We start from the raw sequence: 72,089 nt of genomic DNA, 5'->3' as shown, positions 1-72,089 counted from the left end.
GTTAAAACCTATAAAAACTGATGGGAAAGCAAAGGTAGTGTTAGTTGGTAGAGGTAAAACTGTAACAAGATTCGTTTCTTGCTACTTGTGGAACACAATAATCGGTCCGTGAACGACAGTGCGCGGTACCAGTATGTTCCAAAAAGCCGCACTCGAAAACGTGGTTTTTCTGGAGTCATATAGCGAGTTCTATTGATCGCAGAGATAAGTCCTTTCCTTTAGGCACCCTCCCTCCCTTCTTTTCCCCCCATCCCTCTTCCTCCATCTCTCTTCCCCCGGGCTTCCCCTCCCCCTTCCTCCTTTATCTCATCTGTCCTTGCCATCTCTGCTCTCCCCTCTCCCTCTCCCACCCCAATCCCCCTCCTCCTCTCTTGGCAGGTCCCCAGACTCGCACACACTACGTGGACTTTCGCGCGCCGGAGATCATCGCCATCAGTGTCTCGTGTGTGTGCCTTCGTTTGTGTGTAGTGTTTGTTCGCCGTCACGCCACCACTGTTCACGTGTACTGTCGCCATCATCCATGTTATGTGCGCCGTGTCAACTAGTGTTAGTGATGTTTTCTCGTCCAGCGTGAACCACTCCATGTTTTTTGTTTTTTAAGTGTCTACATTTTTTGCCCACCGTTTTGATTGTGTTCTCTGTGCCACCTACATGTATTACTTATTGTAAAACTCAAGGCTGAAGAGCGGCGTACTCTGCTGCTTACAGCCCACCTTGTGTAAGGTGATCAAAATCACAATAAAGAAAAAAAAAAGCAGAGATAAGTGGTCAAGTATTTTGGATAACTCTTGGCCTAACGACCATTTGCATACCTACTGGAAGAACAGCACACTGTAGCTATCCTACAGTACAGAATCAAAATTTAAACATTACACTCTTCCTCCAGCCCAGAAAAATTGAGCAAATCAGTTTGTTCTGTTGCATTAGGCGTGGGTCTAGGATAGACCTTAGGAGGTTTATAAAAGCACCATGTGTTCATGCGCGATTCCTGAGAAAACCTCGAAAGATTATGACTTAATGGGTACATAAAATAACAGTTTTGGGGATGTCCACTTCTACAATTTATATTCATGGCATATGGTCTAAGTTTTTACCATTCGTTCTTAAGATGATGATGTCGGGGAACCCCCAAATTTTTTCGATATCATTGTCCGTTACAGAGATCCAAAACCTAAAATTTACCATGTTAACAGAATCTTCCGTCGGTTCTTGGTAGAACAACATTATAATACATGAAAAGCACCAGTTTGCTTTTGTGCTTTTGTTATTGTAGGACAAAAGAAAACTGGTGCTTTTCACTAAAATTTACCGTAATTATGCTCGTAAAATATGCACGTAATATCTTCTCTGAGGCGTAAATGTAATTTTAACTGGCGTATTGGACACATAGCAAGAGTTCTTTTAGGGTCATCGCAGGTGTTCTGAGGTCATCAAACTATATTTTTAATCATCATTTTTTCACCAATAAACGTTTCTGAGGTGTTATCTCTATATAATGGGCATTTCAGTCCTGTACAAATATGCTCAAAGTGGTACTGCAGCGACAAAAAATGGATAAAAACGGGTCTTACCATGCCTGAAAAGAACTTAAAATGACTGTCAAAAATTAAGTAAAACTGAAAGACTGCAAATTCAGTAAAATGTGCCTTATAACATTCTTATTCTTTTAAGATACAAATCATAAGGTGGGCATTTTAGATGAATCGCAATCGATGAGAAAGTACGCAGAAAAGACGTGAAGCAAACGATTTTGCAATAACCTTAGATTATGCATTTATTTGCTGTTTATATATGTCAAAGTATATAAATGTGTCGAAGTATAAAAATAAACTGTCAAAATTTTACTGACCTATTGCTAATTCGTTTCATATAAGCAGCATACCCTGCTGTAGCACGTAAAAGAAGGGAATCAGCGTAAAAAGGTGAGTGTGTTGCTCTTCAAAAGACTGACAGAAAAGAGGGGACCCAACTGCGTCTATCTTCATTCCGCTTTCCTTAGCAAAATTTTGGCTGGCGAGCATAGTTTCCCTTTTTTTGTGCTGAATGAGTGCAGCAGAGAGAGAGAGTGATTGTTGAAGAGAGTGAAGACAGTGCCAGTGGGACAGAAAGTGCGAGGAGACAGTGATGGGGGGAATGAGAAAGTGGCTGTGGAAGAGAAAGATGAAGACAGTACCACTGGGAGCCAAAGAGAGAGGAGAAACTGATGGTCAGTGAGAGACAGTGGCAGTAAAAGAGAAAGATAGATGGATGGAGATAAAAGCAGTGGGAGCAAAGGAGAGAGGAGGCAATGGAAAAAATAAAGATAGGTGGAGATCATACATAGGGTAGGGGGAGGGGGTGGGGGGTCTGGATCCTACCAGATCGGCAAACTGTAAAATGAAGACAGAGTGGATAGCGCAGTTTAGGCAAAAATTTTAAATACGTGTGTATAGGTGGAAAATTAAGTTGAACCTGCAGAATTTTGGAGCTGCTGGGCTGTGGTGGAGGCAATGGCAGTGGGAAAGAAAGACAAAAGGAGACAGCGTAAGTAAGACACGAGGCAGTGCCAGAGAGATATACTGTAAATCAATGGGAGGAAAGGAGACAATGGGATAGAGACGTACCAAGACGGTGGCAGTGAGAGGGAGACGCTGAGTATGAAAGCTTAACTACAAAGAGAGACTGGATAAAATGATATAGAATGTTCAGTGTTAAAAGAGCGCGAATATATGAACGCCAAAAGTTTTGTTGAAGAGGGAGGAATCAGGTAGCTGGTTCCAAACCTTCCCGTCAGATGCCTTGTTTTATGGTCCGACACTAGCATTTTTCCGCTGATCAGGAACATGATTAGGAATCATATGTTACTGTCATTTTCTAAAAACAGAACTGTGCGTTGGTCAAACAAACATATAAAATCACTGATGAGTAGTGTGAAGAACAGCTTCTGGTGACGAAATTATGGTGTTACACTACAAAATAAAAACAGTTTTAGTGAAGTTATGAATAGATTACGTATATCCTCATACATTGAAAAGAGAAAATGCAGCTGTTTTGAGATACTCTTATCAGAAGAGCACGTAAAAATACCACCACAAAGAGTATGGAACAGAATCCCTGGAAGGAGAAGACAGCAAGAAATATCAAGAAAGAATGGCGGATAGGCTAAAACACAGTGTAATATGAAGTAGCTTGTTACTGTAGAAGAAGACTGGCAAGTGTGGAAGATAATTGTGGCACTAGGGATACAAATGGCTTACAAAGTTATAATTTCGTTGCCTTGTGATGACGGGAGGATAGTTGACGAAATTGTAGTGCTCCTTTTACACTCCTGGAAATTGAAATAAGAACACCGTGAATTCATTGTCCCAGGAAGGGGAAACTTTATTGACACATTCCTGGGGTCAGATACATCACATGATCACACTGACAGAACCACAGGCACATAGACACAGGCAACAGAGCATGCACAATGTCGGCACTAGTACATTGTATATCCACCTTTCGCAGCAATGCAGGCTGCTATTCTCCCATGGAGACGATCGTAGAGATGCTGGATGTAGCCCTGTGGAACGGCTTGCCATGCCATTTCCACCTGGCGCCTCAGTTGGACCAGCGTTCGTGCTGGACGTGCAGACCGCGTGAGACGACGCTTCATCCAATCCCAAACATGCTCAATGGGGGACAGATCCGGAGATCTTGCTGGCCAGGGTAGTTGACTTACACCTTCTAGAGCACGTTGGGTGGCACGGGATACATGCGGACGTGCATTGTCCTGTTGGAACAGCAAGTTCCCTTGCCGGTCTAGGAGTGGTAGAACGATGGGTTCGATGACGGTTTGGATGTACCGTGCACTATTCAGTGTCCCCTCGACGATCACCAGTGGTGTACGGCCAGTGTAGGAGATCGCTCCCCACACCATGATGCCGGGTGTTGGCCCTGTGTGCCTCGGTCGTATGAAGTCCTGATTGTGGCGCTCACCTGCACGGCGCCAAACACGCATACGACCATCATTGGCACCAAGGCAGAAGCGACTCTCATCGCTGAAGACGACACGTCTCCATTCGTCCCTCCATTCACGCCTGTCGCGACACCACTGGAGGAGGCTGCACGATGTTGGGGCGTGAGCGGAAGACGGCCTAACGGTGTGCGGGACCGTAGCCCAGCTTCATGGAGACGGTTGCGAATGGTCCTCGCCGATACCCCAGGAGCAACAGTGTCCCTAATTTGCTGGGAAGTGGCGGTGCGGTCCCCTACGGCACTGCGTAGGATCCTACGGTCTTTGCGTGCATCCGTGCGTCGCTGCAGTCCGGTCCCAGGTCGACGGGCACGTGCACCTTCCGCCGACCACTGGCGACAACATCGATGTACTGTGGAGACCTCACGCCCCACGTGTTGAGCAATTCGGCGGTACGTCCACCCGGCCTCCCGCATGCCCACTATACGCCCTCGCTCAAAGTCCGTCAACTGCACATACGGTTCACGTCCACGCTGTCGCGGCATGCTACCAGTGTTAAAGACTGCGATGGAGCTCCGTATGCCACGGCAAACTGGCTGACACTGACGGCGGCGGTGCACAAATGCTGCGCAGCTAGCGCCATTCGACGGCCAACACCGCGGTTCCTGGTGTGTCCGCTGTGCCGTGCGTGTGATCATTGCTTGTACAGCCCTCTCGCAGTGTCCGGAGCAAGTATGGTGGGTCTGACACACCGGTGTCAATGTGTTCTTTTTTCCATTTCCAGGAGTGTATATGACGCAACAACATAAATTGGAAGGTAAGCATATGTTACCTTCTGTTGGCTTGCGTCCATCAGACGAAACAGATTTTTAGCGATACCTGTTTCATGTATATATTTCATTCAGGGTTTCTCAGAATAATGACGTCTAACAAACCGTTAATTTCATGAAAATCAGGTAGGTTGGTGATACAAAATTATGATTCTGGCATAGCAATTGCAATTAAATTCTACAATTCACGGCTGGCAGTTCCTGACGTCCAGAAATGGAGCTGAGGCTACAATTAAAATCTTATGATGCGGTTCGATGACAACAAGCACCCCGCTTGGCAAGAATCTTCATAATTCAGGACATTAACAAGGAGAGGGTTCAATTAACGAAAGTAGCAATCTCTCTGCAACTTAGAGTAGTAGTTTATACCGGTAAATACAGTATTTGGGATTCTTTAGAGCCGCTCAGAAGCAACTCTGTAAGATTGTGGGAGTTTATAAAACCCCTGACAAGCCGCGAATGTTTCCTCGTAGTTCTGTGAAATAATGTTTGTTATACAGGCGAATTACCAGGCACGCCACTAGTTCCTATATTTAAGTTACGTAGCTCTATCCTGGAGTGAAACGCTACTGACTTAAAGCACGACAACTGGTTTCAGTATTTTGTTTTTTTAATACTGAATATTAGATGGCATACACCACAACAAACTATCCTGAATATTGTCAGATATACACTATTTACAAGCAAGTTCTAATCGCCGTTAGAACTGGAAACAAATCATCAAATCGCAAGAAAATTAGTCAAGGGTGTGAAATATCTCTCATCTTCTTCAAGATATACAGGGTGTTACAAAAAGGTACGGCCAAACTTTCAGGGAACATTCCTCACAAACAAATAAAGAAAAGATGTTTTGTGGACATTTGTCCGGAAACGCTTAATTTCCATGTTAGAGCTCATTTTAGTTTCGTCAGTATGTACTGTACTTCCTCGATTCACCGCCAGTTGGCCCAATTGAAGGAAGGTAATGTTGACTTCGGTGCTTGTGTTGACATGCGACTCATTACCCTACAGTACTAGCATCAAGCACATCAGTACGTAGCATCAACAGGTTAGTGTTCATCACAAACGTGGTTTTGCAGTCAGTGCAATGTTTACAAATGCGGAGTTGGCAGATGCCCATCTGATGTATGGATTAGCACGGGGCAATAGCCGTGGCGCGGTACGTTTGTATCGAGACAGATTTCCAGAACGAAGGTGTCCCGACAGGAAGACGTTCGAAGCAATTGATCGGCGTCTTAGGGAGCACGGAACATTCCAGCCTATGACTCGCGACTGGGGAAGACCTAGAACGACGAGGACACCTGCAATGGACGAGGCAATTCTTCGTGCAGTTGACGATAACCCTAATGTCAGCGTCAGAGAAGTTGTTGCTGTACAAGGTAACGTTGACCACGTCACTGTATGGAGAGTGCTAAGGGACAACCAGTTGTTTACGTACCATGTACAGCGTGTGCAGGCACTATCAGCAGCTGATTGGCCTCCACGGGTACTCTTCTGCGAATGGTTCATCCAACAATGTGTCAATCCTCATTTCAGTGCAAATGTTCTCTTTACGGATGAGGCTTCATTCCAACGTGATCAAATTGTAAATTTTCACAATCAACATGTGTGGGCTGACGAGAATCCGCACGCAATTGTGCAAATCACGTCATAAACACGGATTTTCTGTGAACGTTTGGGCACGCATTGTTGGTGATGTCTTGATTGGGCCCCATGTTCTTCCACCTACGCTCAATGGAGTACGTTATCATGATTTCATACGGGATACTCTACCGGTGCTGCTAGAACATGTGCCTTTACAAGTACGACACAACATGTGGTTCATGCACGATGGAGCTCCTGCACATTTCAGCCGAAGTGTTCGTACGCTTCTCAACAACAGATTCGGTGACCAACGGATTGGTAGAGGCGGACCAATTCCATGGCCTCCATGCTCTCCTGACCTCAACCCTCTTGACTTTCATTTATGGGGGCATTTGAAAGTTCTTGTCTACGCAACCCCGGTGCCAAATGTAGAGACTCTTCGTGCTCGTATTGTGGACGGCTGTGATACAATACGCCATTCTCCAGGGCTGCATCAGCGCCTCAGGGATTCCATGCGACGGAGGGTGGATGCATGTATCCTCGCTAACGGAGGACATTTTGAACATTTCCTGTAACAAAGTGTTTGAAGTCACTCTGGTACGTTCTGTTGCTGCGTGTTTCCATTCCATGATTAATGTGATTTGAAGAGAAGTAATAAAATGAGCTCTAACATGGAAAGTAAGCGTTTCCGGACACATGTCCACATAACATATTTTCTTTCTTTGTGTGTGAGGAATGTTTCCTGAAAGTTTGGCCGTACCTTTTTGTAACACCCTGTATATGAAAATCTTATTCTCTCTGCAAGTTTTCTACACCATGCGGCGTCTATCCCGCCCAAGTATCCATCTCCTCCTATCTTGTCACTCTTCTTGTTGCATAGCTCCGTCCTGCATCTCGCACCTCACTCCATCGTTCCCATGTAGCCGGGTTCTTCCTCTTTTTCTGTGTCATAGAGTTCTCCAGTCCCGTATTTTTACTTCACAACTATTTCTCCAAATCTCCATTTTCACTGCCTTTAATTTCGTCTCTGAAGACTTCTGACATTTGGGCACAATACAAAGGAATGCTCTCAACTACACTTTTGTATATCATCCTTTTCAGATTCTTTGGCGTATTTTTATTCCAAATACTGGGATGTAACTGCTTAATTGTCACCTTTCCTTTTGCTATTCTGCGCTTTGTTCCCCCATTGCTTTCACCTTTGTCCGAAATTATTGTGCCTAAATATTTATGTAATCGGCTTCAGTTTACTATAGATCCATCCCCCGCAACAAGATGCCTTCCATTACCTCTGACAACCAAGTATTCAGTCTTTGTAACGTTAATTTTCGTATCCCCCTGCTAACATTCTTTCTTAAGCTATCCGAGCATGTAATACACATCCCCTTCTTCCTCAGCGAAAATGACATAATCGTCGGCGAAATTTAGGGAAAACATGATCTCATCCATTTCCCATTTTTTTACACATCCTTTTCCAATTTTTCAGTTTTTCGTTCACATATGTTTTAAATAAAGTTATCGCTAAGCAGCAACCTTATCTCAGTCCTTTGCTAACCTTTGCTTCCCAACACGACAAGTGTTATCTGAATGCAGGTTTCTGAAGGGTTGTACGTAACATTCATGAATGTTCTGGTTACTCACTGCTTCCCACATCCTAGGCTGTGGTACATAGTCATAAGCCTTCTGCAAGTCTATAAAAACCATGTGTGTATCCAAGCTACATTATGTAATCAAAAGTATCCGGACACCTCCAAAACATACGTTTTTCATGTTAGGTGCATTGTGCTGGCAATAGGCATCGTGAGAAAGCAGAATGGGGCGCTCCGAAGAACTAACAGACTTTGAACGTGGTCAGGTGATTGGATGTCACTTGTGTCATAAGTCTGTGCGCGAGGTTTCCACACTCCTAAACATCCTTAGGTTTCCGATGTGATAGTGATGTGAAAACGTGAAGGGACACGTACAGCACAAAAGCGTGCAGGCCGACCTCGTCTGTTGACTGACAGAGACCGCCGACAGTTGAAGAGATCTATTCAGATCACCACACAGGAATTCCAAACTACATCAGGATCCACTGCAAGTACTATGAAAGTTAGGCGGGAGGTTAGAAAACTTGGATTTCATGATCGAGCGGCTGCTCATAAGCCACACATCCGCCTGTAAATGCCAAATGACGCCCCGCTTGGTGTAAAGAGCGTGAACATTGGACGATTGAACAGCGGAAAAAACTTTGTGTGGAGTGACGAATCACGGTAAACAATGTGGCGATCCGATGGCAGGGTGTGGGTATGGCGAAAGCCTGGTGAACGTCATCTGCCAGCGTGTGTAGTGCCAACAGTAAAATTCGAAGGCGATGGCGTTATGGCGTGGTCGTGTTTTTCATGGAGGGGGCTTGTTCCCCTTGTTGTTTTGCGTGGCACTATCACAGCACAGGCCTACATTGATGTTTTAAGTACCTTCTTGCTTCCCACTGTTGAATAGCAATTCGGTGATGGCGACTGCATCTTTCAACACGATCGAGCACCTGTACATAATGCACGGCCTGTGGCGGAGTGGTTACACTACAATAACATCCCTGTAATGGACTGGCTTGCACATAGTCCTGACCTGAATCCTACAGAATACCTTTGGGATGGTTTGGAACCCGACTTCGTGCCAGGCCTCACCGACCGAAGCACTTCGTGAAGAATGGGCTGCCATTGCCCAAGAAACCTTCCAGCAGGAAAAATAAACACATGGTTCAAATCTGTTCCATTACGTCATGGTGACTCAGCAATCTTGCTTCGATGCATATCACTAGGAAATGTAACGCGCTTGAATCGCACATTCGTTGACGATGTTGTTTGTTTTGTGTTTCCCCAAAGCAAACCAAACCAAGGTTTCTGGAGAATCTCTGCATGTCATTTTTCATAACATTTGCCTCTTATAATTTTAAATTAATTGTGCATGCTTCCCCACTCTTTAAAGTCTCGTTTCTCAGTGATATTGTTAGTTTCAAGTCCTGACAGTTTCACGGTACTTACGAACAGTTGTTTTGGTAGCCGCAGTTAAGGAGACAATGAATCAGTAAGTGCCTAATTGGATGCTAGGTATCGAAATTCTAAAGATGTAATGAGATTGTCGATCCCATTGTATGCCTCCTCCTCCAACATCTTCGACCTTATCTATACAAGCATGAGGAGGGGGCCTAAAAGTAATTAGAATTCTCTCCTGCTCGACGCCTCTACTACACACTGTAACCAACCGTCATCAGTGCGGACACGTCAGTTATTTTCGGTGATGTGGTTTCGTAAACTCTGTTTAGCGGTTTAGTGCCTTTTGTTTCAACTCTTTCAAGCTCAGAATAACAACGTATTAGGTCCGCTTTCCTTCTGAAGAACAGAAAAGAATAAGATCCAATATGTAGGCTTCGTGTGAAACTGTTGTTCTTTATCTATAGGCTGTGTAGTTGGTGGTGCTGCCGCCCAAAACAAACCTTTGATCGCCACGATGTGGGCCGTTTTTTACGCCATGCCCACTCAGTGACTTCAGTACATCAAAATAGTGATGATGGTTAACTGGGGTCCCTTGCGAAAAAAGAATGAAACATTCACGATCGACTATACCCTCCGCGTAGTTCTTTCCTGCACACATCTGTAATATCCCCGAAATAGGAGACAAAGCGTTCACAATGAACATACATTCCAGTCGATGTGACGTTTCTACATAGGTCACGGCTGGTCATCTGATGAAAATAGTGAGTAACAAAGTGACCCAACAGTGAAAAACCTCATCGCTGCGTTCAGCTTGCAGACAAAATGTAATGTTCGGATACAGTATTACTAGTGCCCAGCTTGACACAGTCACGTCGATTAAACATCTGAGCTTGTCGTTGTAAAGCGATATGAGGTGGAACGAGCATATGAAAACTGTGGTAGGGAAGGCAAATGGTCGACTTCGGTTTATTGGCAGAATTTTAGGGAAGAGTGGTTCACCCGTAAAGGAGACCGCATATAGGACGCTGGTGCCACCTATATAAATAGCTGCTGATGCAACCTCGCGCATTCATTGTATGAATAGCATCATTCTAGAATGGGTCGCCGTTTTGGATATCGCCGTCGCAGACGTATGCTGGTCTATAAAGATTTGTTGAATATTTCTGGAACTTTTGTTCCGTTCCAGCGCCAGGTACCAGTAAGAAGGTATCCAATCTGAAGAAGATTGCGAGTATATCTGTATTGTCAGGTCCTAAATACTTTTTAGGTCTAAAATTGAATTTTTCTATTGCTAAATCATCTGAATCTAGTAGTATAGGTAATGGTTGGATTACATTCGCTGCTGTTGTTTGTCATGATGCTTCTAGGACTGGATTGGAAAGTTTTACATCTCGTGAAGTTTTGGCATTTCGTACTGTACATTTGTCCGAAATTATTGTTATTAATGAAGGTTCTTATTTAGTACCTTATGGTTCATTGTCTCTCCTACCAGGTTGGATTGAAGGAAGACATCGAAGCAATTCTTGGAAGGGCTGCTAGATTTGTTACTGGTAGATTCAAACAAAACGTGTTACGGAGATCCCTCTGGAACTCAAATGGGAAATTCTGGAGAGAAGGCGGCGTTCTTTTCGGGAAACACTGTTACGAAAATTTAGAGAACCGACATTTGAAGCTGACCGCCGAACGTCTCTGCTCCCGCCAACATACGTCGCACGTAAGGACCACGAAGATAAGATACGAGAAATTAGGGCTCATACGGAGGCGTACAGACAGTCGTTTCTCCCTCGCTCTCTTTCCGAGTGGAACAGGAAAGGAAATGACTAGTAGTGGTACAGGGTACCCTCCGCTACGCGCCTGAAGGGGACTTGCGGAGTATCTATGTTGATGCAGGAAAGGAATTCTAGTTACTTTCGGATTCCCCATGTCTTTGCTGGGAATTCTTGAATGGAACGTTTTCCTTGCAGGATGATAGGAATAGAGTTTCGGGTCAGCATATCCGCCACATGTGAGACTGCTGTCTGGAACATTACTGATCCACATTTGTCATATCGAAAATAACAGAAAACCATTCAGTTTGCATTCCAAAGCAGCTCGGCCTCTGCTTCGTAATATTTCATACCAAGCCTGGGTGTTACTTAACTACAGAAAAAACGCAATGTTGATGCGGATATTGTAGATGATTAAGCATTTTACAGCAGTCAGTACAATCTGCCCTGAAGTACGGGAAAAGCTCTGGTCCCTGAAGGATAGTAATCTGGGCCGGCACGTGGATTTTATTTTTCTATATAGTTCTTTCTAGACCCCCTGATTCAATGAGGAAGCTTCGTTCTGATGGAGGACAAAATGTACGACGATGGGTTTTTCCCATTATATCCCTTCTTTGAATGAACTTTAAAAGGGTATAGAAAAAAATATCGCTTTACGGTGTATAGAAGCGTTCAGAAACAAAAGATTAGATTCGTGATCCACTTTCGGGTGTACTTTCGGACTCAGTTATTTTTAAATTTACGCGAGAGTGGATTAGAAGAACAATTATAACAGAAAAGTGAAGAAGCAATGCACAGAACACACAATTATTGTACTTCACTACATTCGTTATTCCTGGTGTTCAAACACCGATGGGGCACCCAAATTTTGTTTTGTAGTGGTTTCCTTAAATTAAATCCACCAAATATCTTCCTGGCACCTTTGAAAAGGCTGTTGTAGAGATCCTTCTCTCTGTTAGTGCAGTTGGAGCTCGTGCTCCAACTCTAATGATACAAAAATTTTCATGTTAGTAGTTGCTAACAGCTTTTATGAATTTAATGAAAGATGTTGCGGAAAAGCACCATAGACCGTACACGTAGAAGTCGTTTACTTCATTGAAGCAAAACCGGATTCGACCTTCTTTGCCGTTACCAAATGCCTGAATACAGAAAAAAATACACGAATCCAGAAGTTTACTTTAGCTAGAATATAAGAAAAGAAACGAACGAGCATTCTCTGACTCCACAGAGACGTCGTACAGATGCGAATAAATATTAGCTGTGGCCACATTCTTAGCGTAAAATTTCGATTATAAGCCAAGGTATTTATACTGTGAATGTGGATGCACTGTATTCCAATTTACAGTGCTAAATATCTTACTATATGAAAACATCCTACCATATAAAAACAGCTGTAAACCCTGTAATCACACGACCCAAGAAAGGATATACATCGTTAAAATGCGTGTAGTAACCGAAACTCATACAGTTCTCTCGTTCGTTTTTGTATACATAGATGTTTTGACGCTGTACATAGGTGTATAGCTCGCTCTCATTCACAGTACAAAGATTTATGGCTTGTAATTGAAATATTGCAATAGGTTATGGCCACAGCTGAAATTTCTATACACACGGACTCCTGCTTCTGATATTGATGTAGTTCGCGACTGAGGCTTCGACTTGGGGTAATGCTCGCTTCACAACACTTTCCGCAAACGTGATACCATTTTGACGTCACGTGCAGTGACGACGACCGCATGCATGATCCGCTATCGACTTTGTGACAAGGAAGAATATGAATATTATTGCTCCTCGATTCACTCCCAGCGGTTTAAGCTGTCCTCTTAGGTTCCTGCCTAACCACACCCTCGTTAAACGGCACACATCCGTTAATAAACAGTGAAATATTTGTGACATGGAAAAATATGAATGTTTATGCTCCTCGTTTCTCTCGCACCAGTTTAAACTGTCCTCTTACGTTCCGGCCTAACCACACACTCCAAAGACACCACATACTCGGAAATAAAGAGACAAATATTTGTGAGAAGGAATAATATGAATTTTCTTCTTGCTTGTTTCAGTCGCAGCAATTTAAGTTGCCCTCTTAGGTTCCTGCCTAACCACCTACTCAGAAATCGCTGAACATTCATTTCATCCTTCATTGTCAGATCAGACTGAATGTGAATAAAATCCATTATTGCAGAACATACTTGTATTATATACATAAGAAACAAACAGAACGTGTTAACAACGCTAACGCGACGAAAAATGCACGTAACGGGATGGGAACCGACAACTTTGGACTCCAGAAACCACGACATCATTCTTTAAGCTCTCACTTAACCATACGATGTTCAACTTCGGTCGTGGTTTTCATATTCTATCTTGAAGGCTTGTACCGTTGATGAGTTATTAAGTGACATTTAATGATAATGGTGATGTGTTTGAGATAAATTTTCAGTGCTCCGTTACATTGAGACGGCATACTTCGAATAATAAAACAAGTTTGTTGGAAATTGGAAATTTGTGGTAAGGACTATGGGACCAAACTGCTGAGGTCGTCGGTCCCTAGGCGTACGCACTACTTAATCTAACTTAAACTAACTTACGCTAGGGACAACACACACACCCATGCCCGAGGGAGGATTCGAACCTCCTACGGGGTGAGCCGCGCGAACCCTGACAAGACGCCTCAGACAGCACGGCTACCCCGCGCGGCAAGTGTGTTAAATTCTTAATTTGTATACTATTGAAGATAGTAAAACGTTCCTAAGAGAGCACTCTTACATGAAGGCATTAACCGTCAATAAATCATTGAGTGACATTTTACTATAGAAATAATTATAATAAGTGATTTTGTAAATCTCCGGTACGCGTGCATGAAATCTTGTGAGAGGCCGGTACCGAATGCTAATGAAAGTCGATAGCCGATCTCGTGGTCGTCGATATTGTGTGTGACGTCAAAATGACGTCCAGTTTGTGGGAATTATTGTGAAACGAGCGTTACGCATTCAAATACGACAGAGAGACTTAATATCTTTAATGCACCTGCTATTCAATACTGCCGTGAGACACTGTGAATAATTTCGCAAGTATTTCATTTATTCTTCTAATAGACAGGACTTTATCTGTTTTCACATCAAGCCACAAGCACCCCATTACGAATTTCATGTACTTCCATATAGCTTCATATTTTTTTTAAATATTTTAGATTTGAGTTTTTTGACAATGATACGCTGTCCTGTCATATTAACGTGACCAGCTATCTAAAGCCTGAATAACGAACTTTTGCAGCGCGGACCGCTGCGAGACATCCACGAAGACAGTCAATAAAGTTCTTGAAGGTAGCGACAAGGATGTGGAGCCATGCCGACTCCACTCCTGTGGTCATCTGCGATAGGTTTCACGGCTGAAGATCCATGGTGTGTACAAGCCGATCAACATGGTCCGACAGATTGTCGAATGGGTTTGAATCCGGGTAGTTTGTTGGCCAAGGGAACACGGTAAACTCATCCTGCTAGCCTTGAAACTACGCACGTACACTGTGAGCCGTGTGATACGTTGCGTTGTCCTATTGGTAGATACCATCGTGCAGGAAACAAACGAACTACATGTATGGGTGGACATGGTCCTCAAGGATAGTTGCATACTTGTATTGCTCCATTGTGCCTTCATAATGGCGAGGTCACCAGGGAATGCCACTATAACACTCTCTTCCTCACGATTGTTGCAGGGTGTTTGCTTTCGGGCGGCCATATGTCCGATAGACTATAAAAAGTGAATCATCTGAAAAGGTCACCTGTCGCCACTCAGTCGACATCCAGTTATTGTATTGGCGTGCAAAGTCCAGCCTTCGTCAGCGATAAACAACAGTCAGCATGGTTGCACGAACCAGGTGCCTTCTGCGGCCATACTCAGAAACATTTGGCGAACATTCGTTGGCGAGACATAGTTACATAGTTGGTAGTCCCTTGGTCCATGTGGGTGGGCAGTTGCTCAGCAGATGCACGTCTTTTCGCCCAAACACATCTCCGCAGCTGTCGTTCCCTCGTGTCATCTACGGCCTGTGGTGCACTACAGTTGCCTCGGTGCCGGTTTTGGATAGCTCCATTTTGCCAAGCACTGTACACTTCATGGTCCCGGCGGAGGTTCGAGTCCTCCCTCGGGCAAAGGTGTGTGTGTTGTCCTTAGCGTAAGTTAGTCTAAGTTGGATGAAGTAGTGTGTAAGCTTAGCGACTAATGACCTCAGCAGTTTGGTCCCATAAGACCTTATCACAAATTTCCATAAGTGGTGGTCACATTAACGTGAGTGGACCGTGTACTTGTTCATATACGTGACTACAGTGAAGGCGCCTGGTTGTTTGTAATGACTCTGTGAATAACCTGATATATTTGTTACTTTCCTCATACAATAGCTCAAATGAACTTTTGAATTCATGTATATTTTTATGTATTAGGGCAGTTGGTAGAAATCAAAATGAAACCGTTTGAGGGTCCAGTGAAATAAAGGAGTTTCATGTGCACAGCCTAAGGTGTTCCTCCAGAATGTCTTACAAGTAATGACACTGTCGTCTTCAGGATCTTAAACCCTAACCGTTCTTCTAATTCCATCTCTGAAGTTTAAAAGTGCGATTTCTCAAAAAGAAAACTAGAATAGACGTCGAAAACATTGTTGTTAAGATGTTAGAAAGAACAAAACGCAAGTTCTTTAACAGATTGTGCCAGGTACGTACTACATCACTTCAGCGATGCCACTAAGGCTGCCAGCTGCCCATCTTTTTAAACTCCGACGAACAACTGATGACTCCCATTGTCAGCTGTTGTCAGACTGACTGGCGTCAGGGCAGAGCACTGCGTCAGAGTCGTTAAAGCCGTTTATTCCGCGTGCGTCAGCTGCTGTGCAAGTGGAGTGACTCATTTAGTGGCACACTGGCATTGATGGACACTTGGCACGTCATGTTGAGACCTCTGCCTCGGTGGCCTCATTTACAAGCAGTCAACCAAACAACTAATTTTTAATCAGACTATGGTCGAAGTTTGTACTAATGAATGCCGCTGTACTAAGGTGAATATTTATTCACCTACTTATGAGATTCAATATTTCTAAATCACTAATAATAGCACTTCCCATTGTAAAGTATCCAAAGACTTTGATCGACACACAGCATTCCCTTTCGAAGCAATCTCTTTATTTTCCCATTGATATTGTCTCCTGCGTTGTAACAAAAGTTGTATCAAATACCTGAAATAACGTTGTGGTAAAATCAGATTTTCCAACTTTGATAAACAGTCTTATTCGTAATTTAGAGTAATTGCTGCTCTGGTAACGGAGATTTAAATGTTAAACACGAGCAGAAGTCAGTCGCTTGCCGGTATATGTTTCTAAGCACTTAATTGGACGAATTGGATTTCCTAAATAAAAACTAACTTAGTTGCTTTTCTTTCAAAAAGGGTAATCGTTGAAATCTGAAAGATCTAAATAGCCAAGTTATTACAATTTTGCAGATTTTCTTTCGCTGTTCGTTCATGGTGCACTGCTTCAGTGACACTCATTAGTAAATCAAAGTATAGCGTAAAACGTGTACGTATGCTCCTTTCTCTAACGTCTGCTACCAATCTATTTAAGAAATTATGGATGCTGGCAACAAATTCAGTGTATATTTATAACTAAGAAATAGCCACAACTTTGATAACAACGGTGAAATTCATAAAGACAATATCATAAGAAAATAAATGTAGTGTAGACTCAGGTGAGAAAAAATTGCACACGTCTATAACGGTCTATAAGCACCTGTGCAGTGTATAATGTCTAGCAAAAAAGGTAATTGTAAACCCGTATTGTTTTTCTTGATAGTTACCATGTGTATGTGAGAAAGAGAACGTGCATAGTACATGCATGAGCGAACGTCTGTGCTTCGTTTTGCCTTTATTCCTATATTGTTCACAGGAAATTCACCTATAATATTTCTGCAAGTACCCGTCTGCCAGTCTTTGACATCAGTTCGAGATTGATGTCTTGTAACCTCCCCAGAAAAAATTTAAAGACAATATTTAATAGAAATGGGAGCCAAGCGTAACCTCCCTAGCAATTAAATTTAATGACAATAAAAATGAGAATCGCAATCTGACTCAACGTGTAAGTTCTCACGAAAATAATGAAAAACAATTCAGTGCTAAAGAAACTTCAGAGACAATGAAAACTCAATTAAACCGAAATATCGGTCCTTGGCCCTGTGCAAAATATCATAATTAATTTCTTACCTCATTGTAACTGCATGTCAAATTTCTGCTCTTATTGTGGGCCACGCCTTGGAGGAAATGCATTGAAAATAATAATTTTTTTTTTTAATTTAACTGAAACTTTTCTTTAAGGGAAATGGAAGGAAATCGTTGGTTCAATTAAATGATTTTTTTTAAAAAATTGCTTTGAAATCAAAATTATTATTGGGGCGATTATTGCACAAATTAGTTACAGTTAATTTACATTATTAGCTGAGCGCATTTAAAAATAATATACCTCATCCTGAATCTTGACCAGAATGCCATGTCGCCGCTCGCCGACTCCTCACACAACTGCCCTCGACTGCTACTACCGACATACTGCACTGCTCACAGACTGCCCACTGACAGACTGCTCGCAACTGTACTGCACGACTACTACCGACCGACTACTGGACGCAACAGAACTGAGCTACTGCTACCGACAGAGTGCACTGCACGACGACTACTCGAGTACTGCTCGTAACACTCGCGCGGTCAAACGCAGACTAACCACGATAAAAGGCTCTCTGGTCAAAGATTTTAACATGCCTCACCATCGCTGCTACGTTACATACGTGTTTCATAACCCTCCACTGGGGGGGGGGGCAAAAATTTGGCAGCGATGGTGAGTCATTTGGACTTGCCATCGCAAGAAATTTTTACAATTTACAGAATACTCAAATGTAGTACATAAATTAAATGTGGTGCACACGCAACAAGTACAAAATATATCAGACCAAGACAAAATGTGAGTACAAAACATAGCAGCAAATCAGAAAATTGTATATACAAATTATTTGACAGATAACAAAGTGCATACGCACTGAAAAAATTCTTTAGCATTTTCGGAACAAATAAACAGAATGGCAGAAAATCATGTTGACAAGTGACATGAGTGTACTTAATGAACATATCAGGAAATCATAAAAGGTATACAGAATGAGTACAAATCATATTGAAAAATGAGAAAAGTGCACAGGCACTGAAGTTCAGTAGAAAACATATTAACACATAACATAAGTGCACATGCACTGCAGTTCAGAACATATCATCAAAATAAAAATGTATATACAATATAAAAGACAAGAGTGCACATATACTGTACTTCAGAACAAATCGAAAAAATGTCTTTAGCATTTTCACAACAAATAAACATAATGGCAAAAAAAATCATGTCGACAAGTGACATAATCGAAAAAAAAATGTATAGCCCATGAACATAAATGATGTTAGCAAAAAAAAATGATTTTCATTATTAGGATAGGAAAGGGAAGGATTGCATCATGGTTGTAGCACTTTAGATTGCACACAGCTGTTCTGAAAGTCCATATCTTTCCACAGAAGTACAACACCAAGTGACACAATTTGAAGTTCTTTTCCCATCAGAATTTATCAGCGTAGCCAAGACACTGAACTGTCGTAGTAATGTTCCATGTTCTCATTTTGGCAGTACACTAGGTACACCAAACAGTGGGACCATAATAACGTCTTCATCGCTCACGGTGGTGGACAGCATGTCGTGTCAACACCACGCTCTTACAAGGCACACCAACGTAGAATTATTGCAAAAACCAAATATAGTGCTCCATGATCATGAGGATGGACAGGACAAATCGACATTCCAGTAATTCAGGGTAGTTAGCTCATAAGGTGAAGGACATTAAGTCACATAATATTGAGAATTACAGTAGTAGTTTGCGGCATTCATAGCCTAGTTATTGAACATTTCTGTACCAAGTATGTAGTATTACAGAATAATGTTCATAAAATTAAATTATTGGCATCATGGGTAATCGTATTACAATAAACAGTGGCAGTCCTTGGCCAGTTACAAAGCATATTTAGTATGACAGAATAATGCTCATCAGAAGTCTTAATTGAAAAGGTGAGTCAATTATTGGCCTAGCATTAACATAATACATTGAGTGATACCAATTATTGGCATTCATTGGCCATTTGCCAAAACATGAAAAATCAACATTGGAACAAAAGCTAATTAATGGCATAACTAATAACATAATTCATTTAGTGGCATTAATTATTGGCACTCAGTGGCCAGTAATAGAACATGAAAAATCATCATTGAAAACAGGAACTAATTAATGGCATAATTAATAACGTAATTCATTAATTGACACTAATTATTGGCACTCAGTGGCCAGTTATTATAACATGAAAAGTCATAATTGAAAACAGGAGCTAATTGATGACATAATTAATATATAATTCATTAAGTGACACTGATTATTGGCACTCAGTGGCCATCAAGTATCGAATAGTATAAAACATTGTTCCTCATTCAGTATTATTCAGATCATTAAGAAGTCATTATTAAAAATCAGCTAATTACAATAGCATTAATAATCACAGGCATTATAAGTAGTCTCATTACAATAAACAGTGGCAGTTATTAGCCAGTTACAAAGCATTATTTTTATATATGTATTTTTTTTGTCTCATTAAGAAGTCATTACTCAAGTGACATACTATTCAGAGCTAATCAGTATTATTCAGAATTATCATAAACTAGTGACATTATGTGGGACTGGTAATACATTTTTTTGTTAGCAATGCATTGCGTTGGGATCGATAATTAATTGCTGAGGCATAACAATATTTGCCTTTGACCTATTGCTGCAAATGAGGATAGGTAATGTCATTCGTCATGAGTCAGCTGTAGCAAGGTTATGTAACAAGGCAGTATATGTGATCACATTTATAAATGATAGACACAAATGGGTAAAAAAAATAAAAATGCAAGTACTAGAACAGGTATAATAAGTAACAGGTTTAGTAAGTATCATGAAAAGCTTCTCCTGGAAAAAATACAAAATGGATTATTGAGCTGAAAGAAGAAATGCATGCTATGCTGAAAAGTAGTGAACTTCGAATTAACAGGTAGTGAAATGTGTATAAAATGTGTTCCATAGCTGTCCTTTCTAAAAGCTTCAGTCATCATACCATGCAATATAACATCTGCTGTCAAAGCAAACTGCAACAAATACTTAAATAACTACATAGCATAAATACATAAGTTCAACATTATCCTCATCTGTAAAGAAAAAAAAAACTTCATTATCAATCACTTCATTATCCATATTATCATAACTTCATTATTATCATCACCTATAAAGAAAAACTTCATTATTCATAACAGCATATCCTTCATCATTATTCATCAGCATTCATTATCATCTGCAAAAAAAAAATCACTTCATTACTCATTACACAACTATTCCTTATCTCTAGCATATTTCATCACTAAAACTAAGATGTGTAGTTCTGTCTGACAGCCTGCATCAATCACCTTGTATTCTGAAAGAAAAAATTAGTTAAGACTGCTATTCTACGATGAGTATAGTATAATCTTGTTAATGCTTGTTAATCCTGATCCATTTACTCTTCCTCATAAAGTTATTGCGTCTTCTTTCGTTTATTCCGTAGGTGAAATTCCCATTTCTGTTGAATTTATTTCTTACACGCATAATTTCTTTCTGAAATTGATGAACAAAGAGTAATGTCTTGCATTTAAATCATATACCCACTAAATAATGACTGGTTTATGGTGACATAATTAACCATACAGCATAACCATGACAGAAAACGTAATATGTCAAAGACATTGACAGTGTTCAGAGGCAAAATGTACAGAGAATATCACAATGCAGCAGCAAAAAACGTAAAACAGTCACGATCTTGAGATGACTTAGCGCAAAAAGAATGTCAAAATCAACTGGTGTGTTATACCTTAACTATTTCACAGTGCATACAAACAAAACTGGAATACAATCATACACACAAAAAAATGGAAAATGTGCACGGTCTGATGTGTAACGACAAGAAGAGCGACCTGCTAACCTTGCCTTGCCGGGCACTTGCCAAGAAAAAATACGATAATCATCAGTAATTAGTCATGTGAATATAATGGCATAAGTGGTCATAAAAAATTAGTAAATGGCATCATAGTGTGTTGAATCATAAAGTGTCTTCATTCAATAAAGGGTTTAATATTTGAATGTCAAATATTCGATTTTCTGGTTCTCAAAGTTTCGACGTGTACCACATTGGGGTGAGGAATGCTGCGTATCCGATATGGTCCTGCGTATAGAAGTTCAAATTTACTGCACCTACATTTTATTTTGTTGGATAAATAGTGTGTACGCACTAATATCTTCTGTCCAATGTGAAAGTCGCGGCGTGTACAAACTTGTTTTTGCTGTCTTCTCCGGCGCTCTGCGGCACGTTTGATGTTGTTCAGCGCAATGTCAATTATTTCGTGGTGTCTTAGTCGACGACAGGTAGGGAAGTTTACTAATTCTTTAATTTTGTTTGGTGGTTCAACGTTTTTCAGTATAACAGACGGAGATAGCATAGTGGATTCATTTGGAATGGAATTAATTACATCTTGGAATGAGAGTATGTGTGTATCCCAATCAATATGTCTTTTGTGGCAGTATATTCGACACAGCTTACCAATTTCTTTCATTAATCTTTCACAGGGATTCGAAGAAGCATGGTACTTGGATATATAAATCGGAGAAATGTTTCTAGCTCGTAACATACGTGTCCATGTAGCAGAACGAAATTGTGATCCATTATCGGAAATTACTTTCAACACATGCCCTACATGAAATAGAAAATGTTTTACAAATGCTTTCGAAACGGCTTTAGCAGTAGCTTTGCGTAACGGAGTGAAAGTAACAAATTTTGAAGTGTGCTCAACAGCGACAAAGATGTAGCAAAAACCTCTGTTAGTTCTCGGAATTGGACCAAAAATGTCTACTGCGGCCATATGTCTTAATTTAACAGGTACAATGGGATATAAAGGAGGAATATGTGAAGTAGTGTCTGATTTAGCTTTCTGGCAAATTTTACAAGACGCTAAAACTCGTCGTATACGTTTTTCCATGTTGGTAAAATAACAGTTCTGTCTCAGTATAAGAAAACATTTTCGTGCTCCGTAATGTGCGTAACTTAAATGAGTGTACCAGATTAGTTTGTTAACCAGTTCGTCAGGAATGCATAATAACCAATTGTTGCTGTCAGGATGAGAGCGGCGAAACAGAATGTCATTGCGTACAGTGTAATGGTTTCTAATCGTAACATTATTCTTATCTTGCCGAAGGTGTTTAATTTCTTCCCACACGTTGTCTTTATTTTGCTCCTTTGCTATGTCCTGTAATGACGATGAAATAAAGTTTTCAAATGCAACTTGCTGAACGTACATGACACTGAAATTTGCTTTGCAGAAGTTGGTTGCTACGTCTTGCTGATTGTTGCTCAGAGAACGCGATAGTGCGTCTGCTATAACATTTTGTGTGCCGGGAATGTGAACTATTGTAAAATTAAATTCTTGTAAATGAAGTTTCCATCTGCTTAATCTGTCGTGAGTGAATTTAGCCGAAAGTAAAAATTGTATCGCTCTGTGGTCTGTGTAAACGGTGGTATGTCTGCCATAAAGAAAGTGCCGAAATCTCGTAAAAGCCCATACAACACATAATGTTTCAAGTTCTGTAACAGAATAATTTCGCTCAGCAGGTGACAGAATGCGGCTTGCAAATGCGATGTTTTTAATTACTGTTGAGCCATCTTCTTCAATTTCCTGGAAAATGTGTATGCCTAAAGCCGTGTTAGAACTGTCGGTGGCAATGGAAAAATTTCTAGTAAGATCTGGGTGCGATAAAAGTGGTGCATTCAACAAAGCACGTTTCAAATAACATTCTCGTGAACAAGATTCTGCGTGTGAAAATTATTGCTTACGTTACTGGAATATGCAACCTGTACTGTGTCTGGTCAAATTCTGTCGTACGTGCTATTATTTATTTCACGGGAGGATGCTGTGGCATATCCACTATTTGAACTGTTCTGTTAACTCTTCCTGACGTATTACGCTATGGATGACACCTATTGTCTGGATCATTCATGATAATGTGTTGTTGCTGATGTTCTTGCTGCTGAAAAGATCGACTGTTATTAAATGTACGCTGAAAATTGTGCTCATTATATTTACGTTGGTCATGATAGTCATTTCTATACGTTGCATTGCGATAGGAATTGAAATAGTGTGTTGTCTGTACGTAGTTATTTCTTTGCTGCCATGCGTTACTATTTGTTGGACCTGGGACTATACGTGCACGCGGCGAAACATTAAAGTTTGGTTGACCTTGTAGACTGCATTGTTGGTTAGGTATACCAAGCGGCTGACTTTCATGCTGTTGCGGTGGAAAACATCTATTGTTACCAAAATGCATTCGCTGTTACTGCTAATTTTACACATACTGATGATTAAAATTTTATCTGTTATTAAAGTTCTTGTGGTTGTCATTTCTGGAGTGCCTAATGAAAATTGTCACATTCGGTAAAAATTTGTCACATCGGGTTTTCTTTGTCATTTTTCTCAATTCTAAGTAGAGCAAAAGTTAAAGAGCAGTTTTGATAGATATATAGGATAGTAGAAGAGAAGGCAGTAGTGCAGAAAACTAAAGATGAAACAGCACTACTACAGCTCGGGGCCCTATGCACGCTACGGCACATATTCATTAAAGCATAATGAATCCCCTGAGGTCAATTACGCACTGCAAATAAATTTTGGCTTTTGCGTGACAGGCAATAGCGGTATAAATTCAAAAGCAAATAGTTGTATCCATGTTAATTCTAGTTTCTGCATTATAGGCAATGCTGTTGTAAATACAAAAATACACTCCTGGAAATTGAAATAAGAATACCGTGAATTCATTGTCCCAGGAAGGGGAAACTTATTGACACATTCCTGGGGTCAGATACATAACATGATCACACTGACAGAACCACAGACACATAGACACAGGCAACAGAGCATGCACAATGTCGACACTAGTACAGTGTATATCCACCTTTCGCAGCAATGCAGGCTGCTATTCTCCCATGGAGACGATCGTAGAGATGCTGGATGTAGTCCTGTGGAACGGCTTGCCATGCCATTTCCACCTGGCGCCTCAGTTGGACCAGCGTTCGTGCTGGACGTGCAGACCGCGTGAGACGACGCTTCATCCAGGCCCAAACATGCTCAATGGGGGACAGATCCGGAGATCTTGCTGGCCAGGGTAGTTGACTTACGCCTTCTAGAGCACGTTGGGTGGCACGGGATACATGCGGACGTGCATTGTCCTGCTGGAACAGCAAGTTCCCTTGCCGGTCTAGGAATGGTAGAACGATGGGTTCGATGACGGTTTGGATGTACCGTGCACTATTCAGTGTCCCCTCGACGATCACCAGTGGTGTACGGCCAGTGTAGGAGATCGCTCCCCACACCATGATGCCGGGTGTTGGCCCTGTGTGCCTCGGTCGTGTGCAGTCCTGATTGTGGCGCTCACCTGCACGGCGCCAAACACGCATACGACCATCATTGGCACCAAGGCAGAAGCGACTCTCATCGCTGAAGACGACACGTCTCCATTCGTCCCTCCATTCACGCCTGTCGCGACACCACTGGAGGCGGGCTGCACGATGTTGGAGCGTGAGCAGAAGACGGCCTAACGGTGTGCGGGACCGTAGCCCAGCTTCATGGAGACGGTTGCGAATGGTCGTCGCCGATACCCCAGGAGCAACAGTGTCCCTAATTTGCTGGGAAGTGGCGGTGCGGTCCCCTACGGCACTGCGTAGGATCCTACGGTCTTGGCATGCATCCGTGCGTCGCTGCGGTCCGGTCCAAGGTCAACGGGCACGTGCACCTTCCGCCGACCACTGGCGACAACATCGATGTACTGTGAAGACCTCACGCCCCACGTGTTGAGCAATTCGGCGGTACGTCCACCAGGCCTCCCGCATGCCCACTATACGCCCTCGCTCAAAGTCCGTCAACTGCACATACGGTTCACGTCCACGCTGTCGCGGCATGCTACCAGTGTTAAAGACTGCGATGGAGCTCCGTATGCCACGGCAAACTGGCTGACACTGACGGCGGCGGTGCACAAATGCTGCGCAGCTAGCGCCATTCGACGGCCAACACCGCGGTTCCTGGTGTGTCCGCTGTGCCGTGCGTGTGATCGTTGCTTGTACAGCCCTCTCGCAGTGTCCGGAGCAAGTATGGTGGGTCTGACACACCGGTGTCAATGTGTTCTTTTTTCCATTTTCAGGAGTGTAAATTGTCGCATCTGGTTCAAAGCTAGCTTCTGTATTACAGGCAATAGCGGTGAAAGCATAAAAACAAATTGTCGTATACAGCTCAAAGCGTGTACCTGTGTTCTGTCATTATTAAATTCTTTACATTTTTTTATAAATGCAAATTGCTTATAATCAATGTTCTCGTCACTGAAATTGATAACACGTTCAGGTTTGTGTGTGAATCTGTTCGTCTGTGTCATTTCGGATTTCAAGTTGCATAGCTTTTCAGATTTTAAGTCGCGTAGCTTTTCGGATTTTAATTCGCGTAGTTTCTGTAAATTGTTCACATTATACGCGCTGCGTAAGTCTGACAAATGCTCGCAACGTGGCGGATTCTGTGACGTATTGGTGACTGAAATAGTTTTTAATTCTGTTACTTTAATATTTTCGCCAATTTGGTTGTTGTGTCGTTCACTTTTATTAACAATTTCCGTATTCAGAGTGTGTGAAACTTCCAGTGGCTCTAAATTAAACTCGTCGCGTATCTGTACTGCGTTTTTACGGCATTGTTCAGTGACTGCATTAACTTCGTCTTCATGTGATTCTGTTGTGCCTACACGTGTACTATTTAATTCTTGTGCAACAGTGCCAACTTTTTCATTACTGTTATTAGCACAAGTCTTAGTATTCACACGTAATTGTTCTTTAATGTCCTGGCATTGCACGGTAACAGCTGTATTCTGTTCACTAACTTGTTTGTTCTGATCTTTAAGGTCGTCTTGTTTTTCGTTTGTGAGTTCGAAACTTTTATCAATTGTTTCTCTAAGTTGTTTGAAATGGTTGTCGAAACTTTCATCAAGTTGTTGTTTGAGTTTTTCGTTATCTTGTTTGATCTGTTCACTAAGTTCGTTCATAAACTGTAGCATTACTGCCATAAATTGATCCAAAGTAACATTACCTACTCCATTATCTGTGCTGTTTGATTGTGTACCTGCAATTGTCGCGTTAAATGAATCCGTCGAATTTTCAGTACACTGACCATTTTCATTCGAAAAATTTGTCTGTACGTTATTTGAATTTTCTACATCGGGTGTGTTAAGCTCGGCAGCGCTCACTACAATAGACCGCTCTGCGTCATCAATTGTCGTCAAATTAACAGAAGAGACAATTGAGTTCGTTTGTTCATTATCAAGGTAAAAGTCATCATTATTGGTTGGAATGCACTGATTGTCAGTGAACGCAGGATTGTCATCATTACACTGCGTGTCACAATTACTATCGGTCACGCTGTTTAAGTCGGTAATTTCGTTCATAATACCTCGCGATACACTATTCACAGTTTTTCGCGGCATTTTTACAATAGTCAGAATTATTCACAAAATAAATAAGCACAAAAATCAAAAAGCAACAATCACTAATACAACAGAGCAAACGAATTGCCGTTGATCTGTGGAAAGAAAGTCACAAAATTAGTAAAAGCGTAGCGTCAAATCCTAATTATACTTAAGCAAATAAGAGCAGATACACTCCTGGAAATGGAAAAAAGAACACATTGACACCGGTGTGTCAGACCCACCATACTTGCTCCGGACACTGCGAGAGGGCTGTACAAGCAATGATCACACGCACGGCACAGCGGACACACCAGGAACCGCGGTGTTGGCCGTCGAATGGCGCTAGCTGCGCAGCATTTGTGCACCGCCGTCGTCAGTGTCAGCCAGTTTGCCGTGGCATACGGAGCTCCATCGCAGTCTTTAACACTGGTAGCATGCCGCGACGGCGTGGACGTGAACCGTATGTGCAGTTGACGGACTTTGAGCGAGGGCGTATAGTGGGCATGCGGGAGGCCGGGTGAACGTACCGCCGAATTGCTCAACACGTGGGGCGTGAGGTCTCCACAGTACATCGATGTTGTCGCCAGTGGTCGGCGGAAGGTGCACGTGCCCGTCGACCTGGGACCGGACCGCAGCGACGCACGGATGCACGCCAAGACCGTAGGATCCTACGCAGTGCCGTAGGGGACCGCACCGCCACTTCCCAGCAAATTAGGGACACTGTTGCTCCTGGGGTATCGGCGAGGACCATTCGCAACCGTCTCCATGAAGCTGGGCTACGGTCCCGCACACCGTTAGGCCGTCTTCCGCTCACGCCCCAACATCGTGCAGCCCGCCTCCAGTGGTGTCGCGACAGGCGTGAATGGAGGGACGAATGGAGACATGTCGTCTTCAGCGATGAGAGTCGCTTCTGCCTTGGTGCCAATGATGGTCGTATGCGTGTTTGGCGCCGTGCAGGTGAGCGCCACAATCAGGACTTCATACGACCGAGGCACACAGGGCCAACACCCGGCATCATGGTGTGGGGAGCGATCTCCTACACTGGCCGTACACCACTGGTGATCGTCGAGGGGACACTGAATAGTGCACGGTACATCCAAACCGTCATCGAACCCATCGTTCTACCGTTCCTAGACCGGCAAGGGAACTTGCTGTTCCAACAGCACAGTGCACGTCCGCATGTATCCTGTGCCACCCAACGTGCTCTAGAAGGTGTAAGTCAACTACCCTGGCCAGCAAGATCTCCGGATCTGTCCCCCATTGAGCATGTTTTGGACTTGATGAAGCGTCGTCTCACGCGGTCTGCACGTCCAGCACGAACGCTGGTCCAACTGATGCGCCAGGTGGAAATGGCATGGCAAGCCGTTCCACAGGACTACATCCAGCATCTCTACGATCGTCTCCATGGGAGAATAGCAGCCTGCATTGCTGCGAAAGGTGGATATACACTGTACTAGTGCCGACATTGTGCATGCTCTGTTGCCTGTGTCTATGTGCCTGTGGTTCTGTCAGTGTGATCATGTGATGTATCTGACCCCAGGAATGTGTCAATAAAGTTTCCCCTTCCTGGGACAATGAATTCACGGTGTTCGTATTTCATTTTCCAGGAGTGTATCTGACTGTTTTTCGAAAGACTCTCAACGAAATACGATCCTGGACTGGGTGTCGCCAAGTGTAACCTCCCCGGAGAATTTTTAATAAAGGACAATATTTAATAGAAATGGGAGCCAAGCGTAACCTCCCTAGCAATTAAATTTAATGACAATAAAAATGAGAATCGCAATCTGACTCAACGTGTAGGTTCTCACGAAAATAATGAAAAACAATTCAGTGCTAAAGAAACTTCAGTGACAATGAAAACTCAATTAAACCGAAATATTGGTCCTTGGCCCTGTGCAAAATATCATAATTAATTTCTTACCTCATTGTAACTGCATGTCAAATTTCTGCTCTTATTGTTGGCCACGCCTTGGAGGAAATGCATTGCAAATAATATTTTTTTTTTTTTTAAATTTAACTGAAACTTTTCTTTAAGGGAAATGGAAGGAAATCGTTGGTTCAATTAAATGATTTTTTTTTTTAAATTGCTTTGAAATCAAAATTGTTATTGGGGCGATTATTGCACAAATTAGTTACAGTTAATTTACATTATTAGCTGAGCGCATTTAAAAATAATATACCTCATCCTGAATCTTGACCAGAATGCCATGTCGCCGCTCGCCGACTCCTCACACACAACTGCCCTCGACTGCTACTACCGACATACTGCACTGCTCACAGACTGCCCACTGACAGACTGCTCGCAACTGTACTGCACGACTACTACCGACCGACTACTGGACGCAACAGAACTGAGCTACTGCTACCGACAGAGTGCACTGCACGACGACTACTCGAGTACTGCTCGTAACACTCGCGCGGTCAAGCGCAGACTAACCACGATAAAAGGCTCTCTGGTCAAAGATTTTAACATGCCTCACCATCGCTGCTACGTTACATACGTGTTTCAGTCTATTCTGTTAAGAACTGCTCAACATTAATTTTATTGTTACTCTTTCATCATTAGATTCGCTAACAAACCTGGCCACATCAAAGTAAAATTTTTCTCTCTTCTTTTCAGTGCTTTCATCTCCTGAGATAAATTATTCCAGGTCAGAATTCGAATGCCGTTTTCACCAATAGATAAATAAATGCCAGTTGCTGGGAAAATGTTATGTGAGATTCTATCTAATTCTCTAGAACACACATCGTTTGCTGATTGTACTTGCCTTGTAGTGCCATAAAAGGGCGTTATCTCCATGCGGAGATATTGGAAACGAGAAGGGTTTGGAAGACTAACTCGTTGAACATCGTGTGGATGTTTGCAAAGAAGGAAATAGTGCTTAGAAGTAGTTATGATGTACCAAAACTGAAATCACGCGACATTTTTAAGAATAAACAGCAAACAATTTGCTTTTTCCCCATCTGTATTTGTTTATTAATAATGTGTATCCGATTTATTAGGCCATCTTCGAGTAATAACTATTATTTGCCACTTGATGATGGCGCAATAGGAGGAAAGCAAGTAGTAATAAACGAATATTAATGGAATAAAATGCAATTTGTTTGCGTTTCAATCTGAAGTAGTTAATTGTTATGCCAATAAGTGACGAAGTAATCCATTATAATAATAAAACATTGTAAAGAGTTAAAACTTGATATTATCAAATGGATGTGAGGTACTGGAAGCTTGGTATCATTGTGACGTATTGTCAGCAAAACGAGTGAAAGAACGAAAACTGCTACATTCTACTTAAACAAAAAATTACGAAAAATAATCAGTGTCACCAGTAAATAGCGTTCGACAAAACGAAGTGAAAACCGAGCGCGTCGCCTGTTACTGGCTGATGTCTCTACTGTCATGTGGTTCCAGTCCAGTGTCGGTGCAGCGGAACACTATGACGTCGCTCAAACAACTTCTTTTCGTTTATGTAGCGCCCACAGAATAGCGTGATATCATTCCTTCGTTGTCTTTCGTTGTGGATGGACCATGTTGTTTTTTGCGTTAGTTTTGTGCTAGGAGGAAATAAATATCCTGTGACTGGTTCCGGAATGAGTCTTTCACTCCGACTGGTGGGTAGCGTAATCGGTAACAGTACAGCTCGCAATACTTGAAGTTCCGAGTTCGTATTCCGGTCTGGCACACAATTTCAGTTTCTCATGAAGTCTCATATCTGAATTCTTATTGTCACTATAAAGCGCCCATATACACTGAAGCGCCAAAGAAACTGGTATGCGTATTCAGATACACGGATATGTAAACGGGCAGAATACTGCGCTACGGTCGGGAACGCCTATATAAGACAACAAGTGTCTGGTGCAGTTGTTAGATCGGTTTCTGATACTACAATGGCAGTTATCAAGATTTAAGTGAGTTTGAAAGTAGTGTTACAGCCGGCGCAGGAGCGATGGGACACAGAATCTCCGCGGCAGAGATGAAATAGGGATTTTCTCGTAGACCATTTCACGAGTGTACCGTGAATATCAGGAATCCGGTAAGACGTCAAATCTCGGACATTGCTAAGGCCGAAATAAGATCCTGTAAGATCGGGACCAACGACGACTGAAGAGAATCATTCAACGTGACAGAACTATAACCCTTCCTCAAATTGCTGCAGATTTCAATGCTGGGCCATCAACAAGTGTCAGCGTGTGGACCATTCAACGAAACATCATCGATATGGGCTTTCGGAGCCGAAGGCCCACTCGTGTACCCTTGATGACTGCACAAACAAAGCTTTAGGCCTCGCCTGGGCCCTTGAACACCTGCATTGGACTGTTGGTGACTAGAAACATGTTCCCTGGTCGGACGAGCCTCATTTCACATTGTATCGAGCGGATGGACGTGTACGGGTATGGAAACAACCTTATAACCTGCACGTCAGCTGGAGACTGTCCAAGCAGGTGGAGGCTATGTAATGGTGTGTGGCGTGTGCAGTTGGAGTGATGTGGGAACCCTGAAACGTCTAGGTACGACTCTGACAGGTGTCACGTACGTACGCATTCTGTCTGATCGCCTGCATCCATTCACGTCCATTGTGCATTCCGACGGACTTCGGCAATTCCAGCAGGACAATGCGACACCCCACATGTCCTGAATTCTTACAGAATGGCTCTAGGAACACTCTTCTGAGTTTATACACTTCTGCTGGTCATCAAACTGCCCAGGCATCGACATTATTGAGTATATCTGGGATGCCTTGCAACGTGCTGTTCAGAAGAGATCTCCACCCCGTCGTACTCTTACAGATTTATAGACAGCCCTGCAGGAGCCATGGTGGCAGTTTCTTCCAGCACTACTTCAGACGTTAGTCGAATCCTTTCCACGTCGTGTTGCGGCGCTTGTGCTTGTTTGCGGGGGCCCTACACGATATTAGGCAAGTGTACCAGTTTCTTTGGCTCTTCAGTGCACAAATCTGTTGAAAGAAGCGTTATATACAGTCCATTCACATTGATGCGATCACCTGTAACAAACCTGAATAACCACCTTTTGCAGCGTGGACGTGCAGAAAGAGAGTCAACGAGGTTCCGGAAGGTACCGACAGGAATGTGGAGCCATGCCGACTCCGTTGCTACGGCCAGCTGAGCTAGGTTTATATGCTGAACATCCATGGCCAACAGCCTATCGAGGTGGGTGATCCCTTAGACTCTCGATTAGATTTAAATCCGACGGGGGACTGGTGGCCAGGGGAGTACAGCAATCTCATCCTAGTGCTCTTCGAGCCACGCATGTACACTATCAGCTGTATGACATGTTGCATTGTCTTGCTAGCAGATACCTTCGCGCCTAGGAAAAACAAACTCCACGTAGGAGTGGATGGTCCCCGAGGATAGATGCTTAGTTGTATTGATTCATTGTATCTTCCATAATGACGAGATCACCCAGGGAACGCCGTGAAAGCATCCCCCAGACCATAATCCTACGTCCTCTGGCCTGGAACCTTCGGAAGATTGTTGCAAGCTGTTTGATTTCAGGCGTTTCACGCCGCACACACCAACCACCAACTGTGGCGCAAATAACGCGATACATTTTGAAAGGCCATCTGTTGCCATTCAGTGGACGTCCAGCTGCGGTACTGGCACTCAAATTCCTGCCTTCGGCGCCGATGAAAAGCAGTCAGCATGGGTGCACGAACCAGGCGACTGCTGCAGAGGCTTACATGTAGCATTCGCTGAACAATCGTTGAGGAGCCAATGTTAATAGTCCCTTTGTTCACTTTGGCGGTCAGTTGCTCAACAGTGGCACATGTATTCGCCTGTACACGTCTCCGCAGTCGTGGTTCGCCCCTGTTTCCTATTGCTAATGGTGCACAACAGCATCGTCGGCGCCAGTTTTGGGTAGCCGCACTTCACCATATTCGGTATATTTTAACCACGGCGGCACGCGAACAGTTTACAAACATAGCCGTTTCTGAAATTCTTCCACCTTTGGCCCTCTTAGACGTTAGATAAATCATTCCGTTTTCGTACTATAACAACTTTTCCGCGTCACCCCGATACGCTTTTTGTACGTACCACTGGTAGTGCTGCCATCTGCCGTCTGCTTGTGGTTATTGCACGTTGACGTCGAAGATGGTGGGCGAGCACATTAATGTGACTGGATCGTGTATGATGAACAGTATTTGGACAATCAGTTCAGACTGTTGTCTGAGATTTTTCAAGGATGTACATGATCATATTATTCTTGTTCTACTCCTCTTCTCAAGGATTACGTTATCCTGTTCCTGTTCCCATTTTTTCCATACATTTTAATGTTACATTTCTTACTCTGTGTAAAGTATCAACAAATTATTTATCAACCACAAATCGCAATGAAACACGCAAAGAAAAATGTGTGGATGAAATCTTATGGGACTTAACTGCAAGCTCATCAGTCCCTAAGCTTACACACTACTTAACCTAAATCATCGTAAGGACAAACATACACACCCATGCCCGAGGGAGGACTCGAACCCATGCCGGGATCAGCCGCACAGTCCATGACTGCAGCGCCTCAGACGGCTCGGCTAATCCCGCGCGGCCCATCTTTACAAAATCCCGCGCGGCCGCAAAGAAAAGAACGGTTATAAGTGAAAGAATGCTGACTGAGAAAATTCGGTGACACACTACGTTATGCCTTAGTTAAGGTTACGAATAATTTACAACAAAGAAATGAAATGCACTAATAAATTGCTCCTGTCTTGATCTATGGTACAAAATATAACACGACGAAACATGGAAAACAATTTAGGTACGATGATGCAATATACCAAATATAACATAAGGCTAGATGGAGCAACAGTTGTTTGTACTTGACACAATGAGTTCAGTAACATATCGTAATCGATAAACAGTATTTAGTCAATTGCAAACATTCATCCTTAACATCAGTGGCCAAAGTGGCCCAAGCAATCTGGCGTACTACAAGGCAAGTATCTTCCACCGCGAAGTAACGTTAGAGGCAGAATGTGTACCAGGTCACAAAATATCTGTCATGTGAATGATTAATTAATTCTTAAGCCGTTATTGGGTACCCTATAGTGTTTAAATAATGGATCACATTTTTTAAGATGTGCATAGACATGTACATACGTTGTTGTTGTAGTGGTCTTCAGTCCTGAGACTGGTTTGATGCAGCTCTCCATGCTACCCTACCCAGTGCAAGCTTCTTCATCTCCCAGTACTTACTGCAACCTACATCCTTCTGAATCTGCTTAGTGTATTCATCTCTTGGTCTCCCTCTACGATTTTTGCCCTCCACACTGCCCTCCAATGCTAAATTTGTGATCCCTTGATGCCTCAGAACATATACTACCAACCGGTCCCTTCTTCTTGTCAAGTTGTGCCACAAACTCCTCTTATCCCCAATTCTATTCAATACCTCCTCATTAGTTATGTGATCTACCCATCTAATCTTCAGAATTGTTCTGTAGCACCACATTTCGAAAGCTTCTATTCTCTTCGTCTCCAAACTATTTATCGTCCACGTTTCACTTCCATACATGGCTACACTCCATACAAATACTTTCAGAAACGACTTCCTTACACTTAAATCTATACTCGATGTTAACAAATTTCTCTTCTTCAGAAACGCTTTCCTTGCTATTGCCAGTCTACATTTTATATCCTCTCTACTTCGACCATCATCAGTTATTTTGCTCCCCAAATAGCAAAACTCTTTTACTACTTTAAGTGTCTTATTTCCAAATCTAATTCCCTCTGCATCACCCGACTTAATTCGACTACATTCCACTATCCTCGTTTTGCTTTTGTTGATGTTCATCTTATACCCTCCTTTCAAGACACTGTGCATTCCGTTCAACTGCTCTTCCAAGTCCTTTGCTGTCTCTGACAGAATTACAATGTCATCGGCGAACCTCAAAGTTTTTATTTCTTCTCCGTGGATTTTAATACCTACTCCGAATTTTTCTTTTGTTTCCTTTACTGCTTACTCAATATACAGATTGAATAACATCGGGGAGGGGCAACAACCCTGTCTCGCTCCCTTCCCAATCACTGCTTCCCTTTCATGCCTCTCGACTCTTATAACTGCCATCTGGTTTCTGTACAAATTGTAAATAGCCTTTCGCTCCCTGTATTTTACCCCTGCCACCGTTAGAATTTGGAAGAGAGTATTCCAGTCAACATTGTCAAAAGCTTTCTCTAAGTCTACAAATTCTAGAAACGTAGGTTTGCCTTTCCTTAATCTTTCTTCTAAGATAAGTCGTAAGGTCAGTATTGCCTCACGTGTTCCAATATTTCTACGGAATCCAAACTGATCTTCCCCGAGGTCGGCTTCTACCAGTTTTTTCATTCGTCTGTGAAGAATTGGTGTTAGTATTTTGCAGCTCTGACTTATTAAACTGATGGTTCGGTAATTTTCACATCTGTCAGCACCTGCTTTCTTTGGGATTGGAATTATTATATTGTTCTTGAAGTCTGGGGGTATTTCACCTGTCTCATACATCTTGCTCACCAGATGGTAGAGTTTTGTCAGGACTGGCTCTCCCAAGGCCGTCAGTAGTTCTACAAATTGTGTAGCTAACATTGGCACAGTTAATGAAAAGACCTCAAGATATACAGTGAGTCCCAACAGTATTCGTCTAGCTGTATATCTTTTTTTTAAAAAAAAAAATAAGTTTCTGGCAAGTGAAAGGAGGCGAATGCATATTCCGAAGAGCTAGTCCTGTAGAAAACACCTCAGTAAATGATTTTATTGAAAAACAAGGAACAAAATACATTCATAGGACAACAAGGTTAACAAAATAGACTATTTCATACAAAAGCTACTTTATAAAGTATTCGTACACTCTCTGAATATGCCTAAAATTCGCATCCAAGACGAAACTTTAATGCTGACACATGACACTCTCCAGCGTCGAACGTCCGCAACCACAGCCTACTACCTGTTGTAATTTTGAGCGATGCCGTGATAGTGTAGTTTGCAACATGGGCCATAAGGGTAGTAAGACGGCACTAACTAAAAAAAAAAACCTTATTCGACGCTTGCATAATCAGTTAAAGACCTCTTACGAGATTGCGAAAGTAGTCGCTAGACCTAGATCGACGGATCAGTCGATAATACATCGCTTTTGCGTAACCTAACCTAAACTTTGAGAAACTAGCCATGGATCGGAAGGCCTCGCTCACTGATCGATACAGAGGTGAGATTCATCGTGAGGGAAATCAGGAGAAATTTAAGATATTAATCGCAGTTAAAATCTTTCGATAGTGCTGGAAGAGAACATCAAAAAAAGGTAAATTTCTAACGATGTAACACAAGCTCTTCAGAAAGACTGTGGCAAAATTGCATCCTCTCTGACAGCACACTTAGTTAGCTCTCTGCCCAGACGACTGCAAGCAGTAATAACTGCAAAGAGGAACCCCATTAAATATTAATTTTTGCAATTTAAACTATGTTTTCTGTCTTTAGATGTCAAAAAAGGTGAATGGACGAGATCTCTATGAAGTAGATTTTGTATGAAATTTTCTTTCCTGTTAATCTTGTTACCACTATAATTGTGTTTGGCTCCTTGTTTTTCAATAAAAAATGGTTTACTGAGGTACTATCCACTAGACCAGCTTTTCAGTTTTTTTATTAGTTTCTTTTCACTTGCCGCAGACCTACCTTATTAAAAACTGCACTGTCACACGAATACTTCTTGTGTACATGGATAGCAATTGTTAATAAAAAAGGAAGAAGGAGCCGTTATTACAACAACCTGTATTGTTAGCAAAATAGTAAGGGAACAGGAACCTTTATTACGACAACCCATAGGAAAAATCGTGCGTATCCGTATCAGTGATGTGAAACTACTGCAATGCTGTTCACGGATGAAGTGAAATGGAACGCAGATATATCCCAAGTTGATTGTCGTTGTGACAAAATGATTTTCACGGATTAGGTACTGTTGAATCAGTAACATATATGTCATTGGTAGCTTAGTGGTGCTGTAGCTATAGCGCTTTAACATACTTAAAATTAACGAGCACATGTAAACAATACGCGCACTAGAAAAAATGGTTCAAATGGCTCTGAGCACTATGGGACTCAACTGCTGTGGTTATCAGTCCCCTAGAACTTAGAACTACTTAAACCTAACTAACCTAAGGATATCACACACATCCATGCCCGAGGCAGGATTCGAACCTGCGACCGTAGCAGTCGCACGGTTCCGGACTGCGCGCCTAGAACCGCGAGACCACCGCGGCCGGCCGCGCACTAGAACGAAACCATAGTAACCAACAGCCACATAAAAAGTTAATTAGATTAATTCTTAGTGCACTGTTTGACGCCACTTTGGAGACTTGTGCGTCGATGCTGATTGGGTGAAATGATGAGGGTAACACAGACACCCAGTCCCCGAGCGAAGAAAACCTCTGGTCCAGCCAGGAACTGAGAACAGGATCCCAAATTCTACAGACAACCACTAGGCTACGATATGTGGACAATTTACAAAGAATAACTATCTTGATTCTTAGTGATGAGTAATCCCTTCATCTGGCGAATAATTTATAAGCAAATAAAATTTTTGAACTAGTTTTTATTCGAATAATTATTTACATAGAGATTTCTTTGAATAACGAGCATCTCTGAGTACGTGGAGGTGAAATCGTTAAAATTTTGTTACGAAATCCAAATGATCAGCTCCACGTGTAAAGATTGGTTTATGACTCTCATATTAATGGACGTAATAATATGCACGTAAATTGAACAAATTTCGGTATTGTTTAACTAAGCTATTGGCGATTAGTCACTGGAATCAGTGACAACCGTCAAGTACCTAGGACTGTCAGTCCCAGAGAGATTTAAGTTTGCACGACCACACAATTCTAACAGTGGGGAAGACAGGTGCTAGACTCAGAGTTATAGGAAGAATCGTGAGTACCACAGTTGAGTTAGTTCTTGGGTATTGTATGTCCGTGTGGTAGCTTTCCATGTAACATATAGAAAATAGTCAAACAAGCGCTGCGTGGTTCATAAGATGTTTGTTTACTCATCGTGAGAGTGTCTGAGAGATGAACGATAAATAGCAGTGTGAAATGGAGAAAGACGTTCAGTGTGCAGAGAGCCATACTCAAACAATTTCGAAACCTAGCGTTCCAAAATGAGTAAAGAAACAGACTAATTTCTCCAAAATACATTTCATTTAGTGACCACAACGTATAATATCTTACTGGAAAATATTACTAATATTTTATTTAGTTAGTGTTTCTTGGATGGAGAAATTATTATTGTTATGTACATAAAATGTTTTTTGCAAGTGGTGTACGTTATAAATGTTCAGAGTTTGCACACTCTTCAAGTATAATACTTCGTGAAACTAATTGCGTGAGTTTTTGTTACTACAATTTTGTATTGCACGTAGGCCACAGAAATAATAATTAGCTACTTTTCTACTCAGTGCTTGATATATTGAGAGTAACTGGAGCTTAAGTATTTAAAAGTATTCCAGTTCGAGTGAAAATAATTTAGTCTCTCTACGCAAGAAAAACAATCTCGTGAATTAAAGCGTCTGTTCCTACGTTCGCGTAAGATATGAATTAGACATCACAAAAACACAGTTTCAGTACCGCAAAATATCCCGCATAAATCAGTAATGTTGCTAAAGTTTAATATCCTTCACTTTTACACCCGCATAAACTGAGGATTAGTTATTTTACCTTAAGCCTTAAGCCAAGCCGTTATCGATTCTGGACTTTTTACTTGCATCAATCCTATACATTTGGTAGAATTGTGATGGATCTCGGAACTCCTGTGGAATGATAATATAACTGTCTGTGCGCTCTAGGTTGCGCTTTTACATAAATAATTGCTGGAAATTAAAATTTCCGCGTAATGGCGAACAACGCGGAGACTAGCGGTGTCACGTTCGTCTCCGCATGTTACATGTTTTCATTTATAGAAATGCAATTCCCATTAGCCGCATTTTACCTCGGACGTAAGTTCTTCCCAGCTTTGGTATCGAGGGTATCAAGGACCAGTTACAACAGTTGCGGAACATCTTGCCTCAGGTGATGATGATGATGATGATGATGATGGTTTGTGGAGCTCTCAATCTCATGGCTATCAGCGCCTGTATAAATTCCCAGTCTTTCCATTTCCAGTCTCGCCACTTCCCGAATGATGATTAGATGATGAGGACAACACAAACACCCAGTCCCCAGGCGAAGAGAATTCCCGATCCGGCCGCGAATCGAACCCAGGACTGTGTGATCCAGAGGCAGCAACGCTAAGCACTGGACCACGAGCTGCGGCCTAGTCTCAGGGGAGGATACAGCGACTATACGACGCCATACACAACCGAATCAGTGCATGCATCCAGGACAGAGGAGATGCATTGTCGTAATGATAAGTGGGCTTATACTACTAAGTTCTTTTCAAATGTGACACGAGTTTTTAAACACTGAAATAACACCACATATCCTCTCAACCCACAAACTTCCGCTATGTGTCCTCCTGGCCTTCTGGGTGCTTCACATTTTTTGTCAAGCAGTGCAATATGACATGGGAGAGGGGAAACACCTGTGAGATTATGTTAACAACATGGCGGCCAGTTAAGAAGCGACCACCTTGAATTCTACTCGTAATGGAAAGAGTGTCGTGTGAGTTATCGAACAGATAACACATGATACGAGGATGGCGTTAACACAAGCCGAATGCACTGAGATCGAAATGGCTCTAAGCACTATGCGGCTTAACTTCTGAGGTCATCATTTGCCTAGAACTTAGAACTAATTAAACCTAACTAACCTAAGGACATCACACACGTCCATGCCCGAGGCAGGATTCGAACCTGCGACCGTAGCGGTCGATCGGTTCCAGACTGTAGCGCCTAGAACCACACGGCCACAACGGCCGGCCACTGAGATCGTCCTGTATCAGGAGACAGAAGCAGCGTGTAATCGCAGAGAATTTCAACCAATGTCGTTCAGACATACCACTCATTACCCGCACTGCAGTGGCGAAACTTCAAACCAAATTCATTGACATTGACTCTATCACAGACGAACTGGCAGCTTGACGATCTAAAATGGTAGCGCAGGAAGCAACATAAGCTTTTGTTCCGATCTCGTTCATAAGCGACCAGAGGTTAATTAACTACTGATTTGAAAATGAAATTACGTAAATAATCATAAGTGTGTAGATAGGCAGAAGTGAAACTAAAATGCATGCATTCGAGCTTGAATGAAAAAGCCACAGCCGGTCACGGTGGCCGAGCGGTTCTAGGCGCTTCAGTCTGGAACCGCGCGACCGCTACGGTCGCAGGTTCGAATCCTGCCTCGGGCATGGATGTGTGTGATGTCCTTAGGTTAGTTAGGTTTAAGTAGTTCTGAGTTCTAGGGGACTGATGACCTCAGATGTTAAGTCCCATAGTGCTCAGAGCCATTTGGAAAAGCCACGTGCGCTTATTTGCATTTATGTTAATTAATAGTGCTTCGGAATTCTTTGTAAGTAACAGACTCCAATATGGATTACCTACTAGAAGTACGTAACAGAAACCATCATCTCTCTTTATGATACCTGTCCTTGGATTCAGTGAAGCAAGTACCCACGACTAATCTCTGTCTTACAGTAGACATTACTTCAGACGTCCGCCCCCGGTAGCTGAGTGGTCGCCGGCACGGTAGCACAGCGTGTTCGGTCAGAGAGCCGGTTGGCCTCTGTAACAAAAAAAAAAACTGAGTAAAAGGATCAACAACGAACTTGAACGGATGTCGTGTGACGTCCGCAACGACCAAACACAACGATCAACAACGAACAAAATGTGGAAAAAAGTGGTGAGCGTGACAGAATGTCAATCCTAAGGGCCCAGGTTTGGTTCCCGGCTGGGTCGGAGATTTTCTCCGCTCAGGGACTGGATGTTGTGTTGTCCTAATCATCATCATTTCATCCATATGGACGCGCAAGTCGCCGAAGTGGCGTCAAATCGAAAGTCGCATCCGGCGAACGGTCTACACGACGGGAGACCCTAGTCACATGACGTTAACCTTTTCACTTCAGAAAAGCTCCTAATGACTTCGTTAACTAACGACAAACACTTTGCCAACGCCAGTGTTGCGAAAATCAAAATATGTGAAATATTGCCCGCATCTCGTGGTCGTGCGGTAGCGTTCTCGCTTCCCACGCCCGGGTTCCCGGGTTCGATTCCCGGCGGGGTCAGGGATTTTCTCTGCCTCGTGATGGCTGGGTGTTGTGTGCTGTCCTTAGGTTAGTTAGGTTTAAGTAGTTCTAAGTTCTAGGGGACTGATGACCATAGATGCTAAGTCCCATAGTGCTCAGAGCCATTTGAACCATTTGTGAAATATTTGCAAACACAGAAGGAAATTATAAATGTCTCTATACCCAAAATAGAATATTCACTTTACTAGCAACTTCAAGTTAGTTTTCCTTTGCACAGTTTAACTTGGTTACTGAAAGGTTTCAGTAAGAGTGTTACAATGCGAAATGAAGTTTAGTTAATTATTACTGCACGCAGTTTGTGAACTGATTGATTTTAAGTTAGCTGGTAAATGCAATTAAATGTCTCTCAGTTGAGATATCATCTCTTTCAATTATGATTCACCTGGCAACGAGGGTGAAATGATGGAAGCCTTCTGATACTTAGTGACGTAAGATAATGAGTCACACTCAACACAATTATAATTGTACTAAAAACACTATACTGTTCAAGATATGGCAGGGCGTATACATTACTAATCAGATAAATGGCTCGATCTTACTTTGTGGCGAGTTGCAGATGGTGCGACCTAATGCATCCTGTGGAAACAATTTATGGCAATGGACTGTTCTTCAACAACGAGCAACTGTTAATAACTTCCGTCACACAGTATTCTTCTTCAATTACCAATTTTTCTTACATAGGTTGTGATTTCTTTAAATCACTTCAGCCAAATGCCGGGATGGTTCCTTTGACAGGCACGGCCGATTTCCTTCCACATCCTTCCCTAATCCAATGAGACCGATGACCACGCTGTTTGGTCTCTTCCCCCAAGTCAATCCAGTGCAATCTTACATAGGTTGTGCTGTGACCAGATACGTGGTCGCACAACCATTTACAATTCCTTGCCATGGTTAAAACACAATGTCGACAAGGCACTTCGTTACGCCCTTTAGCGGCACCACACTGCGTCCATACTTTACCACCAATAACTTGCAACTCCTACTGCCTCTCTGCACACGCTCACGCCGAGCGATATTGTTGCAATACTTGAAACATATTCTTTGACTTCGCCAGTGTTTCTGCCACGAAGTTTTACAACATCGTTTTCCGATAGTTTTTCATAATTACATTGCGGTTAGTAATGAACATTGGTAAAATTAATAAATACACATCCAAGAAATTACATAAAAATTACAAAATTAATTAAGTGAAAAATTGTGAGGCACTTTCGTGTAGTGTTATTAGCTGTACACAATAATGAGAATTTTTCCCGTACATAAATGGGGCAATTACAAAATGTAAATGTGACAGCATCTCATCGGGGACAATCCAGTTTGCTGGGTTCAGCGACACAAAAGCTGGATGAAAACTGTCATTTTCCCTTGCGACGTACTGTTTAAGGATGAAACTAATTTCTCTTTGCACCGAGATGCAATAAATAGAATCACAGCTACTGATCAGATGTCGAAATTCACTTGACGGATCAGTCGAAGGTAGTTGGCGCGTCGAAACAAATAGCTTGATGTGGAATTCGGGGTTCTCGTGGTGTTGGGTCTTTCTTCATTCAGGGTTCGCTAATACAGGCCTGTTATTGTGCTGTCCACTAAAATTGCCGGTGATGCTGCAGTAATCGCCGACCCAATGTATGTATGTAGAAGCCATGTTACAAGTTGTATGATACATTAAGATATATGAAGGGCTTATTTCAATAGTGGTGCAAGTCCATTACCTCCACTTTTCTGTCTGTAATGCTTCTGAAATTAATTATCCAAAAAAACAGAAAGAAAGATTCATCTCTAGCAAGAAGCCATATGCTTGAATATTTCTGGTATCTTAACTGCAGATTTTTCAGCGCTCATTCAACTTAAGGACTCTGTATCTCACAATGAACAAAAATGGACTTGCACCACTATTGAAATAAGCCCTTCATATGTTTGTTGCAGAAACTTTATTTTTCTCTTCTCGTGTAACGGCTGATCACGGGGAGAATGTGTGACGCCTTTGGAGACGGACGGCATTGTCCAATATCTGGTCACAACCCGCAACGCGCCGAAAGCCATCGTCCCTCATAGCAACGATCACATATGGCCCGGTTTTTTTTTTTTTTTTTTTTTCGCGAGACTTTCACCGGAATTGATAACGTTATGTTAAGGGAACGGGCTTGAGTTCAGTTTGTCAGACAGGCTCGTTCCTTTTAAGGTATAATGCTTGTAACAACAATAAATGTTTGTCTACTATCAGTAATTAAAGGAATATTTGCTCTGGATTTGAATATATTGACTTTCATGGACGATACGATCATTAATTTTCGGGGTTAAAATTATTTAATTATTAGTATACTGGGCAGCGTGGAGGGTAAAAATCGTAGAGGACGACCAAGAGATGAATACACTAAGCAGATTCAGAAGGATGTAGGTTGCAGTAGGTACTGGAAGATGAAGCAGCTTGCACAGGATATGGTATCATGGAGAGCTGCATCAAACCAGTCTCAGGACTGAAGACCACAACAACATGCTCTGGAGCCTGCAGAGGAGCTGTCGGATGTACGACAAAAGGTGAGTGGGTTATTTAGCAGCAATTATGAAGACAATTTTAAGAGAGACGAATTCGATTTAATATATTTGACCCGCATGTGGAAGTTATAGGCCGCTTAGTAGAGATTTAATGAATGTTGTTCGTGACACATATATTAGAAATTTATCACAGTCGTCACACCTGCTCTACGTATCCTGTTATCTTCACCCTCTCAGGCCGTACAAATCCTAACCTGCAACCTAGAAATGACATAATGTTCTCAGCCAGTGAAGAAATTTGGTACATAGCAGAGAACATAGAACTTTGATTGAGAGGCTTTGCTGTCTAAATTGTTCTCTGTTGTTGAAAAAACTTGGAGGAGATGAAATATAATGAGTAAAAATAACGACACGATGAAGCCACACACTGCAATTCTTACAAGAAGACACGCTGCCGTCGCCGCTGTCCGATGACGGGACGTTTCAAAGCCTACTCAGTACCAATCAGCAGCAGTTAGGCTTACATAAGTCGAGTTACTTCAGGAGGTTTTACACTTTTTATATTTCGTTGCTGTGGCTTCACTACCATTGGTGCCAACACTATGCGCTTGAAACTTCCTGGCAGATTAAAACTATGTGCCGAACCGAGACTCAAATTAAGGACCTTTGCCTTTCGCGGGCAAGTGCTCTAGCAACTGAGCTACCGAAGCACGACTCACAATCCCTTCTCGTAGCTTTCCTTCCGCCAGTACCTCATCTCCTACCTTCCAGACATCAAAGAAATTCTCCTGTGAAACATGCGGCATTAGCTGTTCTGGAAGAAAAGATCCTGTGGAGACATGGCTTAGCCACACCCTGAGGTTATTTCCTAGAAACCATGCACCTGCTTCGTAATGCCACACACAACGGGCTCACCGAATGGTCTGATTGTATCTAGGTTTATTTTTATGATGAGATGATCCACTGTAGCTTGGCGATTGGCGTTCACGCTACGCTGCAATTAACGTTCACCTCGGTCATCAATGGAACTCGGTGCTTCCCAGTTTTCACAACTGATTTTCACGATGATGCCATTAGACCGCACTTTTACCGCAGACGCACCTAAATATCCCTTTTCCCTTATAGACGCCCTTTGCTCTTGCTTATCACATGATGTGCATGATAATATAAAGCATTATAAAATCTCTACAGAGCCGTGACTATAGAGGAAGTGGTGAAATTTTGGGCTACAAGTCACTTCTGAAGGCGTAACTCACGTTCTGTGAAAAAAATTAGAGAATGTTAAACTAACACGTTGAAGTGTCCTGCTTCAAACAATGATGGTGAATGTAATATATTTTCAATATTTTTTCATATTTTGAATTTGAAAAATATTGGCGAGTTAACACAACTTAGATGTGTGGTCTAAATTTGGGTCAGTCCTAAAAATATTAGTAATCATTGGACAAACTAAGTACAATGGTTTAAAAGTAATTTATACACAGAGTCCTAAACCAGGAGCATTTCATAAACACAGTATTAATCTGCTAGGAAAGTTTCATGTCAGCGCACACTCCGCTGCAGAGTGAATATCTCATTCTGGAAACATCCCCCAGGCTGTGGCTAAGCCATGTCTCCGCAATATCCTTTCTTTTAGGAGTGCTAGTTCTGCAAGGTTCGCAGGAGAGCTTCTGTAAAGTTTGGAAGGTAGGAGACGAGGTACTGGCAGAAGTAAAGCTGTGAGGACGGGGCGTGAGTCGTGCTTGGGTAGCTCAGTCGGTAGAGCACTTGCCCGCGAAAGGCAAAGGTCCCGACTCCGAGCCTCGGTCCGGCACACAGTTTTAATCTGTCAGGAAAGTTTCATTTCATAAACTAGTTGAAAAATAGTGAGGCATATTTTTACTTTTAACTCACCGTGGTTTATAAAAACATGTGGTCACATAACGTAAAACATTCTATTGCCTCGACGAAAGTAACAAACGTAAATGTTTTTATTAGCCCTGTGCGTTCATTGTGTGCCCACGTATTACACATCATTAGTGTCGGGCTCGTTTTTTCCAGCGGGGAAGTCTAAATCACTCAACTCATCACCTGAGCTATCTCCGCGCTTTCTGCGTCCCTTTCCATTTATATTTTTTATTTTTCTCATCCTTCACTTTTTTATGAAATTGCACACTATTTTTTAAGCTACATTTTATTTTTCACAGCGTTTCGTTTGTGAGGTATTATTAGAAATTTTGTCTCCAGCAGCAGCATTTGTAACAATGTTTCGTAAGGAGCGCCAATTGTCGGGGCAGATCCTCCGGCTTTTCGTCTTTGTTTCGTTTTACTTTGTTTGCCATAGGAACGGAGCAACGTCGTAAGGACCAACTGCCGATGAGGTAGACCCATTTGTCTAAGGATAATGAATTAAAGAGGATGCCACACCAGATGTTCGTAGCATAGGACTACCCGAGGTGAATGGGGTGTTTTGAGACGGTTGTCCATATATTTCTGTCTCTAACTGCACGGATCGCCTTGGCCATATCAGTTTCGTTTCATTTCTTCCTATTTCCCAGTGGAATATATTTCTGCTTTGTTCTTGACGTTCTAGAAAGAAAGCAGCACACGATAGTCATATTGACAAAATGGTCCAAAATCTGGCTAACGTTCAAATATGGACCATACGTAATACCCCGAATTTAGACCATTACTACCACATAATTCTTAAATTACTTGAAAAAAACGAAAAATAGTAGCTACTCAAACTAAAAGCTAAGATTACTCTTAACACTGCGCACTATGGAGAGGGTTATTCGTAAACCAGCATGAAAAAATAACGAATTTATAGTGAAATTAAAGAAGATAGTTCCTGTGAGTTGGAATGATTAGATGTTATACTTGCCAACTGGAATAAATTAATAATTGGTTCCTTTTGCCGAGCCCTCGACTCAGATGATACAGTTGCTGCACAGTTCAAATGGCTCTGAGCACTATGGGACTTAACATCGATGGTCATCAGTCCCCTAGAACTTAGAACTACTTAAACCTAACTAACCTAAGGACAGAACACAACACCCAGCCATCACGAGGCAGAGAAAATCCCTGACCCCGCCGGGAATCGAACCCGGGAACCCGGGCGTGGGAAGCGAGAACGCTACCGCACGACCACGAGATGCGGGCTGCTGCACAGTTCAAAGAAAACTTGAATCTCATTTCAAACAGGTACTCTTTCATACAATTATAGTTGGTGGTGACTTCAATCCACCCTCGATATGTTGGAGAAGACACATATTTTAACTCGGTGGTAAGAATAAATGACGTCCGATATAGAAGTACAAATGGTTGCGAAAACATACGTGACCTCTTTGCAAGAAATAATTCTGAGCAAATAGGGAGCATCATGATGGATACTGGGATTAGTGACCACAAGATTGTTGTAACGAGACTGAATAGCGTAACATTCAACCTCACCAAAATACGTCAATTTATAAAATCAGATATAATTCGCTTGACGCCATCCTAAGAGACAGTCTCCACTCTTTCCAAACTGACTATGTGAGTGTAGTCCAGATGTGGTTAAAATTCAAAGAAATAGTATCCACGGTGATTGAGTAATATATACCAAATAAATTTATAAGAGATAGTACTGATCCCGCGTGGTACATACAACAGGTCAGAACACTGTCGCAGAAGCAATGAAAAATGCACGCCGTTTTAAAAGAACTCAAAACCCCGAATATTGGCGAAATTTCACAGAAACTTGAAATTTAGCGCGAACTTCAATGACAGATGCTTTTAATATTTTTCACAACGAAACTTTGTCTCGAAATATAGCAGAAAATCCAAAGACATTCTGGTTGTATGTAAAGAACACCAGCGGAAAAACGCAATCAAGATCTCTGCGCGATAACAATGGAGATGTAACTGATAACAGTTCCATTAAACACAGTTTTCCAAAATTCCTTCACAAAAGAAGACGAAGTAGATATTACAGAATTCGAATCAAGAACACCTGCCAACATGAGTGACTTCGAAGTAGATATCCTCGGTGTAGCGAAGCAGCTTATAGCACTGAACAAAGGCAAGGCCTCCAGTCCATATTGTACACCAGTCAGGTTCCTTTCAGAGTACACTAATACAATAGCTCCATACTTAGCAATTATATACAACCGCTCGCTCGTCGAAAGATCCATACCCTACAGACTGGAAAGTTGCACAAGTCATACCAATATCCAAGAAAGGAAAGAGGGGTAATACGCAGAATTACTCACCCATATCGCGGACGTCGATTTGCTGTACAATTTTGGAACATTTACAGATTGGAACATTATGAGTTACATCGAAGAAAACGATTTATTGACGAACAGCCAACATGGATTCAAAAAATATTGTTTTTGTGAAACACATCTAGCTTTTTATTCTAATTAAGTAATAAGTGCTATCGACAGGGGATGTCAAATTGATTCCATATTTTTAGACTTCCAGAAGGCTTTTGACAGCGCTCCTCCGAAGCGACTTCTAATCAAACTGCGTGTCTATGGAATATCGTCTGAGTTGTGTTGCTGGATTCGTTATTTCCTGTCAGGAAGGCCACAGGTCGTAAGAACTGACGGAAAGTCATCGAGTAAAACAGAAGCAATATCTGACGTTCCCAGGGAAGTGTTACAGAACTTCTGCTGTTCCTGATCTACATAAACGATTTAGGAGACAATCTGAGCAGCCCTCTTAGACTGTCAGCACATGATTCTATCATTTACCGTCTTATAAAGTCATCAGACGATCAAAACAAATTGCGAAATTATTTAGACTAGGCATCTGTATGGTGCGAGAAGCGACAATTGACTCTAAATAATGAAGAATGTGAAATCGACCATATGAGTACCAAGTTACACGATAAATCACACAAATCTAAAGGCTGTAATCTAAAGTAAACACTTAGGAATTACAATAATTACGAATAACTTAAATTGGAACGATCATATACATAATGTTGTGGGGAAAACAAACCGAAGACTGCGATTTATTGTCAGAACACTTAGAAAATGGAACAGGGGTACAAAAGAGACTGGGTAGACTACGTTTTTCCATTTTCTTCTGCAGTGTACACTACGTTTGTCCATTTTCTTCTGCAGTGTTGCTGTGCGGTGTGGGATCCGCACCAGGCAAGATCGACGGACGACATCGCAAAAGTTCAAAGAAAGGAAGCTGGTTTTGTTTTATCGCGAAATAGGGGAGAGAATGCTACGGGTATGAGACACGAATTGGGGTGGCAATCATTAAAACAAAGGCGTTTTTCGTTGCTGCAGGTTCAAAAATGTGTGTGAAATCTTATGGGACTTAACTGCTAAGGTCATCAGTCCCTAAGCTTACGCACTACTTAACCTAAATTATCCGAAGGACAAATACACACACCCATGCCCGAGGGAGGACTCGAGCCTCCGCCGGGACCAGCCGCACAGTCCATGACTGTAGCGCCTTAGACCGCTCGGGTTGCTGCAGGAACTTCACATTAAATTTCAATCAAAACCTCTCTCCCAATAGTGGGAAAATATTTTGTTGGCACCCACCGACGTGGGAGAAACGATCATCATGATGAAATAAGAGAGATCAGAACTCGCACGGAAAGATCCAAGAGTTCGTTTTTTCCAAGCGCTGATAGAGAGAGGAACGGTAGATAAATAGCTTGAAGGCGGTTGGATGAACCCTCTGCCAGGCACCTAATTGTAAATTACAGTTATCACTGACATGTAGCTGTAGATGTGCACCCGTAAAAGTATTAAGATGGTCGAAATTGAATTCATATTGATTACAGTCGCATGCGACAATGAAATGTAGTGGAGGTTTTACAGAACAAGTGACGTGGCCTGAAACACTATTTTACATCGTTTCCGCTAGGCTGCAGAACGTCCCAGTCCCAAATATCATGCTAGCCCCATTTTAGACCCTCGCCGAAATCTCGATTGCTTCCTCTACTTCTTTTAGTAATACTCTGTGTGGATAAAAAGAAACATTTAGTTATTAAATGCATAGACATGTACAAAATTGTTAAGGGTTCGTGGCCACTTGTTCAATGCGTAGATATGCTTATTGAGCTTATTTTCAATTTATCGCAATGTTCTTCTGCGCACCTACGTAAAGGCACGCGTCACCGTGTTTCTTTTCAGTGACGTTATCGAGTTACGGGCTGTTGTCGTCCGTTGATAATTAAGACGCTTTGTGACCTCCATCCCTGTTGCGACAGCCACGCTGGAACTGATCAGCGCTTATAGGCCGCCCACTGGGTGTGTGAGGATCACGCCCCTTCGGATCGTACGATGTCTGTGTATTTAGTCAGAGCGTCTTGGGTACACATTTCTGTTTGTAGATTACCGGGACCCGTGTCACGAGACTTGGCCCGGGCTTGTTTGGAGGTACGGAGCTAGAGATAACTGGTGTCTGTTTAGGCAATTAGCCAGCAGGAGAACCGAGGGAACAGTGTTGTCTCGTGCAGCGGATGCCGTCGTGCGGACCGACGAATTGTCCGATACGCATCTTACTTGGGCACCTCCAGCCAACCGAAGACGGAAACTACGTAACTACGTTTACTTCTCCTACTGACGAGGACGATTTCGGATATGTCGCATCTCGCCTGTACCCTGCAGTTTCTTTTTCCTATTTTTCGCTCTAAATGAGGTGTACAGATGTTTGGTCGGTATTAGAAGTGGTTATGAGCTAAGAGATCTGATATGGATTTTGATTATTAACGTAGTGGTAGACGAGAAATATGCCGTTACGTTTCCGCTGATTATAATAAATACTGCATGGAGCTATCCATTTGCCGGCCGAGGTGGCCGAGCGGTTCTAGGCGCTTCAGTCTGGAACCGCGCGACCGCTACGGTCTCAGGTTCGAATCCTGCCTCGGGCATGGATGTGTGTGATGTCCTTAGGTTTGTTAGGTTTAAATTGTTCTAAGTTCTAGGGGACTGATGACCTCAGATGTTAAGTCCTATAGCGCTCAGAGCCAGCTATCCATTTCTACATCTATACTCTGCAAATCACATTTAAGTGCCTGGCAGAGGGTTCATCGAACCACCTTCACAATTCTCTATTATTCCAATCTCGTATAGCGCGCGAAAAGAATGAACACCTATATCTTTCCGTACGAGCTCTGATTTCCCTTATTTTATCTTGGTGATCGTTCCTCCCTATGTAAGTCGGTGTCAACAAAATATTTTCGCATTCGGAGGAGAAAGTTGGTAATTGGAATTTCGTGAGAAAATTCCGTCGCAACGAAAAACGCCTTTCTTTTAATGATGTCCATCCCAAATCCTGTATGATTTCTGTGACACTCTCTCCCATATTTCGCGATAATACAAAACGTGCTGCCTTTCTTTGAACTTTTTCGATGTGCTCCGTCAGTCCTATCTGGTAAGGACCCCACACCGCGCAGCTGTATTCTAAAAGAGGACGGACAAGCGTAGTCTCCTTAGTATGTCTGTTACATTTTCTAAGTGTCCTGCCAATAAAACGCAGTCTTTGGTTAGCCTTCCCCACAACATTTTCTGTGTGCTCCTTCCAATTTAAGTTGTTCGTAATTGTAATATCTAGGTACTTAGTTGAATTTACGGCTTTTAGATTAGACTGATTTATCGTGTAACCGAAGTTAAACGAGTTCCTTTTAGCACTCATGTGGATGACACGGACCGTGCTGTCGAACGCCAACGTTGAGCGTGCCGAGTTCAACGTGCTGGTGAACGCTCAGAAACGATGCAACTTGTGCATACGGTACGTGGGCCCCAACGTGGTATACGCGATCTCAACGCACTCCAGCGGCAGTTGCGGGGTGTTTCTAGTTTGTAAATCACACTGCTTACTAAACGGGCCCGCGTAAAATTCCCACGTTAGCTCTATTACAACCGACCATTTCCTCCATTGTCCATAGGCTAGACATGTTGTTCTATACGTAACATATACAAATAAAAACTGTAATATCCATGTACATATTTTGAGAGGAAACGGAAAGTACCATGTCCAAGCGAGAAGGACATAGGCTTATAAACGCTCCATTACAAACAGTGCGGTACAAATCTGCAATAGTTCTGCACATAAGATAAACATTATTTCATGATTTCCACGTTATAGTAAAACCCCAAGTTCATGCTTGATCAACGTTCCTATAGCAGCAGAATCTTCGCAACATGTGAATTACGAAACGTAAAAGAAAAAGCAGCAAAATATCTTTATACAAGTATCGCAATCTGTCCTGTAGATTAAACCAGTCGAACAAACTCACTTCCCAAAAAAATATGAACTTATATTTACATAACATCAAATATTATAGTAGATAGTCATATTAAACTAATAATAAATCATCAGAACGTATTAAAAATGCGAATGTAAGGAAAAAAATGTTAGACGCTAACCACTGCCATATCACACATCTCCTTCAGGACAGGAATCCGTAACGCTACTCACTACGCTGAACCGACAACACATACATTGCAGCCAATCTTCCCGTTTTACCACTTGCTAAAAGCTTTCAAATGGTTCAAATGGCTCTGAGCACTATGGGACTCAACTGCTGAGGTCATTAGTCCCCTAGAACTTAGAACTAGTTAAACCTAACTAACCTAAGGACATCACAAACATCCATGCCCGAGGCAGGATTCGAACCTGCGACCGTAGCGGTCTTGCGGTTCCAGACTGCAGCGCCTTTAACCGCACGGCCACTTCGGCCGGCGCTAAAAGCTTTAATCGTAGCTATGTTACCAATTTAAATTTCAGTATAACAAATTGTACCAAGAACAATGCGTTTTTGGTGGATCCTCAGTGTGTAGTTGCCTTCAAATGGTATAGTTACAGTAATTCTTTTGCCACGAATGTGATGTTTCTCATTAATTTATTGCAACTATTCACACAGTCAACAACGTGTTTTGAGTGATTCTCAATTTGCTGGTGCTCAGAAACGGCATATATTCGTATAGGCTTGAAATGAATGCCAATATGGCGCCTCACAACTCTATGCTGAAGGGAGATGGCGTGTGCCTGTGCCATTGGTGGCGTTCTGCCATCTCGTTGGTCAACGCTCAGACGCACGTTCAGAATATCTGACAAGCTAGATATTGCTCTGCACGTTCGGAAAGACTCTCGGATGTAGTATACCACGCTATGACGTTAGAAATTCGCCACGCTCAACGCTCAACGTTCGAATGCACGGGACATCGTTCTTGTGCAACGCAGCTAGCTCTTTATTCGCACGAAGTAATGGCCGCTATCGACAGGGGATCTCAAGTTGATTCCGTATTTCTAGATTTCCGGAAAGCTTTTGACACCGTTCGTTTTCCCCGCGTGCTGTTCGGGAGTGAAATGGTAGAGAGATAGTATGATTGTGGTTCGATGAACCCTCTGCCAAGCACTTAAATGTGAATTGCAGAGTAATCATGTAGATGTAGATGTAGATGTAGACATTGAGGCCAGGCCTCGGAAGACGACCCCTGCCCTCTTTGCCCCCGACCCTTCTCTCAGGCCCTTAATTAAAAAAAAAAAAAAAATGCACGGTCCGTGTGCCGACGGCAAACGGTCGACTCTCAGGCTGTTTGTCCGGTCCGCTGGGCTCTTTTTGATGTTCGGCCACCGGTAGTTTGCTGTGCTGCCCTAACCTAATGAAGCGCTCGTATTCCCGGATGCGCGTCGCTACTGGCCAGTCGATTTCGCCGACGTGCACTTCTCCGCACTGACAGCCCATCTGTGCAGAGCATCTGTATCCTCCTCGGGAGAGCCTAACACAGCCTGGACCTTAAGCCCGTCTCACAAGGACTTTGGTCGCCTAAGTTTGCTATTAAATGGTTGGCTAGCAGGGAGTGGAGACGACTAGCTCGCATGACCAAGTGCTCACACGGTGTAAGTCTGATGCAAGCTGTATCGTAACAAGATTCGTACCTCAAAAATAGGAAATGTACAGGAATGGGCATTCAGATAACAAAGGATCAATGTTCGTACACCTTGTTCTTCGCAGATGATCAAGTAGTGGTGGCAAGCGAAGATGATGATACTGCTTTATGCTACGAAAATTATTAAAAGAATATGATAATTGGCGACTGAAAGCAAATTTCCACAAGACTGAATACCTATGCAATGAATAAAATGTAGTAAACTCAATAGTAGAGGGCCAGCTTAGCGAGGAACGTAAAAAACTGAAATATTTGGGTAGCGTCCTGTCGGGGGACGGAGCAGGTAACTGCAGGCTACAGTGAAGGGTGGCCCACAGGAGGGCAGCGTCTCAACTCTCTGTTATGGTCTTCTAAAATAAGTTGTAAAATAAAGAAGATGCTCTATAGAAGTATTGTAGAGCCTGTAACGGCCTGTGGATACGAGTGCTAGAAACGTACTGTAAAAAATAAAAACTAATTGAGAGTTGTAGAAATGGACTATAACAGAAAATTGTGCACAATATATCAGCGAGACCACGGAAGAAATACAACAACTGGAGTAGAACGTTAGCTCATTTGTGTAAGTAAATACTTCGATAGCAAAGTAAACTTAAGATGTTGCCACTACAATCCGACAGCAGTCGCTGGTGTGAATTGCGACATTATTTTGTAAATAAGAGAGGCACTATTCGGCTTCTATCTTTTGTCACCTCTCCTTCGGCCTTCTCTCTTGCAACATCTTAGCATGTAAACATCAGTGTAATTGCATCTGTGCATTTGGGTAATAATTATCGTAGCCTCTGCTTTTGTCCATATTTCATTTAAAGAAAACTGTTGTTGCCCCTTGTCACTAATGACATGAAAAGTATCTGTATTTCAGAGTAATTGATGTTGGAAGGAGAGCAGTTTGCTGACGTGTCTATTTGCGTGCCAACCACGCGCCATTATGCTCAGATTTGCACGTCACAGGAAAGTCCAACCTTTGCAATCTAAATTCACTCTGCGAAGTTCGATCTTTGTTATTCAGTGTGATGCAAAATAATTTATTGCATTGTATTTAATACAAACACCGTCACCATCACCAAACTTATCTGACTGGCAACAACGATTCGGAACCTGACAGTCAGCAAAGCAGATAAGCAAATTAATCACCGCAGACCATCCGCAGTAGAAATTTTGTACACCGTAATTTATTTTGTTCAGTTATGAGTTTCCTGTTCAGTTCCGGCGGTGATAACTGTGACTCGTCCTGACTTCCGAGCTGTTAAAAGATTCGGAAGAACGCTACATCAGCAAATTTCTCCATTCTTTAAAAAGATAAAAAGTATTTTAGCTTCCGTACCCTCTCTCCTGTTTTTTATCGGGTGAGCTACACCTGGTATGAACATACAATGAGAATGACAGATGGTCAAACCAGATCTTGATGTACTATCCTCAGGGAAGAAGGAGAAGAGGAAGACCGAAGGTTGCCTCGCTAGGTGGAATAAAGGAGGCCGTGAGAAGAAGAGAAATAGGAGAAGACGAGACGCACTAGAACACAGAAACGCGTAGCGACAGATACAGTGTTCAACCAGAACATTATGACCACCTACCTATTAGCCGGTATGTCCACCTTTGGCACGGATAACAGCATAGACGCGTAGTGGAATGGAAGCAGTGAGGTCTTGGTAGGGCGCTGGAAGGAGTTGGCACCACATCTGCATACACAAGTCACGTAAATCCAGTAAATTCCGGGCACGGGGCGTTGTGCCCTGACGCCACGTTCAATCACACTCAAGATGTGTTCGATCGCGTTCAGATCCGGCGAACTGGGGGCCAACACATCAACTGGAACTTGCCCCGTGCACACTCCTGGCCATGTGACATGGCGCACTTCCTCGTTGAAAAATTCCGCTACTGTCGAGAAACACGATCGTCGTGAAGGGGTGTACGTGGTCTGCAACCAGCGTACGATACTCCTTGACCATCATGGTGCCTTGCACGAGCTCCACTGAACCCAAGGATGTCCGCGTGAATGTTTCCCAGAGCATAATGTAGCCGCCGCCAGCTTGTCTTAGTCCCGCAGTACAGGTGTCAAGGAACTGTTCCCCTGGAAGACTACGGATTCGCGTCCTCTAATCGGCATGATTAAGGAGGTATCGGAATTAATCAGACCATACTAAGTTCTGCCACTACGCCAACGTTAGTGCCGATGGCCATGTGCCCATTTCAGTAGTAGTTGCCGCTGTCGTGGTGTTAAGACTGGCACATGAATGGGTTGTCGGCTGCGGAGCCCCATTGTTAGGAGTGTTCGGTGCACTGTGTTTTCACACACATTTGTGCTCTGCCCAGCTTTAAAGTCTGATGTCAGTTCCTCCAGAGTACGCCGCCTGTCCTGTTTTGTCAGTCTTCCCAGCCTACGACGTCCAAAATCTGTAATAAGGCATGGCTGCCCAACCCCACAACGTCTGGGCATGGGTTCACATTGGTTTCGCCACGTGTTGAAGACACACACCATTGCGCTTCTCGAACAACCGACAAGTCGTGTATTTTTCGAAACGCTCGGGCCGAACCTCTGGGCCATCACAATCTGCCCTCAGTCAATCTCAGGTAGATGGCGCGCCTTCCCCATTCTACACGCGGGCAGCGCGGTCACTGATACTACATTCACGGTGTGTGTGTCTGACTAGCAGTCATTTCTCGCCAGGTGACGCTGCTATCGTCTGTACGGGTTTATATCAATGGTAGGTCGGTGGTCATAATGTTCTAGCTAATCAGTGTATGTGTAATGCAGCGACACCTGTGGCAACCCCACTACATGTGTAATGCAGCGACAGCTGTAGGAACCCCACAACAGAGAGACGAACAGATGTTTGTTAGAATAACAGGGAGTTTTTTCAGCGTAAGAGCAACACTTCCCTGTGTGTATCAGCTAAAGCTGTAATACTTACCCTGGTCCACAGTAGAAACATTAACGGTAACTTGCTGGCGCGACCGCATTTGCAGTGAGGCCGCGTCTTCCACGCTGTGTTGTCACATGCTGACATGCCTCCTGATTGGTCAGCGCAGGTAGCATTCAGGATACCTTACAAGGGAAACAGCATCGGAGCTAACACGCAAAAATATGCCAAGCTCCCTGCAGGAAGCAGCCTAGCACTTGACGGAGCCTACACGGAAGTCGTCACGCAAAGCAACAAGTAAGCTAACAGCGAATCTTACTCCATGCGAGGCGAGCTTCAAGGTTGGTGTAGACTGGCAGGTCGCACACAACTTTGGACGCGAACTTTTGAAGTGTCTGGAAACGCATGTTTACAACTAGTGTCTTATGGCAGTGTGACAGAGATTTTTAAAGCGAAAACCGTTCAAAGACTGAGTATTACTCAGCAGTAAATGGAGAGATGTATGTTGGGAATACTTAGGAGAAGCAAATGAGCCAAGGAACAGGCAGAACTGTAAAGAGTTATCACAAAAATAATGTAAATGAAGTAGAGATGGGCGAGACAGTTAACCAAATCAACAGTGGGTGTAAGGACCATGGACTTTGCTGTTGAATTCCAAGATACAGGAAAAGAAATAAGTTGCGTTAGGAAAATAATGACACGAATTATTTATAGAAGAATGAAAAAGCTGGTAGAACCTGACCTTGTGAAAGATCAGTTTGTGTTCCAGGGAAATATAGGAAAATGGGTTCGCCGTACTAATCTCCACACATTATCTTAGAAAACAGGCTAAAGAAAGACAAACCTAAGTTTATGGCATTCCTAAATTTCCACAAAAACACTGAAAACTTTGGCTAGAACACACTCTTTGAAATTTTTTAGTTATCAGGGTTAAAATATAGGGAGCAAAAAGCTATTTACAACTTGTACAGCTCCCAGACTGCGGTTATAATTGTCGAAGAACACGAAAGAGGAACAGTAGTTGAACAAGAAGTGAAAGAGGATTGTAACTCTCCCTGATATTCAATTTGTACGGTGAGTAAGAAGCAATGGAAACCAAGAAGAAATCGGAAAGAGAATTAAATTTCAGGGATAATAAATAAAGACTTTGTGCAAGTCTATCAAAGGCACCTAAGGACTTGGAACAGACTTGGTAGTGTCTTGAAAAGAGGAATGAGATGAATATCAAATAAAGTAAAACAAGGGTAATAGAATGACGTGAATTAAATCAGGCGTTGCTGATAGAATTAGATTAGGAAATAAGAAGCGAAGCACTACAGTAGACGAGTTTTGCTATTTGGGCAACAAAATAATTGAAGAATGACGAAGCAGAGAGGATGTAAAATGCTACTACCAACTGTATGAGAAGCATTTCTCTAAAAAAGAAATTCGTTAGCCTCGAATATAAATTTAAATGTTATGAAGTCTTTTCCGGAGGTATTTGCCTGCGTTGTAGCCTTGTACGGAAGTGAAACGTGGACGATAAGCAGATCAGACAAGATAAGAATGGAAGTTTAAGTGCGGCGCTACAGAAGAATACTGAAAATTAGGTGGATACATCTAATATCTAAAGGAGAGGTACTGAATCGAATTGGGAAAAAAGAGATTAACGGCAAAGCCTGACTAAAAGAAGGCATTCGTACATAGGACACGTCCTGAGGCGTAAAGGAATTGTCAATTTGATAATGCATGCAAGTGTTGGGGGTAAAAATTGTAGAGGGAGACCAAGGCATGGATACAGCAAGCAGGTTCAAATGCATGTAGGTTGCAGTAATAATTCAGAGATGAAGAGGCTTGCACAGGATAAACTAACGTGAAGCTCTGTATTAAATCAGTCTTTGATATGAAGACTACAAAAACAATAAGAAAAAGAAAACGACGATTTAAGTGAGAGTGAGTAGATGGCATTAGAAACGATGGGAAGCACGTGGCTGAAGTCTGTAGTGCATGGAAAAGTTTACGGGAAGTCTTTATCCAGCAATGGATGTCAAAAAGCTAAAAGTGTTAACGGTATGGGACGTATAAATAGTCATTATAACGGAAACTATCCTACATGTAATATAATTATCAATAGGTAATTACGGTGTAGTAACTATAATAAAATCAAACCTTTCAAACAGATGGTGAGAACATGTGCGTAGAAAAAAAGGAGAAAGAGGAAAAAGAAATAAGCATTAAAATAAATCTAAGGTTTTGCGTAAGAATATTTATTTATTTTCATTTTTATTGGGACTTGGGCCATTCTGCTCCCTCAGACGTATTCAGATGCAAATAGGTATTATTGTAAAATTATAACATATTCGGTAGACGAATAATAAAACAGTATATAGCTATAAAATCAGTTCTTAAGATATAATTGTTTACAATATACATATTCGGCTTTCTATTAAAAACTCTTTTAATAGCGTGTGTACAACGAAGTCATTAGCCGACAGCACAGTAAGGAGAGTATCATTAAACACCAAAATTGCAGTAATAGTTTCCGTAGAGCCACTCTGTAGTAATTCTGAGCGTGTGGGGTGTCACATTGTCGCCGCGCGGTTAGAGGCGCCATGTCACTGATTGCGCGGTCTCTCCCGCCGGAGTTTCGAGTCCTCCCTCGGGCATGGGTGTGAGTGTTGTTCTTATTATAAGTTAGTTTAAGTAGTGTGTAAGTCTAGGCACCGATGACCTCAGCAGTTTTGTCCCATAGGAATTCACACACGTTTGAACATTTTTGTCACAGTGTCCTGCTGGAAGTTCCCAAGTCCGTCGGAATGCACAATGGCCATGAATTGATGCAGGTGATCAGCCGGGATGCTTACGTACGTGTCACCTGTCAAGAGTCGTATCTAAAAGTATCAGGGGTCCCATAACACTCCAGCTGCACACGCCCCAACCATTACAGACCCTCCACCAGCTTGAACAGTGCCCTGCTGACAAGCAGACACCATGGATTCACGAGGTTATCTCCATGCTCGTACACATCCATCTGCTCGATACAATTCAGAATGACACTCGTCCAATCAGGGAAAATGTTTCCAGTCATCAACAGTCCAATTTCGGTATTGACGGGCCCAGGCGAGGCGTAAAGCTTTGTGTCATGCAGTCATCAAGGGTACACGAGTGGGCCTTCGGCTCCGAAAGCCCATATCGATGATGTTTCGTTGAATGGTTCGCACGCTGACACTTGTAGATGGTCCAGCATTGAAATCTGCAGGAATTTGCGGAAGGGTTGAATTTCTGTCACGTTGAACGATTCTCTTCAGTCGTCTTTGGTCCCGTTCTTGCAGGATCTTTTTCCGGCCGCAGCGATGTCGGAGATTTGATGTTTTACCTGATTCCTGATATTCATGGTACACTCATGAAATTCTAGTACGGGAAAATCCCCACTTCATCGCTACTCGGAGATGCTGTGTCCCATTCCTCGTGCGCCGACTATAACACCTCGTTCAAACTCAGTTAAACCTTGATAAGCTGCCATTGTAACAGCAGTAGCCGATCTAACAACTGCGCCAGACACTTGTCTTTTATAGGCGTTGCCGACCGCAGCACCGTATTCTGCCTGTTTATGTATCTCTGTATTTCAATACGCATGCCTATACAGGTTTCTCTGGCGCTTCAGTGTACATAATAACTCATGGAAAGTCCTTTCTTTTTCCTTGTTTAAAACTTGAAATGAAAATTACAACAATGATAGCTTAGTTCTGTATTTGAATGTAGACACGTTACGTTAACACTCAGTTTCAGCTGTACCGCTAAGTTTAGCTCTCATTGATGCATTACTTTTGTAATAGGAATGTAATGAGTGTCGCTCATAAATAGTTATCTCTCATGGCGTTGCACGCTGCTTGTTCGATGTATGCAGCAATGTGGTCCAGAAGAAAGGATGAGGGACGCCAGGTCTTCTTAAAGTCACATATAGTTTCGCTCAATGAGCGACGAATCTAGTTCAGCCAATGATTACATGGTTTAGATCTTCTGTTTTTACCACAAGACACTGGCAGTTGTCCGATTCGATAACTATAACTTATATTCTGTAAAGATAGACTGCGTAATGTGCGCAATCTAATTGCTAGCTAATGATGGAGATAGAATGTTTTCTTGTTAAATTTGACTGCACCAGGATCATTTAGGCATGTTGGATTGGAGGGTAATTGAACGTCTTGGTCTTGCGTACTGTGTTGCACTCCACTCTCTGAATTGTCGGTGGTTGGCTTCTTCTTTCACTCTGTATAAGAAGCCCATGCGTGGGAACTGTGTCTACTGTCTTCTAGAAACAAGAAAGCTCTCTTTCGCTACTTCGTCCTGTTTCATTGCGAAATGTGCTGGAATGATCCCTTATCCACGTAAGGCGAACTGTTTTCTCTTCATTTCTTACTGACAGGATTGCTTCACTAATGCCATACATGTCCCCGCTGGTGTGCGGAACCGTCTTGCGATGTTCCAGTTGTTGAAGGATACTTCTTGAGTCAGCAAAGCTAGGGTACCATTCCACTAGCCAGTGATTCTTTAAAATCAATTTTTAATAATACTCACACAACGAATGCAGTACTTTACAAAGAGTGGTATACTAGTGATGTGTGAAGGCTCACTATCTCAAGCAAATTTTGTGACGCAGTTCGCGTTGTGCTGATATCAAGTGACTAATGCGCAGGTATTCACATAATCTCATAGCTAATCCTTCTGTTAGGGACGTATCGGTCATGACAAGCCATCGCCCACCTAGATGATCAGTCTTGGTTCTCAAATTAGAAAATTTCTTATTGAAATTCAGACCGTGTCATATACATCGCGTTCACTCACTTCGGCATCCGAGTGGCAAATGTTCAATGCGAAATTGTAGCTTGATTTTAAACTGTAGATGTAGAGAGTGCTCGTTCATAATTCGCCGTTCGAATCAAAGCGGGGTACCTCAACGCTAACAAGAGATCAACTAAAGCTAGCTAGTCACATGCCGAGTCAGTAATCGATTACTCACCTTTTCGTTTCACATAAAAAACTGTTTCATTTGGATGACCCGAGAACGAATAACACACTGCCTCGATGTTTTACTCTCGCTGTAAGTCTAACCTACTTTTCCTACATCCGCGCACACCTCCGCACTAGCCTCTGACTAGAAAATATCGCAAGGAAGAGGACAATGGAAAATTTTTGAGACGTAGCTTCTACACAATTGTACAGTAGATGCATTCCTGTAAACACACTGTGCAGTAAATACGAGTACCTCGCCTATTACGTGCACGCGCCATCTTGCTCTAGTAGAAACTTTTACTGAGCGAGGTGCCGTAGTGGTTAGCACACTGGACTCTCATTCGGGAGAACGACGGCTCAAACCCGCGCCCGACCATGCTGATTGAGTTTTTCAGTGATTTCCGTAAATCACTTCAGACAAATGGCGGGATGGTTCCTTTGAAATGGCACGGCCGACTTCCTTCCCCATTGTTCCATAATCCAATGGGGCCGATGACCCCGCTGTTCGGTCCCCTCCCCCCCCCCCTCCCCCCCCCCCCCCCCAAAGCAAGCAACCAACGAAAGGCACTTTTATTACGTATTTAGGTAGCACATGAAATATAAATAGGCTATGTCCTAATGATTACGTATTTAGGTAGCACATGTAATATAAATAGAGTTTGTCCCAAACTTTTAGTTTCAAAATTATATGTCTAGTGTAGGACCTTATGCTGTGTACTTTGAGACAATAGTCGGAAGTAAATGTTTTCTTTTTACTGACATAGAGGACTCAACACTTCATGTTGTTGTGAGCTTCAGTCCTAAGATTGATTTGATGCAGGTCTCCACATTAGTCTATCCATTGCAAGTCTCTTAATCTCTGCGTGACTATTGAAACCTGCCTCCATACGAACCTGCGTAGTGTAGTTAAGCTTTGGCCTCCCTCTTCGATATTTGTTCCTCCGCGTTTCTCTTCACTGCCAACTTGAGTATTCCTTGATGGAATCCTATCCCCCGATCTCTTCTTTTAGTCAAGTTGCTCCACAAGTTTATCTTGTTCCCAGTTTGATTCAGTACCCCTTCATTAGTTATTCGATCTACCGATGCACTCTTCAACATTCTTCCGTACCTTCAGTACCTTCAGAAAGACTCCCTAACACTTAAATTTAACAGATTTTTTACGAAACTTCTGTTTTTTTTCAGAAATGCTTTTCCTGCTATTATTAGTCTGAATTTTATATACTCTCTAATTCGGCCAGTATCTGTTACTTTGCTATCAAAATAGCAAATCTCGTCGACCACTTTTAGTGTCTCATTTCCCATCTAATTCTATCAGTATCGCCTGAATTAATTCGACCGCATGCCACACCTGCTGTTTTACTTATGTTGGCGTTCATCTTATAATCTTTTTCCAAGACATTATCCTTTCCGACCCATTGACTTTACAAGTCCTTTGGTATCTCTAATGTTATTGTAATTTCATGGGAAAGAGTCAAACCTTTTACTTCTTCTTTCTGAACTTTAATTCCCTTTTCAAATTGCCCCTTCGTTTCCATTATTGCTTGCGCAGCGCACAGACTGAAAAACATCGGGGATCGGGGAATGATTACTGCTCTGTCTTACTCCCTTCCCAACTACTGCTTCTCTTTCATACTTTTCCACTCTTATCAGTCCAGTCTGTTTTCTATACAAGTCGTAGATAGCTTTTGCTCTCTGTTTCTACCCTTGCTGCCTTCAGAATGGCTAAGAATGTATTTCAGTCACATTGTAGAAAACTATCTGTTTATAGCGACAATTTAAGTTCATATCAATAGTTAAAATGACGAACACCAGTCTCAAAAGTTCATGAGTTATTATAACATAATACGTTGACAGAATTGCACTGTAGGTTTTAATTGTTTTCGCTTGTACACGTTCTTTACTGTAGAATTACAATTTCTTCTCCATCTATAGTCTCCACAATGTATCCTTGGAAGTGTGCATTTACCAAGCAAATTGAACAATCCTCCTGGCAGATTAAAACTGTGTGCCGGACCGAGACTCAACTCCGGAACTTTGCCTTTCGCGCGCAAGTGCTCTAAAGCTGTGAGGACGGGGCGTGAGTCGTGCTTGGGTAGCTCAGTTGGTGCCGCCACGGTAGCTCAGCGTGTTTGGCCAGAGGATTAGCCGCCCTCTGCAATAAAAAGAATTGAGTTTATGGAACGACGATGAACTTGAACAAGCGTCATGGGACGTTCGCCAAGAACAAATTGAACGAACAATCGCGAACAAAATCAAGTTTTTAAAAAAGTTGGAGAGCACTTGCCTGCGAAAAGCAAAGGTCCCGAGTTCAGTTCTCGGTCCGGCACACAGTTTTAATCTGCCAGGAAGTTTCATATCACCGCGCATTCCGCTGCAGAGTGAAAAGTTAATTCAAGTTGATGACTGTTCTCCCACAGGATCCCACCCGCGCTCCTCAGATTCTACTGTATGAACAAATCTTTGTGCAGAACCTCGACTACCTGTCTGTAGCTTGAAAACTCAGTTTCTCGAACGTTTCTACCCACGGCAATATTTTTTTTTCCCCAATTAGGATAACAACTGTTTCCAAGAATTCCTCTGTGCATTCGTTTATATTTCCGAGGACTACATCCTACAGCATCATACATTAATTGCAAGTCTCTAAACTTCTTTAACTATTTATACGATCGTTAACTAATTGTAAACAGTGGTAAACTCTGCCGAGGACGCATCATAGACGGGCATTTACAGGTTTCTCAGGTAGCGCTACCGACGTCGTGCGGCAGGCAGTTGTTATGACACCAAAGCAATTTACGAAGGTGTACCTGACACGCAGGGCTTATGCAAGACCTGGTAACACCTTAAAGGTTCATTTCCAATCACTGGTTTCTTACCTCCAAATAACCATTTTTAGCACCGTCTGTCTTCGGTATGATTTTGATCTTAACCATTTCGTGGTTAATGGGACACATAATTAGGGACCACTAAAGTAATAGCCGGCCGCTGTGGGCGAGCGGTTCTAGGCGCTTCAGTCCGGAACTACGCTGCTGCTTCGGTCGCAGGTTCGAATTCTGCCTCGGACATGGATGTGTGTGATGTCCTTAGGTTAGTTAGGTTTAAATAGTTCTAAGTCTAGGGGACTGATGACCTCAGATGTTAAGTCCCATAGTGCTTAGAGCCATCTGAACCATTTTGAACTGATGAAATGCTCAGTTTTTGGGAGTTGGGACGTCTATATCTCAAACCTGTCTAGTGCTAGCATGTAGCGAGATGCTGTCAGAAACTGGAGAAAAATTTTACAGACAATGAGGTGGATACACAGAAGGCTGGGAGTTTGAAATACGAGTAACTAACTGCATTTTCTTACACACCATAGACATTGTTAGGAAAGATTACTACACTCCTCAGTAATTCAACTGGTTTCTACATAATTTGTATTTAGTACTACTTATAGGCCCCAAAAAACTTCACAGAATGTAGCGAACAGTGATATACGGTAAGTCAAAGCCATCTTGATCTTATGTTGAAAGCTTATGTGTGATACTTCATGTTTTTCGTTGTCACGAAAATAAATGTGCTTTGATACTGATTTGTTATACTTTCTTGCATATTTGCCATACTGAAAAAATAATTCTAGAAACAAAAATTTAATTTTGAAAATCCTAGATTCATATGAAAACATGGATCGAGCTAGGTTCGTGGAACACAAGTGTCCCACTTCACCGATTTTCAAAATTGGTCAGCTTAAAATGTTGGTACTGAAAGCGTATTATTTATGCCAGAGCTAGGCAGTTTTTGACCTTTTAAGTTTCAAATAAATGCAAAATAAATTTTAAATATGAAAGGGTTAATGTCCGACGGCTTGCTTTTTCGGAAATAAACGATTATTACGTCATTCTACTGCGTCTACAGATACAAAGCATTTAAAAGCCTACTGATAATCTTCATTACTTCGACCAGAGACCTCTATAGTTATCTGAAGAAGGCTTAGCACTGTCGCTGAGAGCAATCTCTGCATTTTTAACCGTGTTGCTGCCGTCCTAACCTCGAACCCAAATCTTTCACAGGCGTCTTATCTACATCTACGTCCCGCAAGCCACTTTATGGTCTATGTCGGAGGGTACTTCTCTTGTACCCCCCCCCTCCCCCGTACTTCCTCTCTGCTCCATTCACGGATGGTGCATGGAGAACGACACATTTGGTAAATCTTCGAATGAGATCTGATTTTCTAGTTGCGATCATTTCGCTAGACGTATGTGGGAGAAACTAAAATGTTGCCCTTCTCTTCTCGGAACTTACGATTTTGGAATGTTTACGGGAAACCACTCCGTGATGCACAACGCCACTGTTGTGGAGTCTGCCACTGAAGTTTGTTGATCATCTCCGTAACACTCACGAAACCGTTACGAAACGTACCGCTCTTCATTGGTTCTCTCTCTCTCTCTCTCTCTCTCTCTCTCTGTCTCTCTCGCTCCCTCCCTCCCTTCCTCCCCCCCCCCTTGATCCTGCCCTCCCTTCCTCCCTCTCTCTACTATTAATTCAATCAGATAAGGGTCCCAAACTTGTGAGCAATACTTAAGAATCGGCCTTACGCGTGTTTTGGAAAACACTTCATACGTGGATTAATTGTATTTCCTTAAGACTCTTTCAGTGAATCTCAGCCTGGGATCTGCTTTCCCTACAATTAGTTTTATGTGGTTAGTCCTATGCATTTTACAGTTGTTACTATTTCTACTGATTTTTCACCAACAGCGTGATCGAACGGTAGTGGATATTTTCTCCTTTTAAGCGCAATAGATGAAGCTTCCGACATTATCTAATAGATCATTTATAAATGTCGTAAACAGTAACAACGACACAAAACTCCATCGGAATACTCTCGAAATTATCTTACGTCTGTATACTTCGTATCGTTAAGAAAAACATTCATAGTTACAAATCGGCTCCGATTCTTGGTAAGTTCGTGTTTCATTCAATAAACTACAGTACAGAACTGAAATCAAGAAACACAGGATCAACCAGAGCACCGTTGTCTACCGCTCTAAATATCATGGATGAACAGAGCGAGCTGTTTCGCAAAATCTCTGTTTATGGAATTTATGTATTGTAGAGGAGATTTTTACCCTCCAAAAATTAAACAAAGTGTGAGTATAGAACGTGTTGCGCAATAGACTTGTGCTTCTTTCCAATCGCTTCGAACTCTTCGGTGCTCTAGCTACCTTGAAAGAGAAGGAGAGAAAGTTCTTTCAGATGTTTTTGTTCCACCCTCTGTGCTAAGGCAGTTCAGATAAACTACACCGCGTGACTAAAAGTGAAACTTCCAGAAAAGGAGGTGGAAAAGAAATGATACTTCATATTTTTTTAGGGTATGTACCTTTATTTCAGCGCTTGCAAAATCGAGTCAAATTTACGAAGAACTTTGCGGTATCAGTCCAGTTATCAGCGTGACATTGCACTCCGTCCTGGCTGTATGCATGCACTGATTCGATTGGGAATGGTCTCATAAAGCCGTTGTCTCTTCTCCTGACTGCTCCTCGATATCCTCGATACCGTCAGTGTGATGATGTCGACGTCTGCGTTGATCTCTACATGTTCTACCGAGGACAGATTTTGGGGTAGTGATGGCTACGTGAGTACCTCAAAATCAGGAAGACAGTTGATGGAGACGTCTGCCACGTGTCAATGAGCACTGTGCTGTTCAAAACTGACTCCACGATAGTCGAATGAGAGATACCACATGAGAACGTAGACTGTCGATGACGTACAGTTATCCGATCAGACTTCACTTTATCACTACCAGCCGTGAACAGAAGTCATACCAAATGTCTCCCCTCCCCATGCTCCCAGGAGTAACGACACTATGCTCTCCAGAACAATGGACAAATGGGATATCTCCTAAAGTCGTCTCCATACTCGCCGAAGATGGTAATCTGGAGTTTCCCAGGACCGAGATTCGTCTCTGAATATAATGTGACGTCATTCGTCAGCAGTCCGTACTCCCGGTGTCGGTGTCGACTCGACTCGAAACGCAACCATTTGTAATGCAGTGTTAACAGCAACCTACATATGGGACGGTAATTACGTAGTCCAGCTGCTGCTAAGTCCCGACCAGTAGTGCAGGATTATAGAGAATCTCCCAGGGAGTCCATTGATTGTCCTCGAATCAGATGTGAAGGAGTCACGATGTGTTTGCTGCACATTACGACGACCGTTCCTTGTGGTAGTCACCGAGCGAGGTGGCGCAGTGGTTAGCACACTGGACTCGCATTCGGGAGGACGACGGTTCAATCCCGTCTCCAGCCATCCTGATTTAGGTTTTCCGTGATTTCCCTAAATCGCTTCAGGCAAATGCCGGGATGGTTCCTTTGAAAGGGCACGGCCGATTTCCGTCCCAATCCTTCCCTAACCCGAGCATGAGCTCCGTCTGTAGTGACCTCGTTGTCGACGGGACGTTAAACACTAACCACCACCACCACCACCTTGTGGTAGTCAGGCGTGGTCAACCGGAACCTTAACGACGCGTACGGGTGCCCTCACGTTCCCATGCTGTCCAACATCGGGCCATTGTCACATCCCAGTTCCCTACCAATCTGGTTATTGCAATATTTGACCAGGCGCCGAAACAGAGACCAACAATGAGATCTCTTTAAACTCTTTTAGGTGCTGATAATGCTGTCTCACACGAGTTCGTGGTATCTCCTTGTTCTTCACAGTGATTACTCAACATCTGACACTGTTCATGTCCCTTGTATACCTTTGTAAAAACGAACAACAATAATGCACTCTGGTAACCTTTTTACCTGTCACGGAGAATTGTAACTTCAATCATTTTCATATCCGTCAATGATGTGTACGACTTCGAAGTTACTTTGACATTCGAGCACATCCTATTTTTTTGGGTGTTTCAATTTTTTTGTCTGGCAGCATACGTGAGCAAAATTGTCCCAGAACATTAAACTACGTCTCATGCATCATATAAGGCTGATCATTCTGCTGTATACAAGTGTAAGCCAACATCGTAGACACGTTTTCGGTCAGATAGGGTCAACGAAAACACTTGACTACGAACATGGAATGGTTTAAGGTCTCAACTTCAGACACTCGGACAGAGATTTTATACGAGGTACAGCAATATCCGTTACCAGAGTTGTTGTTGTTGTCTTCAGTCCTGAGACTGGTTTGATGCAGCTCACCATGCTACTCTATCCTGTGCAAGCTTTTTCATCTCCCAGTACCTACTGCAACCTACATCCTTCTGAATCTGCTTGGTGTATTCATCTCTTGGTCTCCCTCTACGATTTTTACCCTTCACGCTGCCCTCCAATACTAAATTGGTGATCCCTTGATGTCTCAGAACAGGCCCTACCAACCGATCCCTTCTTCTAGTCAAGTTGTGCCACAAACTTCTCTTCTCCCCAATCCTATTCAATACCTCCTCATTAGTTATGTGATCTACCCATCTAATCTTCAGCATTCTTCTGTAGCACCACATTTCTAAAGGTTCTATTCTCTTCTTGTCTAAACTATTTATCGTCCACGTTTCACTTCCATACACTCCATACACTCCATAAAAATACTTTCAGAAACGACTTCCTGACACTTAAATCTATACTAGATGTTAACAAATTTCTCTTCTTCAGAAAGGCTTTCCTTGCCATTGCCAGTCTACATTTTATATCCTCTATACTTCGACCATCATCAGTTATTTTGCTCCCCAATTAGCAAAACTTCTTTACTACTTTAAGCGTTTCATTTCCTAATCTAATTCCCTCAGCATCACCCGACTTAATTCGACTACATTCCATTATCCCCGTTTTGCTTTTGTTGATGATCATTTTATATCCTCCCTTGAAGCAGGGTACGATTTGTGCATTTACCAGTGGGGGGGGGGGGGGGGGATACCTTAATGGATTAGTAGAATTATATATGTTACTTGCTTGTACCGTCGCGTTACACATGGTTAAACAGCTATTTATAAATAGATGTTAATGCCGAAACTCACTATTCACTCGTATGCACAATTAGAAAAGCCATTCCTTGTTATATCTCTAAAAGTACATTATAGGTAAAGCTTATTTATAAAATCATCTACATACAGGTATACGAGGGGAATTCAAAAAGTAGAGGCACATTTGTGAAAAGCTGTAATTATTCTGATGATAGAAAACTGAAACATATTAATAGTATTAATAGTAAGACTTATTAAAAACTTTCAGTGTTCGGCTGCACAAATTTCAATTATATAGAAAGTTTTACTCCAGTGCGTGGGAAATAAACATCCCAGGTTGGGATGCATAAACTAAAACCAGAGGAGGGGATGGTCTGATGCAGAGGGGGTGGGGGGGGGGGGAAATCCCCCCATCCCCCACCCCCCTGCAAATCGCACACTGCCTTCAAGACACTATCGATTCCGTTCAACTGCTCTTCCAAGTCCTTTGCTGTCTCTAACAGAATTACAACGTCATCGGCGAACCTCAAAGTTTTAATTTCTTCTCCATGGATTTTAATTCCTACTCCGAATTTTTCTTTTGTTTCCTTTACTGTTTGCTCAATATACAGATTGGATAGCATCGGGGAGAGGCTACAACCCTGTCTCACTCCCTTCCCAACCACTGCTTCCCTTTCATGTCCCTCGACTCTTATAACTGCCATCTTCTTTCTGCACAAATTGTAAATAGCCTTTCGCTCCCTGTATTTTACCCCTGCCACCTTCAGAATTTGAAAGAGAGTATTCCAGTCAACATTGTCAAAAGCTTTCTCTAAGTCTACAAATGCTAGAAACGTAGGTTTGCCTTTCCTTAATCTAGCTTCTAAGATAAGTCGTAGGGTCAGTATTGCCTCACGTGTTCCAACATTTCTACGGAATCCAAACTGATCTTCCCCGAGGTCGGCTTCTACTAGTTTTTCCAATCGTCTGTAAAGAATTCGCGTTAGTATTTTGCAGCTGTGACTTATTAAACTGATAGTTCCGTAATTTTCACATCTGTCAACACCTGCTTTCTTTGGGATTAGAATTATTATATTCTTCTTGAAGTCTGAGGGTATTTCATCTGTCTCATACATTTTGCTCACCAGATGGTAGAGTTTTGTCAGGACTGGCTCTCCCAAGGCTGTCAGTAGTTCTAAGGGAATGTTGTCTATTCCCGGGGCCTTGTTTCGACTTAGATCTTTCAGTGCTCTGTCAAACTCTTCACGCATAATCATATCTCCCATTTCATCTTCATCTACATCCTCTTCCATTGCCATAATATTGTCCTCAAGTACATCGCCCTTGTATAGACCCTCTATATACTCCTTCCACCTTTCTGCTTTCCCTTCCTTGCTTAGAACAGGGTTTCCATCTAAGCTCTTGATATTCATACAAGTGGTTCTCTTTTCTCCAAAGGTCTCTTTAATTTTCCTGTAGGCAGTATCTATCTTACCCCTAGTGAGATAACCCTCTACATCCTTACATTTGTCCTCTAGCCATCCCTGCTATGCCATTTTGCATTTCCTGTCGATCTCATTTTTGAGACGTTTGTATTCCTTTTTTCCTGCTTCACTTACTGCATTTTTGTATTTTCTCCTTTCATCAATTAAATTCAGTATCTCTTCTGTTACCCAAGGATTTGTACTAGCCCTCAACGTTTTACCTACTTGATCCTGTGCTGCCTTCATTATTTCATCCCTTAAAGCTGCCCATTCTTCTTCTACCGTATTTCTTTCCCCCATTCCTGTCAATCGTTCCCTTATGGTCTCCCTGAAACTCTGTACAACCTCTGGTTTAGTCAGTTTATCCAGGTCCCATCTCCTTAAATTCCCACTTTTTTGCAGTTTCTTCAGTTTTAATCTCCAGTTCATAACTAATAGATTGTGGTCAGAGTACACATCTGCCCCTGGAAATGTCTTACCATTATATAATCTATCTGAAAACTGTCAGAGTTGTTATAAAGCTCTGAAAGCCGCTAAATTGCTGTGATTGGCGTAACAAGTAAAATGATTACAATGCTTGAAAGTAGCTCAGCTAAATTTAGTTACAGAACGAGCTCCTTATTGGTGACAGGACTCCTTTCATCATAGTTGTGGTCCTGTCTCTAAACCACTGATCACAAGAACGATTGGAAGATGGCACTCAAGGCGGTATAGACGATATCGTCATGGATGAAAAATGTTCCAAGGGCGGCACCTGTGGACCTGACGAGCGATGTATACTTGTTTTGTGACGAGGAGAAGTTTGGTGAAGATTCGTGTGACGATTTGGAGCTACATTCTCTGGTTTGGCTTTCGTTCGAACGAAGCAGTTCAATTTGAAGACACTGACTAAATATTCAGGAAGAGTGAGCATCAAATATTCATCCAGTCGATCATATTTAGATTCAAATGGTTCAAATGGCTCTGAGCACTATGAGACTTTACTTCTGAGGTCATCAGTCCCCTAGAACTTAGAACTACTTAAACCTAACTAACCTAAGAATATCACACACATCCATGCCCGAGGCAGGATTCGAACCTGCGACCGTAGCGGTCGCGCGGTTCCAGACTGTTGCGCCTAGAACCGCTCGGCCACACCTGCCGGCTCATATTTAGGATTTCTGTGGTCGATTATGTCAAATGGCGCAATGGGTACTCTAAAAAACGATGTAAGATTAGAACTTAACATCTCACTGGAGTAGACTGTCACTCATTACTCAGACTGAATGGGGGCAATGGATAACAGCAGATTCCCACGCCTCCCGCCACGGGGAACAAATGACAGTTTCCTCAGTAGGAACTCTATCATATTAACAGTTAAAATGGTGACGTAATGTCATTCACAGTTGAGGGATCATGATGAAATGTAAGTGGACCCTTGACAACACACTTATTTTACAATATTATGTGGCTATATAAGCGGAAACTTTTACGTTAAGTTTCCGATATGTCTGAGAAGGAAAATTTGCGGGGAGGCTT

The sequence above is a fragment of the Schistocerca serialis genome, chromosome 7 (genome assembly GCF_023864345.2).
Source record: "Schistocerca serialis cubense isolate TAMUIC-IGC-003099 chromosome 7, iqSchSeri2.2, whole genome shotgun sequence".
Taxonomy (NCBI): Eukaryota; Metazoa; Arthropoda; class Insecta; order Orthoptera; family Acrididae; genus Schistocerca; species Schistocerca serialis.
The sequence above is the reverse complement of the archived record's forward strand: the minus strand, read 5'-3'. Positions refer to the sequence as shown.